Here is a 72,089-nt window from a genome sequence, read left to right on the forward strand (position 1 = left end):
CTGCCCTGTTTCCGGGGTAACTGACCGCCCTGTTTCCAGGATAACTGATCACGCTGTTTCCGGGATAACTGACCACCCTGTTTCCATTGTAACTGACCACCCTGTTTCCAGGATAACTGACTGCCCTGTTTCCAGGGTAACTGACTGCCCTGTTTCCTGGGGAACTGATCTCCCTGTTTCCGGGGTAACTGACTGCCCTGTTTCCAGGATAACTGACTGTCCTGTTTCCAGGGTAAGTGACTGCCCTGTTTCCAGGGTAACTGACTCCCTGCTTCCAGGGGAACTGACTGCCCTGTTTCCGGGATAACTGACTGTCCTGTTTCCAGGGTAAGTGACTGCCCTGTTTCCAGGGTAACTGACTCCCTGCTTCCAGGGGAACTGACTGTCCTGTTTCCAGGATAACTGACTGTCCTGTTTCCAGGATAACTGACTGTCCTGTTTCCAGGGTAAGTGACTGCCCTGTTTCCAGGGTAACTGACTCCCTGCTTCCAGGGGAACTGACTGTCCTGTTTCCAGGGTAACTGACTGCCCTGTTTTTTGGGGAACTGATCTCCCTGTTTCCGGGGTAACTGACTGCCCTGTTTCCAGGATAACTGACTGTCCTGTTTCCAGGGTAAGTGACTGCCCTGTCTCCAGGATAACTGACTCCCTGCTTCCAGGGTAACTGACTGCCCTGTTTCCGGGATAACTGACTGTCCTGTTTCCGGGATAACTGACTGCCCTGTTTCCAGGGTAACTGATCACCCTGTTTCCGGGATAACTGTGTGCCCTGTTTCCAGGGTAAAAAACTGCCCTGTTTCCGGGGTAACTGACCGCCCTGTTTCCAGGATAACTGATTACCCTGTTTCCGGGGTAACTGACTGCCCAGTTTCCAGGGTAACTGATCACCCTGTTTCCGGGATAACTGACTGCCCTGTTTCTGGGGTAACTGACTGCCCTGTTTCCAGGGTAACTGACTGCCCAGTTTCCAGGGTAACTGATCATCCTGTTTCTCGGATAACTGACTCCCCTGTTTCCAGGGTAAATGACTGCCCAGTTTCCAGGGTAACTGATCACCCTGTTTCCGGGATAACTGACTGCCCTGTTTCCGGGGTAACTGATTGCCCTGTTCCCAGGCTGACTGACTGCACTGTTTCCAGGATAACTGATCACCCTGTTTCCGGGGTAACTGACCACCCTGTTTCCAGGGTAACTGACCACCCTGTCTCCAGGGTAACTGACTGCCCTGTTTCCGGGGTAACTGATCTCCCTGTTTCCGGGGTAACTGTCCGCCCTGTTTCCAGGATAACTGACCGCCCTATTTCCGGGGTAACAGATTGCCCTGTTTCCGGAGTAACTGACTGCCCTGTTTCCAGGGTATCTGATCACCCTGTTTCCAGGATAACTGACTGCCCTGTTTCCGGGGTAAGTGATCTCCCTGTTTCCGGGGTAAGTGACCGCCCAGTTTCCAGGATAACAGACCGCTCTGTTTCCAGGATAACTGACTGCCCTGTTTCCAGGATAACTGACTGCCCTGTTTCCAGGTGAACTGACTGCCCTGTTTCCAGGGTAACTGACTGCCCTTGTTCCGGGGTAACTGATCAACCTGGTTCCAGGATAACTGACTGCCCTGTTTCCGGGGTAAGTGATCTCCCTGTATCCGGGGTAACTGACCGCCCTGTTTCCAGGGTAACTGACTGCCCTATTTCCGGGGTAACTGATCACCCTGCTTCCAGAATAACTGACTGCCCTGTTTCCGGGGTAATTGACTGCCCTTTTTCCAGGGTAACTGACTGCCCTGTTTCCAGGGGAACTGACTGCCCTGTTTCCGGGGTAACTGACAAACCTGTTCCCAGGGTGACTGACTGCCCTGTTTCCGGGGTAACTGACTGCCCTGTTTCCAGGGTAACTGACTGCCCTGTTGCCGGGGTAACTGACTGCCCTGTTTCCAGGGTAACTGACTGCCCCGTTTCCAGGGTAACTGATCACCCTTTTTCTGGGATAACTCACTGCCCTGTTTCCGGGATAACTGACTGCCCTGTTTCCAGGGAAAATGAGTACCCTGTTTCCGGGATAACTGACAGCCCAGTTTCCAGGGTAACTGACTGCCCTGTTTCCGGGATAACTGACTGCCCTGTTTCCAGGGTAACTGACTAATCTGTTTCCAGGGTTACTGACCGCCCTGTTTCCGGGGTAACTGACTGCCCTGTTTCCGGGGTAACTGACCGCCCAGTTTCCTGGATAACTGATCACCCTGTTTCCGGGGGAACTGACCACCCTGTTTCCAGGGTAACTGATCACCCTGTTTCCAGGATAACTGTCTGCCCTGTTTCCAGGGTTACTGAATGCCCTGTTTCCGGGGTAACTGACTCCCAGTTTAAGGGCTAACTGACCGCCCTGTCTCCAGAATAACTGACTGCCCTGTTTCCAGGGTAATTGACTGCCCTGTTTCCAGGGTAACAGACCGCCCAGTTTCAAGGGTGACTGATCACCCTGTTTCCGGGATAACTGACTGCCCTGTTTCCGGGATAACTGACTGCCCTGTTTCCAGGGTAACTGACTGCCCTGTTTCCGGGGGAACTGACTGCCCTGTTTCCGGGGTAACTGATTACCCTGTTTCCGGGGTAACTGACTAACCTGTTTCCAGGCTGACTGACTGCCCTGTTTCCAGGGTAACTGACTGCCCAGTTTTCGGGGTAACTGACTGCCCGGTTTCCAGGGTAACTGACTGCCCTGTTTCAGGGCTAACTGACTGCCCTGTTTCCGGGGGAACTGACTGCCCTGTTCCTGGGGTAACTGATCACCCTGTTTCAGGGGTAACTGACAAACCTGTTTCCAGCGTGACTGACTGCCCTGTTTCCAGGGTAATTGACTGCCCAGTTTCCGGGAAACTTACTGCCCTGTTTCCAGGCTAACTTACTGCCCTGTTTCCGGGATAACTGACTGCCCTGTTTCCAGGGTAACTGACTAATCTGTTTCCAGGGTTACTGACCGCCCTGTTTCCGGGGTAACTGACTGCCCTGTTTCCGGGGTAACTGACCGCCCAGTTTCCAGGATAACTGATCACACCGTTTCCGGGGGAACTGACCACCCTGTTTCCAGGGTAACTGATCACCCTGTTTCCAGGATAACTGTCTGCCCTGTTTCCAGGGTAACTGAATGCCCTGTTTCCGGGGTAACTGACTCCCAGTTTAAGGGCTAACTGACCGCCCTGTCTCCAGAATAACTGACTGCCCTGTTTCCAGGGTAACTGACTGCCCTGTTTCCAGGGTAACTGACTGCCCAGTTTCCAGGGTAACTGATCACCCTGTTTCCAGGGTAATTGACTGCCCTGTTTCCAGGATAACAGACCGCCCAGTTTCAAGGGTGACTGATCACCCTGTTTCCGGGATAACTGACTGCCCTGTTTCCGGGATAACTGACTGCCCTGTTTCCAGGGTAACTGACTGCCCTGTTTCCGGGGGAACTGACTGCCCTGTTTCCGGGGTAACTGATTACCCTGTTTCCGGGGTAACTGACTAACCTGTTTCCAGGGTGACTGACTGCCCTGTTTCCAGGGTAACTGACTGCCCAGTTTTCGGGGTAACTGACTGCCCGGTTTCCAGGGTAACTGACTGCCCTGTTTCCGGGCTAACTGACTGCCCTGTTTCCGGGGGAACTGACTGCCCTGTTCCTGGGGAAACTGATCACCCTGTTTCAGGGGTAACTGACAAACCTGTTTCCAGTGTGACTGACTGCCCTGTTTCCAGGGTAACTGACTGCCCAGTTTCCGGGAAACTTACTGCCCTGTTTCCAGGCTAACTGACTGCCCTGTTTCCGGGGTAACTGACTGCACTGTTTCCAGGGTAACTGATCACCCTGTTTCTGGGATAACTGACTGCCCTGTTTCCGGGATAACTGACCGCCCTGTTTCCAGGGTAACTGACTGCCCTGTTTCCGGGGTAACTGACTGCCCTATTTCCAGGGTAACTGATCACCCTGTTTCCGGGATAACTGACTTCCCTGTTTCCGGGATAACTGACTGCCATGTTTCCAGGTTAACTGACTGCCCTGTTTCCGGCGTAACTGACTGCCCTGTTTCCAGGCTAACTGACTGCCCTTTTTCCAGGATAACAGATCACCCTGTTTCCGGGGTAACTGACTATTCTGTTTCCAGGGTTACTGACCGCCCTCTTTCCGGGGTAACTGACTGCCCTGTTTCCGGGGTAACTGACCGCCCTGTTTCCAGGATAACTGATCACGCTGTTTCCGCGATAACTGACCACCCTGTTTCCATTGTAACTGACCACCCTGTTTCCAGGATAACTGACCACCCTGTTTCCATTGTAACTGACCACCCTGTTTCCAGGGTAACTGACTGCCCTGTTTCGTGGGGAACTGATCTCCCTGTTTCCGGGGTAACTGACTGCCCTGTTTCCAGGATAACTGACTGTCCTGTTTCCAGGGTAAGTGACTGCCCTGTTTCCAGGGTAACTGACTCCCTGCTTCCAGGGTAACTGACTGCCCTGTTTCCAGGATAACTGACTGTCCTGTTTCCAGGGTAACTGACTGCCCTGTTTCCTGGGGAACTGATCTCCCTGTTTCCGGGGTAACTGACTGCCCTGTTTCCAGGATAACTGACTGTCCTGTTTCCAGGGTAAGTGACTGCCCTGTCTCCAGGATAACTGACTCCCTGCTTCCAGGGTAACTGACTGCCCTGTTTCCGGGATAACTGACTGTCCTGTTTCCGGGATAACTGACTGCCCTGTTTCCAGGGTAACTGATCACCCTGTTTCCGGGATAACTGTGTGCCCTGTTTCCAGGGTAAAAAACTGCCCTGTTTCCGGGGTAACTGACCGTCCTGTTTCCAGGATTACTGATTACCCTGTTTCCGGGGTAACTGAGTAATCTGTTTCCAGGGTTACTGACTGCCCTGTTTCCGGGGTAACTGACTGCCCAGTTTCCAGGGTACCTGACTGCCCAGTATCCAGGGTAACTGATCACCCTGTTTCTGGGGTAACTGACTGCCCTGTTTCCAGGGTAACTGACTGCCCAGTTTCCAGGGTAACTGATCATCCTGTTTCTCGGATAACTGACTCCCCTGTTTCCAGGGTAAATGACTGCCCAGTTTCCAGGGTAACTGATCACCCTGTTTCCGGGATAACTGACTGCCCTGTTTCCGGGATAACTGACTGCCCTGTTTCCAGGGTAACTGACTGCCCTGTTTCCGGGGCAGCTGACTGCCCTGTTTCCAGGGTAACTGATCACCCTGTTTCCGGGATAACTGACTGCCCTGTTTCCGGGATAACTGACTGCCCTGTTTCCAGGGTGACTGACTGCCCTGTTTCCGGGGTAACTGACTGCCCTGTTTCCAGCGTAACTGACTGCCCTGTTTCCAGGATAACTGATCACCCAGTTTTCGGGGTAACTGACTAAACTGTTACCATGGTTACTGACCGCCCAGTTTCCGGGGTAACTGACTGCCCTGTTTCCGGGGTAACTGACCGCCTGTTTCCAGGATAACTGATCACCCTGTTTCCGGGGAAACTGACCACCCTGTTTCCAGGGTAACTGACCACCCTGTTTCCAGGGTAATTGACTGCCCTGTTTCCGGGATAACTGACTGCCCTATTTCCAGGGTGACTGACTGCCCTGTTTCCAGGGTAACTGACTGCCCTGTTTCCGGGGTAACTGATCACCCTGTTACCAGGATAACTGATCACGCTGTTTCCGGGGGAACTGACTGCCCTGTTTCCTGGGTTACTGACCGTTCTGTTTCCGGGATAACTGACTGCCCTGTTTCCGGGGTAACTGACTGCCTTTTTTCCAGGGTAACTGACTGCCCTGTTTCCGGGGTAACTGACTGCCCTATTTCCAGGGTAACTGATCACCCTGTTTCCGCGAAAACTGACTGCCCTGTTTCCGGGATAACTGACTTCCCTGTTTCCAGGGTAACTGACTGCCCTGTTTCCGCGGTAACTGACTGCCCTGTTTCCAGGCTAACTGACTGCCCTTTTACCAGGATAACAGATCACCCTGTTTCCGGGGTAACTGACTATTCTGTTTCCAGGGTTACTGACCGCCCTGTTTCCGGGGTAACTGACTGCCCTGTTTCCGGCGTAACAGACCGCCCTGTTTCCAGGGTAACTGACTGCGCTGTTTCCGGGGGAACTGATCTCCCTGTTTCCGGGGTAACTGACCGCCCTGTTTCCAGGATAACTGACTGCCCTGTTTCCAGGGTAACTGACTGCCCTGTTTCCGGGATAACTGACTGCCCTGTTACCAGGGTAACTGACAGCCCTGTTTCCAGGGGAACTGACTGCCCTGTTTCCGGGGTAACTGATCACCCTGTTTCCGGGGTAACTGACCGCACTGTTTCCAGGATAACTGACTGCCCTGTTTCCAGGGTAACTGACTGCCCATTTTCCAGGGTAACTGATCACCCTGTTTCCAGGTGAACTGACTGCCCTGTTTCCAGGGTAACGGACCGTCCTGTTTCCAGTTAACTGACCGCCCTGTTTCCAGGATAACTGACTGCCCTGTTTCCAGGGAAACTGACTGCCCTGTTTCCGGGATAACTGACTGCCCTGTTTCCAGGGTAACTGACTGCCCTGTTTCCAGGGGAACTGACTGCCCTGTTTCCGGGACAACTCACTGCCCTGTTTCCGGGACAACTGACTGCCCTGTTTCCAGGGTAACTGAGCACCCTGTTTCCGGGATAACTGACTGCCCAGTTTCCAGGGTAACTGACTGCCCTGTTTCCGGGATAACTGACTGCCCTGTTTCCAGGGTAACTGACTAATCTGTTTCCAGTTTTACTGACCGCCCTGCTTCCGGGGTAACTGATAGCCCTGTTTCCGGGGTAACTGACTAACCTGTTTCCAGGGTGACTGACTGCCCTGTTTCCGGGGTAACTGACTGCCCTGTTTCCAGGGTAACTGACTGCCCTGTTTCCGGGATTACTGACTGCCCTGTTTCAAGGGTAATTGACTGCCCCGTTTCCAGGGTAACTGATCACCCTTTTTCCGGGATAACTCACTGCCCTGTTTCCAGGGTAACCGAGCACCCTGTTTCCGGGATAACTGACTGCCCAGTTTCCAGGGTAACTGACTGCCCTGTTTCCGGGATAACTGACTGCCCTGTTTCCAGGGTAACTGACTAATCTGTTTCCAGGGTTACTGACCGCCCTGTTTCCAGGGTAACTGACTGCCCTGTTTCCGGGATAACTGACTGCCCTGTTTCCAGGGTAACTGACTAATCTGTTTCCAGGGTTACTGACCGCCCTGTTTCCGGGGTAACTGACTGCCCTGTTTCCGGGGTAACTGACCGCCCAGTTTCCAGGACAACTGACCACCCTGTTTCCAGGGTAACTGATCACCCTGTTTCCAGGATAACTTTCTGCCCTGTTTCCAGGGTAACTGAATGCCCTGTTTCCGGGGCTACTGATCTCCCAGTTTAAGGGGTAACTGACCGCCCTGTCTCCAGAATAACTGACTTCCCTGTTTCCAGGGTAACTGACTGCCCTGTTTCCAGGGTAACTGACTGCCCAGTTTTCAGAGTAACTGATCACCCTGTTTCCAGGATAACTGACTGCCCTGTTTCCAGGGTAACTGACCGCCCTGTTTCCAGGGTAACAGACTGCCCAGTTTCCAGGGTAACTGATCACCCTGTTTCCGGGATAACTGTCTGCCCTGTTTCCGGGATAACTGACTGCCCTGTTTCCAGGGTAACTGACTGCCCTGTTTCGAGGGGAACTGACTGCCCTGTTTCCGGGGTAACTGATCACCCTGTTTCCGGGGTAACTGACTAACCTGTTTCCAGGGTGACTGACTGCCCTGTTTCCAGGGTAACTGACTGCCCAGTTTCCGGGGTAACTGACTGCCCTGTTTCCAGGGTAACTGACTGCCCTGTTTCCGGGGTAACTGACTGCCCAGTTTCCGGGGGAACTGACTGCCCTGTTCCTGGGTTAACTGATCACCCCGTTTCTGGGGTAACTGACAAACCTGTTTCCAGGGTGACTGACTGCCCTGTTTCCAGGGTAACTGACTGCCCAGTTTCCGGGTAACTGACTGCCCAGTTTCCAGGCTAACAGACTGCCCTGTTTCCGGGGTAACTGACTGCCCTGTTTCCAGGGTAACTGATCACCCTGTTTCCAGGATAACTGACTGCCCTGTTTCCGGGATAACTGACCGCCCTGTTTCCAGGGTAATTGACTGCCCTGTTTCCGGGGTAACTGACTGCCCTATTTCCAGGGTAACTGATCACCTTGTTTCCGGGATAACTGACTGCCCTGTTTCCGGGATAACTGACTGCCCTGTTTCCAGGGTAACTGACTGCCCTGTTTCCAGGGGAACTGACTGCCCTGTTTCCGGGACAAATGACTGCCCTGTTTCCAGGGTAACTGAGCACCCTGTTTCCGGGATAACTGACTGCCCAGTTTCCAGGGTAACTGACTGCCCTGTTTCCGGGATAACTGACTGCCCTGTTTCCAGGGTAACTGACTAATCTGTTTCCAGGGTTACTGACCGCCCTGTTTCCGGGGTAACTGATCACCCTGTTTCCGGGGTAACTGACTAACCTGTTTCCAGGGTGACTGACTGCCCTGTTTCCGGGGTAACTGACTGCCCTGTTTCCAGGGTAACTGACTGCCCTGCTTCCGGGGTAACTGATCACCCTTTTTCCGGGATAACTCACTGCCCTGTTTCCGGGATAACTGACTGCCCTGTTTCCAGGGTAACTGAGCACCCTGTTTCCGGGATAACTGACTGCCCAGTTTCCAGGGTAACTGACTGCCCTGTTTCTGGGATAACTGACTGCCCTGTTTCCAGGGTAACTGACTAATCTGTTTCCAGGGTTACTGACCGCCCTTTTTCCGGGGTAACTGACTGCCCTGTTTCCGGGGTAACTGACCGCCCAGTTTCCAGGATAACTGATCACCCTGTTTCCGGGGTAACTGATCACCCTGTTTCCAGGGTAACTGATCACCCTGTTTCCAGGATAACTTTCTGCCCTGTTTCCAGGATAACTGACTGCCCTGTTTCCAGGGTAACTGACTAATCTGTTTCCAGTTTTACTGACCGCCCTGTTTCCGGGGTAACTGATCGCCCTGTTTCCGGGGTAACTGACTAACCTGTTTCCAGGGTGACTGACTGCCCTGTTTCCGGGGTAACTGACTGCCCAGTTTTCAGGGTAACTGATCACCCTGTTTCCAGGATAACTGACTGCCCTGTTTCCAGGGTAACTGACCGCCCTGTTTCCAGGGTAACAGACTGCCCAGTTTCCAGGGTAACTGATCACCCTGTTTCCGGGATAACTGACTGTCCTGTTTCCGGGATAACTGACTGCCCTGTTTCCAGGGTAACTGACTGCCCTGTTTCCAGGGGAACTGACTGCCCTGTTTCCGGGGTAACTGATCACCCTGTTTCCGGGGTAACTGACTAACCTGTTTCCAGGGTGACTGACTGCCCTGTTTCCAGGGTAACTGACTGCCCAGTTTCCGGGGTAACTGACTGCCCTGTTTCCAGGGTAACTGTCTGCCCTGTTTCCGGGGTAACTGACTGCCCAGTTTCCGGGGGAACTGACTGCCCTGTTCCTGGGTTAACTGATCACCCTGTTTCTGGGGTAACTGACAAACCTGTTTCCGGGGTGACTGACTGCCCTGTTTCCAGGGTAACTGACTGCCCAGTTTCCGGGTAACTGGCTGCCCAGTTTCCAGGCTAACAGACTGCCCTGTTTCCGGGGTAACTGACTGCCCTGTTTCCAGGGTAACTGATCACCCTGTTTCCAGCATAACTGACTGCCCTGTTTCCAGGATAACTGATCACCCTGTTTCCGGGGTAACTGACCACCCTGTTTCCAGGGTAACTGATCACCCTGTTTCCAGGATAACTTTCTGCCCTGTTTCCAGGGTAACTGAATGCCCTGTTTCCGGGGCTACTGATCTCCCAGTTTAAGAGGTAACTGACCGCCCTGTCTCCAGAATAACTGACTTCCCTGTTTCCAGGGTAACTGACTGCCCTGTTTCCAGGGTAACTGACTGCCCAGTTTTCAGGGTAACTGATCACCCTGTTTCCAGGATAACTGACTGCCGTGTTTCCAGGGTAACTGACCGCCCTGTTTCCAGGGTAACAGACTGCCCAGTTTCCAGGGTAACTGATCACCCTGTTTCCAGGGTAACTGACTGCCCTGTTTCCAGGGGAACTGACTGCCCTGTTTCCGGGGTAACTGATCACCCTGTTTCCGGGGTAACTGACTAACCTGTTTCCAGGGTGACTGACTGCCCTGTTTCCAGGGTAATTGACTGCCCTGTTTCCGGGGTAACTGACTGCCCTGTTTCCAGGGTAACTGACTGCCCTGCTTCCGGGATTACTGACTGCCCTGTTTCAAGGGTAACTGACTGCCCCCTTTCCAGGGTAACTGATCACCCTTTTTCCGGGATAACTCACTGCCCTGTTTCCGGGATAACTGACTGCCCTGTTTCCAGGGTAACTGAGCACCCTGTTTCCGGGATAACTGACTGCCCAGTTTCCAGGGTAACTGACTGCCCTGTTTCCGGGATAACTGACTGCCCTGTTTCCAGGGTAACTGACTAATCTGTTTCCAGGGTTACTGACCGCCCTGTTTCCGGGGTAACTGACTGCCCTGTTTCCGGGGTAACTGACCGCCCAGTTTCCAGGATAACTGATCACCCTGTTTCCGGGGTAACTGACCACCCTGTTTCCAGGGTAACTGATCACCCTGTTTCCAGGATAACTTTCTGCCCTGTTTCCAGGGTAACTGAATGCCCTGTTTCCGGGGCTACTGATCTCCCAGTTTAAGGGGTAACTGACCGCCCTGTTTCCAGGGTAACTGACCGCCCTGTTTCCAGGGTAACTGACCACCCTGTTTCCAGGATAACTGACTGCCCTGTTTCCAGGGTAACTGACTGCGCTGTTTCCGGGGGAACTGATCTCCCTGTTTCCGGGGTAACTGACCGCCCTGTTTCCAGGATAACTGACTGCCCTGTTTCCAGGGTAACTGACTGCCCTGTTTCCAGGATAACTGACTGCCCTGTTTCCGGGATAACTGACTGCCCTGTTACCAGGGTAACTGACTGCCCTGTTTCCAGGGGAACTGACTGCCCTGTTTCCGGGGTAACTGATCACCCTGTTTCCGGGGTAACTGACCGCACTGTTTCCAGGATAACTGACTGCCCTGTTTCCAGGGTAACTGACTGCCCATTTTCCAGGGTAACTGATCACCCTGTTTCCAGGTGAACTGACTGCCCTGTTTCCAGGTTAACGGACCGCCCTGTTTCCAGTTAACTGAACGCCCTGTTTCCAGGATAACTGACTGCCCTGTTTCCAGGGTAACTGACTGCCCTGTTTCCGGGATAACTGACTGCCCTGTTTCCAGGGGAACTGACTGCCCTGTTTCCGGGATAACTCACTGCCCTGTTTCCGCGACAACTGACTGCCCTGTTTCCAGGGTAACTGAGCTCCCTGTTTCCGGGATAACTGACTGCCCAGTTTCCAGGGTAACTGACTGCCCTGTTTCCGGGATAACTGACTGCCCTGTTTCCAGGGTAACTGACTAATCTGTTTCCAGGGTGTCTGACCGCCCTGTTTCCGGGGTAACTGATCACCCTGTTTCCGGGGTAACTGACTAACCTGTTTCCAGGGTGTCTGACTCCCCTGTTTCCGGGGTAACTGACTGCCCTGTTTCCAGGGTAACTGACTGCCCCGTTTCCAGGGTAACTGATCACCCTTTTTCCGGGATAACTCACGGCCCTGTTTCCGGGTAACTGACTGCCCTGTTTCCAGGGTAACTGAGCACCCTGTTTCCGGGAAAACTGACTGCCCAGTTTCCAGGGTAACTGACTGCCCTGTTTCCGGGATAACTGACTGCCCTGTTTCCAGGGTAACTGACTAATCTGTTTCCAGGGTTACTGACCGCCCTGTTTCCGGGGTAACTGACTGCCCTGTTTCCGGGGTAACTGACCGCCCTGTTTCCAGGATAACTGATCACCCTGTTTCCGGGGTAACTGACCACCCTGTTTCCAGGGTAACTGATCACCCTGTTTCCTGGATAACTTTCTGCCCTGTTTCCAGGGTAACTGAATGCCCTGTTTCCAGGGTAACTGATCTCCCAGTTTAAGGGGTAACTGACCGCCCTGTCTCCAGAATAACTGACTTCCCTGTTTCCAGGGTAACTGACTGCCCTGCTTCAAGGGTAACTGACTGCCCAGTATTCAGGGTAACTGATCACCCTGTTTCCAGGATAACTGACTGCCGTGTTTCCAGGGTAACTGACCGCCCTGTTTCCAGGGTAACAGACTGCCCAGTTTCCAGGGTAACTGATCACCCTGTTTCCGGGATAACTGACTGCCCTGTTTCCGGGATAACTGACTGCCCTGTTTCCGGGGTAACTGACTGCCCTGCTTCCAGGTGAACTGACTGCCCTGTTTCCGGGGTAACTGATCACCCTGTTTCCGGGGTAACTGACTAACCTGTTTCCAGGGAGACTGACTGCCCTGTTTCCAGGGTAATTGACTGCCCTGTTTCCGGGGTAACTGACTGCCCTATTTCCAGGGTAACTGATCACCCTGTTTCCGGGATAACAGACTGCCCTGTTTCCGGGATAACTGACTGCCCTGTTTCCAGGGTAACTGACTGCCCTGTTTCCAGGGGAACTGACTGCCCTGTTTCCGGGATAACTCACTGCCCTGTTTCCGGGACAAATGACTGCCCTGTTTCCAGGGTAACTGAGCACCCTGTTTCCGGGATAACTGACTGCCCAGTTTCCAGGGTAACTGACTGCCCTGTTTCCGGGATAACTGACTGCCCTGTTTCCAGGGTAACTGACTAATCTGTTTCCAGGGTTACTGACCGCCCTGTTTCCGGTGTAACTGATCACCCTGCTTCCGGGGTAACTGACTAACCTGTTTCCAGGGTGACTGACTGCCCTGTTTCCGGGGTAACTGACTGCCCTGTTTCCAGGGTAACTGACTGCCCTGCGTCCGGGATTACTGACTGCCCTGTTTCAAGGGTAACTGAGCACCCTGTTTCCGGGATAACTGACTGCCCAGTTTCCAGGGTAACTGACTGCCCTGTTTCCGGGGTAACTGATCACCCTGTTTCCGGGGTAACTGACTAACCTGTTTCCAGGGTGACTGACTGCCCTGTTTCCGGGGTAACTGACTGCCCTGTTTCCAGGGTAACTGACTGCCCTGCTTCCGGGATTACTGACTGCCCTGTTTCAAGGGTAACTGACTGCCCCCTTTCCAGGGTAACTGATCACCCTTTTTCCGGGATAACTCACTGCCCTGTTTCCGGGATAACTGACTGCCCTGTTTCCAGAATAACTGAGCACCCTGTTTCCGGGATAACTGACTGCCCAGTTTCCAGGGTAACTGACTGCCCTGTTTCTGGGATAACTGACTGCCCTGTTTCCAGGGTAACTGACTGCCCTGTTTCCGGGGTAACTGACCGCCCAGTTTCCAGGATAACTGATCACCCTGTTTCCAGGATAACTGTCTGCCCTGTTTCCAGGGTAACTGAATGCCCTGTTTCCGGGGTAACTGACTCCCAGTTTAAGGGCTAACTGACCGCCCTGTCTCCAGAATAACTGACTGCCCTGTTTCCAGGGTAACTGACTGCCCTGTTTCCAGGGTAACTGACTGCCCAGTTTCCGGGGTAACTGACTCCCAGTTTAAGGGCTAACTGACCGCCCTGTCTCCAGAATAACTGACTGCCCTGTTTCCAGGGTAACTGACTGCCCTGTTTCCAGGGTAACAGAACGCCCAGTTTCAAGGGTGACTGATCACCCTGTTTCCGGGATAACTGACTGCCCTGTTTCCGGGATAACTGACTGCCCTGTTTCCAGGGTAACTGACTGCCCTGTTTCCGGCGGAACTGACTGCCCTGTTTCCGGGGTAACTGATTACCCTGTTTCCGGGGTAACTGACTAACCTGTTTCCAGGGTGACTGTCTTCCCTGTTTCCAGGGTAACTGACTGCCCAGTTTCCGGGAAACTTACTGCCCTGTTTCCAGGCTAACTGACTGCCCTGTTTCCGGGGTAACTGACTGCACTGTTTCCAGGGTAACTGATCACCCTGTTTCTGGGATAACTGACTGCCCTGTTTCCGGGATAACTGACCGCCCTGTTTCCAGGGTAACTGACTGCCCTGTTTCCGGGGTAACTGACTGCCCTATTTCCAGGGTAACTGATCACCCTGTTTCCGGGATAACTGACTTCCCTGTTTCCGGGATAACTGACTGCCATGTTTCCAGGTTAACTGACTGCCCTGTTTCCGGCATAACTGACTGCCCTGTTTCCAGGCTAACTGACTGCCCTTTTTCCAGGATAACAGATCACCCTGTTTCCGGGGTAACTGACTATTCTGTTTCCAGGGTTACTGACCGCCCTCTTTCCGGGGTAACTGACTGCCCTGTTTCCGGGGTAACTGACCGCCCTGTTTTCAGGATAACTGATCACGCTGTTTCCGGGATAACTGACCACCCTGTTTCCATTGTAAATGACCACCCTGTTTCCAGGATAACTGACTGCCCTGTTTCCAGGGTAACTGACTGCCCTGTTTCCTGGGGAACTGATCTCCCTGTTTCCGGGGTAACTGACTGCCCTGTTTCCAGGATAACTGACTGTCCTGTTTCCAGGGTAAGTGACTGCCCTGTTTCCAGGGTAACTGACTGCCCTGCTTCCGGGATTACTGACTGCCCTGTTTCAAGGGTAACTGACTGCCCCCTTTCCAGGGTAACTGATCACCCTTTTTCCGGGATAACTCACTGCCCTGTTTCCGGGATAACTGACTGCCCTGTTTCCAGGGTAACTGAGCACCCTGTTTCCGGGATAACTGACTGCCCAGTTTCCAGGGTAACTGACTGCCCTGTTTCTGGGATAACTGACTGCCCTGTTTCCAGGGTAACTGACTAATCTGTTTCCAGGGTTACTGACCGCCCTGTTTCCGGGGTAACTGACTGCCCTGTTTCCGGGGTAACTGACCGCCCAGTTTCCAGGATAACTGATCACCCTGTTTCCAGGATAACTGTCTGCCCTGTTTCCAGGGTAACTGAATGCCCTGTTTCCGGGGTAACTGACTCCCAGTTTAAGGGCTAACTGACCGCCCTGTCTCCAGAATAACTGACTGCCCTGTTTCCAGGGTAACTGACTGCCCTGTTTCCAGGGTAACTGACTGCCCAGTTTCCAGGGTAACTGATCACCCTGTTTCCAGGGTAATTGACTGCCCTGTTTCCAGGATAACAGACCGCCCAGTTTCAAGGGTGACTGATCACCCTGTTTCCGGGATAACTGACTGCCCTGTTTCCGGGATAACTGACTGCCCTGTTTCCAGGGTAACTGACTGCCCTGTTTCCGGGGGAACTGACTGCCCTGTTTCCGGGGTAACTGATTACCCTGTTTCCGGGGTAACTGACTAACCTGTTTCCAGGGTGACTGACTGCCCTGTTTCCAGGGTAAGTGACTGCCCAGTTTTCGGGGTAACTGACTGCCCGGTTTCCAGGGTAACTGACTGCCCTGTTTCCGGGCTAACTGACTGCCCTGTTTCCGGGGGAACTGACTGCCCTGTTCCTGGGGTAACTGATCACCCTGTTTCAGGGGTAACTGACAAACCTGTTTCCAGTGTGACTGACTGCCCTGTTTCCAGGGTAACTGACTGCCCAGTTTCCGGGAAACTTACTGCCCTGTTTCCAGGCTAACTGACTGCCCTGTTTCCGGGGTAACTGACTGCACTGTTTCCAGGGTAACTGATCACCCTGTTTCTGGGATAACTGACTGCCCTGTTTCCGGGATAACTGACCGCCCTGTTTCCAGGGTAACTGTCTGCCCTGTTTCCGGGGTAACTGACTGCCCTATTTCCAGGGTAACTGATCACCCTGTTTCCGGGATAACTGACTTCCCTGTTTCCGGGATAACTGACTGCCATGTTTCCAGGTTAACTGACTGCCCTGTTTCCGGCGTAACTGACTGCCCTGTTTCCAGGCTAACTGACTGCCCTTTTTCCAGGATAACAGATCACCCTGTTTCCGGGGTAACTGACTATTCTGTTTCCAGGGTTACTGACCGCCCTCTTTCCGGGGTAACTGACTGCCCTGTTTCCGGGGTAACTGACCGCCCTGTTTCCAGGATAACTGATCACGCTGTTTCCGGGATAACTGACCACCCTGTTTCCATTGTAACTGACCACCCTGTTTCCAGGATAACTGACTGCCCTGTTTCCAGGGTAACTGACTGCCCTGTTTCCTGGGGAACTGATCTCCCTGTTTCCGGGGTAACTGACTGCCCTGTTTCCAGGATAACTGACTGTCCTGTTTCCAGGGTAAGTGACTGCCCTGTTTCCAGGGTAACTGACTCCCTGCTTCCAGGGTAACTGACTGCCCTGTTTCCAGGATAACTGACTGTCCTGTTTCCAGGGTAATTGACTGCCCTGTTTCCTGGGGAACTGATCTCCCTGTTTCCGGGGTAACTGACTGCCCTGTTTCCAGGGTAAAAAACTGCCCTGTTTCCGGGGTAACTGACCGCCCTGTTTCCAGGATAACTGATTACCCTGTTTCCGGGGTAACTGAGTAATCTGTTTCCAGGGTTACTGACTGCCCTGTTTCCGGGGTAACTGACTGCCCAGTTTCCAGGGTACCTGACTGCCCAGTATCCAGGGTAACTGATCACCCTGTTTCTGGGGTAACTGACTGCCCTGTTTCCAGGGTAACTGACTGCCCAGTTTCCAGGGTAACTGATCATCCTGTTTCTCGGATAACTGACTCCCCTGTTTCCAGGGTAAATGACTGCCCAGTTTCCAGGGTAACTGATCACCCTGTTTCCGGGATAACTGACTGCCCTGTTTCCGGGATAACTGACTGCCCTGTTTCCAGGGTAACTGACTGCCCTGTTTCCGGGGTAGCTGACTGCCCTGTTTCCAGGGTAACTGATCACCCTGTTTCCGGGATAACTGACTGCCCTGTTTCCGGGATAACTGACTGCCCTGTTTCCAGGGTGACTGACTGCCCTGTTTCCGGGGTAACTGACTGCCCTGTTTCCAGGGTAACTGACTGCCCTGTTTCCAGGATAACTGATCACCCAGTTTTCGGGGTAACTGACTAAACTGTTACCATGGTTACTGACCGCCCAGTTTCCGGGGTAACTGACTGCCCTGTTTCCGGGGTAACTGACCGCCTGTTTCCAGGATAACTGATCACCCTGTTTCCGGGGAAACTGACCACCCTGTTTCCAGGGTAACTGACCACCCTGTTTCCAGGGTAATTGACTGCCCTGTTTCCGGGATAACTGACTGCCCTATTTCCAGGGTGACTGACTGCCCTGTTTCCAGGGTAACTGACTGCCCTGTTTCCGGGGTAACTGATCACCCTGTTACCAGGATAACTGATCACGCTGTTTCCGGGGTAACTGACTGCCCTGTTTCCAGGGTTACTGACCGCCCTGTTTCCGGGATAACTGACTGCCCTGTTTCCGGGGTAACTGACTGCCTTGTTTCCAGGGTAACTGACTGCCCTGTTTCCGGGGTAACTGACTGCCCTATTTCCAGGGTAACTGATCACCCTGTTTCCGGGAAAACTGACTGCCCTGTTTCCGGGATAACTGACTGCCCTGTTTCCAGGGTAACTGACTGCCCTGTTTCCGCGGTAACTGACTGCCCTGTGTCCAGGCTAACTGACTGCCCTTTTACCAGGATAACAGATCACCCTGTTTCCGGGGTAACTGACTATTCTGTTTCCAGGGTTACTGACCGCCCTGTTTCCGGGGTAACTGACTGCCCTGTTTCCGGCGTAACAGACCGCCCTGTTTCCAGGGTAACTGACTGCGCTGTTTCCGGGGGAACTGATCTCCCTGTTTCCGGGGTAACTGACCGCCCTGTTTCCAGGATAACTGACTGCCCTGTTTCCAGGGTAACTGACTGCCCTGTTTCCGGGATAACTGACTGCCCTGTTTCCGGGATAACTGACTGCCCTGTTACCAGGGTAACTGACAGCCCTGTTTCCAGGGGAACTGACTGCCCTGTTTCCGGGGTAACTGATCACCCTGTTTCCGGGGTAACTGACCGCACTGTTTCCAGGATAACTGACTGCCCTGTTTCCAGGGTAACGGACCGCCCTGTTTCCAGTTAACTGACCGCCCTGTTTCCAGGATAACTGACTGCCCTGTTTCCAGGGTAACTGACTGCCCTGTTTCCGGGATAACTGACTGCCCTGTTTCCAGGGTAACTGACTGCCCTGTTTCCAGGGGAACTGACTGCCCTGTTTCCGGGACAACTCACTGCCCTGTTTCCGGGACAACTGACTGCCCTGTTTCCAGGGTAACTGAGCACCCTGTTTCCGGGATAACTGACTGCCCGGTTTCCAGGGTAACTGACTGCCCTGTTTCCGGGATAACTGACTGCCCTGTTTCCAGGGTAACTGACTAATCTGTTTCCAGTTTTACTGACCGCCCTGCTTCCGGGGTAACTGATAGCCCTGTTTCCGGGGTAACTGACTAACCTGTTTCCAGGGTGACTGACTGCCCTGTTTCCGGGGTAACTGACTGCCCTGTTTCCAGGGTAACTGACTGCCCTGTTTCCGGGATTACTGACTGCCCTGTTTCAAGGGTAATTGACTGCCCCGTTTCCAGTGTAACTGATCACCCTTTTTCCGGGATAACTCACTGCCCTGTTTCCAGGGTAACTGAGCACCCTGTTTCCGGGAAAGCTGACTGCCCAGTTTCCAGGGTAACTGACTGCCCTGTTTCCGGGATAACTGACTGCCCTGTTTCCAGGGTGACTGACTAATCTGTTTCCAGGGTTACTGACCGCCCTGTTTCCGGGGTAACTGACTGCCCTGTTTCCGGGGTAACTGACCGCCCAGTTTCCAGGACAACTGATCACCCTGTTTCCGGGGGAACTGACCACCCTGTTTCCAGGGTAACTGATCACCCTGTTTCCAGGATAACTTTCTGCCCTGTTTCCAGTGTAACTGAATGCCCTGTTTCCGGGGCTACTGATCTCCCAGTTTAAGGGGTAACTGACCGCCCTGTCTCCAGAATAACTGACTTCCCTGTTTCCAGGGTAACTGACTGCCCTGTTTCCAGGGTAACTGACTGCCCAGTTTTCAGGGTAACTGATCTGCCTGTTTCCAGGATAACTGACTGCCCTGTTTCCAGGGTAAATGACCGCCCTGTTTCCAGGGTAACAGACTGCCCAGTTTCCATGGTAACTGATCACCCTGTTTCCGGGATAACTGTCTGCCCTGTTTCCGGGATAACAGACTGCCCTGTTTCCAGGGTAACTGACTGCCCTGTTTCCAGGGGAACTGACTGCCCTGTTTCCGGGGTAACTGATCACCCTGTTTCCGGGGTAACTGACTAACCTGTTTCCAGGGTGACTGACTGCCCTGTTTCCAGGGTAACTGACTGCCCAGTTTCCGGGGTAACTGACTGCCCTGTTTCCAGGGTAACTGACTGCCCTGTTTCCGGGGTAACTGACTGCCCAGTTTCCGGGGGAACTGACTGCCCTGTTCCTGGGTTAACTGATCACCCTGTTTCTGGGGTAACTGACAAACCTGTTTCCAGGGTGACTGACTGCCCTGTTTCCAGGGTAACTGACTGCCCAGTTTCCGGGTAACTGACTGCCCAGTTTCCAGGCTAACAGACTGCCCTGTTTCCGGGGTAACTGACTGCCCTGTTTCCAGGGTAACTGATCACCCTGTTTCCAGGATAACTGACTGCCCTGTTTCCGGGATAACTGACCGCCCTGTTTCCAGGGTAATTGACTGCCCTGTTTCCGGGGTAACTGACTGCCCTATTTCCAGGGTAACTGATCACCCTGTTTCCGGGATAACTGACTGCCCTGTTTCCGGGATAACTGACTGCCCTGTTTCCAGGGTAACTGACTGCCCTGTTTCCAGGGGAACTGACTGCCCTGTTTCCGGGACAACTCACTGCCCTGTTTCCGGGACAAATGACTGCCCTGTTTCCAGGGTAACTGAGCACCCTGTTTCCGGGATAACTGACTGCCCAGTTTCCAGGGTAACTGACTGCCCTGTTTCCGGGATAACTGACTGCCCTGTTTCCAGGGTAACTGACTAATCTGTTTCCAGGGTTACTGACCGCCCTGTTTCCGGGGTAACTGATCACCCTGTTTCCGGGGTAACTGACTAACCTGTTTCCAGGGTGACTGACTGCCCTGTTTCCGGGGTAACTGACTGCCCTGTTTCCAGGGTAACTGTCTGCCCTGCTTCCGGGATTACTGACTGCCCTGTTTCAAGGGTAACTGACTGCCCCCTTTCCAGGGTAACTGATCACCCTTTTTCCGGGATAACTCACTGCCCTGTTTCCGGGATAACTGACTGCCCTGTTTCCAGGGTAACTGAGCACCCTGTTTCCGGGATAACTGACTGCCCAGTTTCCAGGGTAACTGACTGCCCTGTTTCTGGGATAACTGACTGCCCTGTTTCCAGGGTAACTGACTAATCTGTTTCCAGGGTTACTGACCGCCCTTTTTCCGGGGTAACTGACTGCCCTGTTTCCGGGGTAACTGACCGCCCAGTTTCCAGGATAACTGATCACCCTGTTTCCGGGGTAACTGATCACCCTGTTTCCAGGGTAACTGATCACCCTGTTTCCAGGATAACTGACTGCCCTGTTTCCAGGGTAACTGACTAATCTGTTTCCAGTTTTACTGACCGCCCTGTTTCCGGGGTAACTGATCGCCCTGTTTCCGGGGTAACTGACTAACCTGTTTCCAGGGTGACTGACTGCCCTGTTTCCGGGGTAACTGACTGCCCTGTTTCCAGGGTAACTGACTGCCCTGTTTCCGGGATTACTGACTGCCCTGTTTCAAGGATAACTGACTGCCCCGTTTCCAGGGTAACTGATCACCCTTTTTCCGGGATAACTCACTGCCCTGTTTCCGGGTAACTGACTGCCCTGTTTCCAGGGTAACTGAGCACCCTGTTTCCGGGATAACTGACTGCCCAGTTTCCAGGGTAACTGACTGCCCTGTTTCCGGGATAACTGACTGCCCTGTTTCCAGGGTAACTGACTAATCTGTTTCGAGGGTTACTGACCGCCCTGTTTCCGGGGTAACTGACTGCCCTGTTTCCGGGGTAACTGACCGCCCAGTTTCCAGGACAACTGATCACCCTGTTTCCGGGGGAACTGACCACCCTGTTTCCAGGGTAACTGATCACCCTGTTTCCAGGATAACTTTCTGCCCTGTTTCCAGTGTAACTGAATGCCCTGTTTCCGGGGCTACTGATCTCCCAGTTTAAGGGGTAACTGACCGCCCTGTCTCCAGAATAACTGACTTCCCTGTTTCCAGGGTAACTGACTGCCCTGTTTCCAGGGTAACTGACTGCCCAGTTTTCAGGGTAACTGATCACCCTGTTTCCAGGATAACTGACTGCCCTGTTTCCAGGGTAAATGACCGCCCTGTTTCCAGGGTAACAGACTGCCCAGTTTCCAGGGTAACTGATCACCCTGTTTCCGGGATAACTGTCTGCCCTGTTTCCGGGATAACTGACTGCCCTGTTTCCAGGGTAACTGACTGCCCTGTTTCCAGGGGAACTGACTGCCCTGTTTCCGGGGTAACTGATCACCCTGTTTCCGGGGTAACTGACTAACCTGTTTCCAGGGTGACTGACTGCCCTGTTTCCAGGGTAACTGACTGCCCAGTTTCCGGGGTAACTGACTGCCCTGTTTCCAGGGTAACTGACTGCCCTGTTTCCGGGGTAACTGACTGCCCAGTTTCCGGGGGAACTGACTGCCCTGTTCCTGGGTTAACTGATCACCCTGTTTCTGGGGTAACTGACAAACCTGTTTCCAGGGTGACTGACTGCCCTGTTTCCAGGGTAACTGACTGCCCAGTTTCCGGGTAACTGACTGCCCAGTTTCCAGGCTAACAGACTGCCCTGTTTCCGGGGTAACTGACTGCCCTGTTTCCAGGGTAACTGATCACCCTGTTTCCAGGATAACTGACTGCCCTGTTTCCGGGCTAACTGATCGCCCTGTTTCCGGGGTAACTGACTAACCTGTTTCCAGGGTGACTGACTGCCCTGTTTCCGGGGTAACTGACTGCCCTGTTTCCAGGGTAACTGACTGCCCTGTTTCCGGGATTACTGACTGCCCTGTTTCAAGGATAACTGACTGCCCCGTTTCCAGGGTAACTGATCACCCTTTTTCCGGGATAACTCACTGCCCTGTTTCCGGGTAACTGACTGCCCTGTTTCCAGGGTAACTGAGCACCCTGTTTCCGGGATAACTGACTGCCCAGTTTCCAGGGTAACTGACTGCCCTGTTTCCGGGATAACTGACTGCCCTGTTTCCAGGGTAACTGACTAATCTGTTTCCAGGGTTACTGACCGCCCTGTTTCCGGGGTAACTGACTGCCCTGTTTCCGGGGTAACTGACCGCCCAGTTTCCAGGACAACTGATCACCCTGTTTCCGGGGGAACTGACCACCCTGTTTCCAGGGTAACTGATCACCCTGTTTCCAGGATAACTTTCTGCCCTGTTTCCAGGGTAACTGAATGCCCTGTTTCCGGGGCTACTGATCTCCCAGTTTAAGGGGTTACTGACCGCCCTGTCTCCAGAATAACTGACTTCCCTGTTTCCAGGGTAACTGACTGCCCTGTTTCCAGGGTAACTGACTGCCCAGTTTTCAGGGTAACTGATCACCCTGTTTCCAGGATAACTGACTGCCCTGTTTCCAGGGTAACTGACCGCCCTGTTTCCAGGGTAACAGACTGCCCAGTTTCCAGGGTAACTGATCACCCTGTTTCCGGGATAACTGACTGCCCTGTTTCCGGGATAACTGACTGCCCTGTTTCCAGGGTAACTGACTGCCCTGTTTCCAGGGGAACTGACTGCCCTGTTTCCGGGGTAACTGATCACCCTGTTTCCGGGGTAACTGACTAACCTGTTTCCAAGGTGACTGACTGCCCTGTTTCCAGGGTAACTGACTGCCCAGTTTCCAGGGTAACTGACTGCCCTGTTTCCAGGGTAACTGTCTGCCCTGTTTCCGGGGTAACTGACTGCCCAGTTTCCGGGGGAACTGACTGCCCTGTTCCTGGGTTAACTGATCACCCTGTTTCTGGGGTAACTGACAAACCTGTTTCCAGGGTGACTGAGTGCCCTGTTTCCAGGGTAACTGACTGCCCAGTTTCCGGGTAACTGGCTGCCCAGTTTCCAGGCTAACAGACTGCCCTGTTTCCGGGGTAACTGACTGCCCTGTTTCCAGGGTAACTGATCACACTGTTTCCAGGATAACTGACTGCCCTGTTTCCAGGATAACTGATCACCCTGTTTCCGGGGTAACTGATCACCCTGTTTCCAGGATAACTTTCTGCCCTGTTTCCAGGGTAACTGAATGCCCTGTTTCCGGGGCTACTGATCTCCCAGTTTAAGAGGTAACTGACCGCCCTGTCTCCAGAATAACTGACTTCCCTGTTTCCAGGGTAACTGACTGCCCTGTTTCCAGGGTAACTGACTGCCCAGTTTTCAGGGTAACTGATCACCCTGTTTCCAGGATAACTGACTGCCGTGTTTCCAGGGTAACTGACCGCCCTGTTTCCAGGGTAACAGACTGCCCAGTTTCCAGGGTAACTGATCACCCTGTTTCCAGGGTAACTGACTGCCCTGTTTCCAGGGGAACTGACTGCCCTGTTTCCGGGGTAACTGATCACCCTGTTTCCGGGGTAACTGACTAACCTGTTTCCAGGGTGACTGACTGCCCTGTTTCCAGGGTAATTGACTGCCCTGTTTCCGGGGTAACTGACTGCCCTGTTTCCAGGGTAACTGACTGCCCTGCTTCCGGGATTACTGACTGCCCTGTTTCAAGGGTAACTGACTGCCCCCTTTCCAGGGTAACTGATCACCCTTTTTCCGGGATAACTCACTGCCCTGTTTCCGGGATAACTGACTGCCCTGTTTCCAGGGTAACTGAATGCCCTGTTTCCGGGGCTACTGATCTCCCAGTTTAAGGGGTAACTGACCGCCCTGTCTCCAGAATAACTGACTTCCCTGTTTCCAGGGTAACTGTCCGCCCTGTTTCCAGGGTAACTGACCACCCTGTTTCCAGGATAACTGACTGCCCTGTTTCCAGGGTAACTGACTGCGCTGTTTCCGGGGGAACTGATCTCCCTGTTTCCGGGGTAACTGACCGCCCTGTTTCCAGGATAACTGACTGCCCTGTTTCCAGGGTAACTGACTGCCCTGTTTCCGGGATAACTGACTGCCCTGTTTCCGGGATAACTGACTGCCCTGTTACCAGGGTAACTGACTGCCCTGTTTCCAGGGGAACTGACTGCCCTGTTTCCGGGGTAACTGATCACCCTGTTTCCGGGGTAACTGACCGCACTGTTTCCAGGATAACTGACTGCCCTGTTTCCAGGGTAACTGACTGCCCATTTTCCAGGGTAACTGATCACCCTGTTTCCAGGTGAACTGACTGCCCAGTTTCCAAGGTAACTGACTGCCCTGTTTCCGGGATAACTGACTGCCCTGTTTCCAGGGTAACTGACTAATCTGTTTCCAGGGTGTCTGACCGCCCTGTTTCCAGGGTAACTGACTAATCTGTTTCCAGGGTTACTGACCGCCCTGTTTCCGGGGTAACTGACTGCCCTGTTTCCAGGATAACTGACTGCCCTGTTTCCAGGGTAACTGACTGCCCTGTTTCTGGGATAACTGAGCACCCTGTTTCCGGGATAACTGACTGCCCAGTTTCCAAGGTAACTGACTGCCCTGTTTCCGGGATAACTGACTGCCCTGTTTCCAGGGTAACTGACTAATCTGTTTCCAGGGTGTCTGACCGCCCTGTTTCCGGGGTAACTGATCACCCTGTTTCCGGGGTAACTGACTAACCTGTTTCCAGGGTGTCTGACTGCCCTGTTTCCGGGGTAACTGACTGCCCTGTTTCCAGGGTAACTGACTGCCCCGTTTCCAGGGTCACTGATCACCCTTTTTCCGGGATAACTCACTGCCCTGTTTCCGGGTAACTGACTGCCCTGTTTCCAGGGTAACTGAGCACCCTGTTTCCGGGATAACTGACTGCCCAGTTTCCAGGGTAACTGACTGCCCTGTTTCCGGGATAACTGACTGCCCTGTTTCCAGGGTAACTGACTAATCTGTTTCCAGGGTTACTGACCGCCCTGTTTCCGGGGTAACTGACTGCCCTGTTTCCGGGGTAACTGACCGCCCTGTTTCCAGGATAACTGATCACCCTGTTTCCGGGGTAACTGACCACCCTGTTTCCAGGGTAACTGATCACCCTGTTTCCAGGATAACTTTCTGCCCTGTTTCCAGGGTAACTGAATGCCCTGTTTCCGGGGCTACTGATCTCCCAGTTTAAGGGGTAACTGACCGCCCTGTCTCCAGAATAACTGACTTCCCTGTTTCCAGGGTAACTGACTGCCCTGTTTCCAGGGTAACTGACTGCCCAGTTTTCAGGGTAACTGATCACCCTGTTTCCAGGATAACTGACTGCCGTGTTTCCAGGGTAACTGACCGCCCTGTTTCCAGGGTAACAGACTGCCCAGTTTCCAGTGTAACTGATCACCCTGTTTCCGGGATAACTGACTGCCCTGTTTCCGGGATAACTGACTGCCCTGTTTCCAGGGTAACTGACTGCCCTGTTTCCAGGGGAACTGACTGCCCTGTTTCCGGGGTAACTGATCACCCTGTTTCCGGGGTAACTGACTAACCTGTTTCCAGGGTGACTGACTGCCCTGTTTCCAGGGTAATTGACTGCCCTGTTTCCGGGGTAACTGACTGCCCTACTTCCAGGGTAACTGATCACCCTGTTTCCGGGATAACAGACAGCCCTGTTTCCGGGATAACTGACTGCCCTGTTTCCAGGGTAACTGACTGCCCTGTTTCCAGGGGAACTGACTGCCCTGTTTCCGGGATAACTCACTGCCCTGTTTCCGGGACAAATGACTGCCCTGTTTCCAGGGTAACTGAGCACCCTGTTTCCGGGATAACTGACTGCCCAGTTTCCAGGGTAACTGACTGCCCTGTTTCCGGGATAACTGACTGCCCTGTTTCCAGGGTAACTGACTAATCTGTTTCCAGGGTTACTGACCGCCCTGTTTCCGGTGTAACTGATCACCCTGCTTCCGGGGTAACTGACTAACCTGTTTCCAGGGTGACTGACTGCCCTGTTTCCGGGGTAACTGACTGCCCTGTTTCCGGGGTAACTGACCGCCCTGTTTCCAGGATAACTGACTGCCCTGTTTCCAGGGTAACTGACTGCCCTGTTTCCGGGATAACTGACTGCCCTGTTTCCGGGATAACTGACTGCCCTGTTACCAGGGTAACTGACTGCCCTGTTTCCAGGGGAACTGACTGCCCTGTTTCCGGGGTAACTGATCACCCTGTTTCCGGGGTAACTGACCGCACTGTTTCCAGGATAACTGACTGCCCTGTTTCCAGGGTAACTGACTGCCCATTTTCCAGGGTAACTGATCACCCTGTTTCCAGGTGAACTGACTGCCCTGTTTCCAGGGTAACGGACCGCCCTGTTTCCAGTTAACTGAACGCCCTGTTTCCAGGATAACTGACTGCCCTGTTTCCAGGGTAACTGACTGCCCTGTTTCCGGGATAACTGACTGCCCTGTTTCCAGGGGAACTGACTGCCCTGTTTCCGGGATAACTCACTGCCCTGTTTCCGGGACAACTGACTGCCCTGTTTCCAGGGTAACTGAGCACCCTGTTTCCGGGATAACTGACTGCCCAGTTTCCAGGGTAACTGACTGCCCTGTTTCCGGGATAACTGACTGCCCTGTTTCCAGGGTAACTGACTAATCTGTTTCCAGGGTGTCTGACCGCCCTGTTTCCGGGGTAACTGATCACCCTGTTTCCGGGGTAACTGACTAACCTGTTTCCAGGGTGTCTGACTGCCCTGTTTCCGGGGTAACTGACTGCCCTGTTTCCAGGGTAACTGACTGCCCCGTTTCCAGGGTAACTGATCACCCTTTTTCCGGGATAACTCACTGCCCTGTTTCCGGGTAACTGACTGCCCTGTTTCCAGGGTAACTGAGCACCCTGTTTCCGGGATAACTGACTGCCCAGTTTCCAGGGTAACTGACTGCCCTGTTTCCGGGATAACTGACTGCCCTGTTTCCAGGGTAACTGACTAATCTGTTTCCAGGGTTACTGACCGCCCTGTTTCCGGGGTAACTGACTGCCCTGTTTCCGGGGTAACTGACCGCCCTGTTTCCAGGATAACTGATCACCCTGTTTCCGGGGTAACTGACCACCCTGTTTCCAGGGTAACTGATCACCCTGTTTCCAGGATAACTTTCTGCCCTGTTTCCAGGGTAACTGAATGCCCTGTTTCCGGGGCTACTGATCTCCCAGTTTAAGGGGTAACTGACCGCCCTGTCTCCAGAATAACTGACTTCCCTGTTTCCAGGGTAACTGACTGCCCTGTTTCCAGGGTAACTGACTGCCCAGTTTTCAGGGTAACTGATCACCCTGTTTCCAGGATAACTGACTGCCGTGTTTCCAGGGTAACTGACCGCCCTGTTTCCAGGGTAACAGACTGCCCAGTTTCCAGTGTAACTGATCACCCTGTTTCCGGGATAACTGACTGCCCTGTTTCCGGGATAACTGACTGCCCTGTTTCCAGGGTAACTGACTGCCCTGTTTCCGGGATAACTGACTGCCCTGTTTCCAGGGGAACTGACTGCCCTGTTTCCGGGGTAACTGATCACCCTGTTTCCGGGGTAACTGACTAACCTGTTTCCAGGGTGACTGACTGCCCTGTTTCCAGGGTAATTGACTGCCCTGTTTCCGGGGTAACTGACTGCCCTATTTCCAGGGTAACTGATCACCCTGTTTCCGGGATAACAGACTGCCCTGTTTCCGGGATAACTGACTGCCCTGTTTCCAGGGTAACTGACTGCCCTGTTTCCAGGGGAACTGACTGCCCTGTTTCCGGGATAACTCACTGCCCTGTTTCCGGGACAAATGACTGCCCTGTTTCCAGGGTAACTGAGCACCCTGTTTCCGGGATAACTGACTGCCCAGTTTCAGGGTAACTGACTGCCCTGTTTCCGGGATAACTGACTGCCCTGTTTCCAGGGTAACTGACTAATCTGTTTCCAGGGTTACTGACCGCCCTGTTTCCGGTGTAACTGATCACCCTGCTTCCGGGGTAACTGACTAACCTGTTTCCAGGGTGACTGACTGCCCTGTTTCCGGGGTAACTGACTGCCCTGTTTCCAGGGTAACTGACTGCCCTGCTTCCGGGATTACTGACTGCCCTGTTTCAAGGGTAACTGACTGCCCCCTTTCCAGGGTAACTGATCACCCTTTTTCCGGGATAACTCACTGCCCTGTTTCCGGGATAACTGACTGCCCTGTTTCCAGGGTAACTGAGCACCCTGTTTCCGGGATAACTGACTGCCCAGTTTCCAGGGTAACTGACTGCCCTGTTTCCGGGATAACTGACTGCCCTGTTTCCAGGGTAACTGAATAATCTGTTTCCAGGGTTACTGACCGCCCTGTTTCCGGGGTAACTGACTGCCCTGTTTCCGGGGTAACTGACCGCCCAGTTTCCAGGATAACTGATCACCCTGTTTCCGGGGTAACTGACCACCCTGTTTCCAGGGTAACTGATCACCCTGTTTCCAGGATAACTTTCTGCCCTGTTTCCAGGGTAACTGAATGCCCTGTTTCCGGGGCTACTGATCTCCCAGTTTAAGGGGTAACTGACCGCCCTGTCTCCAGAATAACTGACTTCCCTGTTTCCAGGGTAACTGACCGCCCTGTTTCCAGGGTAACTGACCACCCTGTTTCCAGGATAACTGACTGCCCTGTTTCCAGGGTAACTGACTGCGCTGTTTCCGGGGGAACTGATCTCCCTGTTTCCGGGGTAACTGACCGCCCTGTTTCCAGGATAACTGACTGCCCTGTTTCCAGGGTAACTGACTGCCCTGTTTCCGGGATAACTGACTGCCCTGTTTCCGGGATAACTGACTGCCCTGTTACCAGGGTAACTGACTGCCCTGTTTCCAGGGGAACTGACTGCCCTGTTTCCGGGGTAACTGATCACCCTGTTTCCGGGGTAACTGACCGCACTGTTTCCAGGATAACTGACTGCCCTGTTTCCAGGGTAACTGACTGCCCATTTTCCAGGGTAACTGATCACCCTGTTTCCAGGTGAACTGACTGCCCTGTTTCCAGGGTAACGGACCGCCCTGTTTCCAGTTAACTGACCGCCCTGTTTCCAGGATAACTGACTGCCCTGTTTCCAGGGTAACTGACTGCCCTGTTTCCGGGATAACTGACTGCCCTGTTTCCAGGGGAACTGACTGCCCTGTTTCCGGGATAACTGACTGCCCTGTTTCCGGGACAACTGACTGCCCTGTTTCCAGGGTAACTGAGCACCCTGTTTCCGGGATAACTGACTGCCCAGTTTCCAGGGTAACTGACTGCCCTGTTTCCGGGATAACTGACTGCCCTGTTTCCAGGGTAACTGACTAATCTGTTTCCAGGGTGTCTGACCGCCCTGTTTCCGGGGTAACTGACTAACCTGTTTCCAGGGTGTCTGACTGCCCTGTTTCCGGGGTAACTGACTGCCCTGTTACCAGGGTAACTGACTGCCCTGTTTCCGGGATAACTGACTGCCCTGTTTCCAGGGGAACTGACTGCCCTGTTTCCGGGATAACTCACTGCCCTGTTTCCGGGACAACTGACTGCCCTGTTTCCAGGGTAACTGAGCACCCTGTTTCCGGGATAACTGACTGCCCAGTTTCCAGGGTAACTGACTGCCCTGTTTCCGTGATAACTGACTGCCCTGTTTCCAGGGTAACTGACTAATCTGTTTCCAGGGTGTCTGACCGCCCTGTTTCCGGGGTAACTGACTAACCTGTTTCCAGGGTGTCTGACTGCCCTGTTTCCGGGGTAACTGACTGCCCTGTTACCAGGGTAACTGACTGCCCCATTTCCAGGGTAACTGATCACCCTTTTTCCGGGATAACTCACTGCCCTGTTTCCGGGTAACTGACTGCCCTGTTTCCAGGGTAACTGAGCACCCTGTTTCCGGGATAACTGACTGCCCAGTTTCCAGGGTAACTGACTGCCCTGTTTCCGGGATAACTGACTGCCCTGTTTCCAGGGTAACTGACTAATCTGTTTCCAGGGTTACTGACCATCCTGTTTCCGGGGTAACTGACCGCCCTGTTTCCAGGATAACAGATCACCCTGTTTCCGGGGTAACTGACCACCCTGTTTCCAGGGTAACTGATCACCCTGTTTCCAGGATAACTTTCTGCCCTGTTTCCAGGGTAACTGAATGCCCTGTTTCCGGGGCTACTGATCTCCCAGTTTAAGGGGTAACTGACTGCCCTGTTTCCGGAATAACTGACTTCCCTGTTTCCAGGGTAACTGACTGCCCTGTTTCCAGGGTAACTGACTGCCCAGTTTTCAGGGTAACTGATCACACTGTTTCCAGGAGAACTGACTGCCGTGTTTCCAGGGTAACTGACCGCCCTGTTTCCAGGGTAACTGACTGCCCAGTTTCCAGGGTAACTGATCACCCTGTTTCCGGGATAACTGACTGCCCTGTTTCCGGGATAACTGACTGCCCTGTTTCCAGGGTAACTGACTGCCCTGTTTCCAGGGGAACTGACTGCCCTGTTTCCGGGGTAACTGATCACCCTGTTTCCGGGGTAACTGACTAACCTGTTTCCAGGGTGACTGACTGCCCTGTTTCCAGGGTAATTGACTGCCCTGTTTCCGGGGTAACTGACTGCCCTATTTCCAGGGTAACTGATCACCCTGTTTCCGGGATAACTGACTGCCCTGTTTCCGGGATAACTAACTGCCCTGTTTCCAGGGTAACTGACTGCCCTGTTTCCAGGGGAACTGACTGCCCTGTTTCCGGGATAACTCACTGCCCTGTTTCCGGGACAAATGACTGCCCTGTTTCCAGGGTAACTGAGCACCCTGTTTCCGGGATAACTGACTGCCCAGTTTCCAGGGTAACTGACTGCCCTGTTTCCGGGATAACTGACTGCCCTGTTTCCAGGGTAACTGACTAATCTGTTTCCAGGGTTACTGACCGCCCTGTTTCCGGGGTAACTGATCACCCTGCTTCCGGGGTAACTGACTAACCTGTTTCCAGGGTGACTGACTGCCCTGTTTCCGGGGTAACTGACTGCCCTGTTTCCAGGGTAACTGACTGCCCTGCTTCCGGGATTACTGACTGCCCTGTTTCAAGGGTAACTGACTGCCCCCTTTCCAGGGTAACTGATCACCCTTTTTCCGGGATAACTCACTGCCCTGTTTCCGGGATAACTGACTGCCCTGTTTCCAGGGTAACTGAGCACCCTGTTTCCGGGATAACTGACTGCCCAGTTTCCAGGGTAACTGACTGCCCTGTTTCCGGGATAACTGACTGCCCTGTTTCCAGGGTAACTGACCGCCCTGTTTCCGGGGTAACTGACTGCCCTGTTTCCGGGGTAACTGACCGCCCAGTTTCCAGGATAACTGATCACCCTGTTTCCGGGGTAACTGACCACCCTGTTTCCAGGGTAACTGATCACACTGTTTCCAGGATAACTTTCTGCCCTGTTTCCAGGGTAACTGAATGCCCTGTTTCCGGGGCTACTGATCTCCCAGTTTAAGGGGTAACTGACCGCCCTGTCTCCAGAATAACTGACTTCCCTGTTTCCAGGGTAACTGACCGCCCTGTTTCCAGGGTAACTGACCACCCTGTTTCCAGGATAACTGACTGCCCTGTTTCCAGGGTAACTGACTGCGCTGTTTCCGGGGGAACTGATCTCCCTGTTTCCGGGGTAACTGACCGCCCTGTTTCCAGGATAACTGACTGCCCTGTTTCCAGGGTAACTGACTGCCCTGTTTCCGGGATAACTGACTGCCCTGTTTCCGGGATAACTGACTGCCCTGTTACCAGGGTAACTGACTGCCCTGTTTCCAGGGGAACTGACTGCCCTGTTTCCGGGGTAACTGATCACCCTGTTTCCGGGGTAACTGACCGCACTGTTTCCAGGATAACTGACTGCCCTGTTTCCGGGATAACTAACTGCCCTGTTTCCAGGGTAACTGACTGCCCTGTTTCCAGGGGAACTGACTGCCCTGTTTCCGGGATAACTCACTGCCCTGTTTCCGGGACAAATGACTGCCCTGTTTCCAGGGTAACTGAGCACCCTGTTTCCGGGATAACTGACTGCCCAGTTTCCAGGGTAACTGACTGCCCTGTTTCCGGGATAACTGACTGCCCTGTTTCCAGGGTAACTGACTAATCTGTTTCCAGGGTTACTGACCGCCCTGTTTCCGGGGTAACTGATCACCCTGCTTCCGGGGTAACTGACTAACCTGTTTCCAGGGTGACTGACTGCCCTGTTTCCGGGGTAACTGACTGCCCTGTTTCCAGGGTAACTGACTGCCCTGCTTCCGGGATTACTGACTGCCCTGTTTCAAGGGTAACTGACTGCCCCCTTTCCAGGGTAACTGATCACCCTTTTTCCGGGATAACTCACTGCCCTGTTTCCGGGATAACTGACTGCCCTGTTTCCAGGGTAACTGAGCACCCTGTTTCCGGGATAACTGACTGCCCAGTTTCCAGGGTAACTGACTGCCCTGTTTCCGGGATAACTGACTGCCCTGTTTCCAGGGTAACTGACCGCCCTGTTTCCGGGGTAACTGACTGCCCTGTTTCCGGGGTAACTGACCGCCCAGTTTCCAGGATAACTGATCACCCTGTTTCCGCGGTAACTGACCACCCTGTTTCCCGGGTAACTGATCACCCTGTTTCCAGGATAACGTTCTGCCCTGTTTCCAGGGTAACTGAATGCCCTGGTTCCGGGGCTACTGATCTCCCAGTTTAAGGGGTAACTGACCGCCCTGTCTCCAGAATAACTGACTTCCCTGTTTCCAGGGTAACTGACCGCCCTGTTTCCGGGGTAACTGACCGCCCTGTTTCCAGGATAACTGACTGCCCTGTTTCCAGGGTAACTGACTGCCCTGTTTCCGGGATAACTGACTGCCCTGTTTCCAGGATAACTGACTGCCCTGTTACCAGGGTAACTGACTGCCCTGTTTCCAGGGGAACTGACTGCCCTGTTTCCGGGGTAACTGATCACCCTGTTTCCGGGGTAACTGACCGCACTGTTTCCAGGATAACTGACTGCCCTGTTTCCAGGGTAACTGACTGCCCATTTTCCAGGGTAACTGATCACCCTGTTTCCAGGTGAACTGACTGCCCTGTTTCCAGGGTAACGGACCGCCCTGTTTCCAGTTAACTGATCGCCCTGTTTCCAGGATAACTGACTGCCCTGTTTCCAGGGTAACTGACTGCCCTGTTTCCGGGATAACTGACTGCCCTGTTTCCGGGATAACTGACTGCCCTGTTTCCAGGGTAACTGACTGCCCTGTTTCCAGGGGAACTGACTGCCCTGTTTCCGGGGTAACTGATCACCCTGTTTCCGGGGTAACTGACTAACCTGTTTCCAGGGTGACTGACTGCCCTGTTTCCAGGGTAACTGACTGCCCAGTTTCCGGGGTAACTGACTGCCCTGTTTCCAGGGTAACTGACTGCCCTGTTTCCGGGGTAACTGACTGCCCAGTTTCCGGGGGAACTGACTGCCCTGTTCCTGGGTTAACTGATCACTCTGTTTCTGGGGTAACTGACAAACCTGTTTCCAGGGTGACTGACTGCCCTGTTTCCAGGCTAACAGACTGCCCTGTTTCCGGGGTAACTGACTGCCCTGTTTCCAGGGTAACTGATGACCCTGTTTCCAGGATAACTGACTGCCCAGTTTCCGGGATAACTGACCGCCCTGTTTCCAGGGTAATTGACTGCCCTGTTTCCGGGGTAACTGACTGCCCTATTTCCAGGGTAACTGATCACCCTGTTTCCGGGTTAACTGACTGCCCTGTTTCCGGGATAACTGACTGCCCTGTTTCCAGGGTAACTGACTGCCCTGTTTCCAGGGGAACTGACTGCCCTGTTTCCGGGATAACTCACTGCCCTGTTTCCGGGACAACTGACTGCCCTGTTTCCAGGGTAACTGAGCACCCTGTTTCCGGGATAACTGACTGCCCAGTTTCCAGGGTAACTGACTGCCCTGTTTCCGGGATAACTGACTGCCCTGTTTCCAGGGTATCTGACTAATCTGTTTCCAGGGTTACTGACCGCCCTGTTTCCGGGGTAACTGATCACCCTGTTTCCGGGGTAACTGGCTAACCTGTTTCCAGGGTGACTGACTGCCCTGTTTCCGGGGTAACTGACTGCCCTGTTTCCAGGGTAACTGACTGCCCTGCTTCCGGGATTACTGACTGCCCTGTTTCAAGGGTAACTGACTGCCCCCTTTCCAGGGTAACTGATCACCCTTTTAACGGGATAACTCACTGCCCTGTTTCCGGGATAACTGACTGCCCTGTCTCCAGGGTAACTGAGCACCCTGTTTCCGGGATAACTGACTGCCCAGTTTCCAGGGTAACTGACTGCCCTGTTTCCGGGATAACTGACTGCCCTGTTTCCAGGGTAACTGACTAATCTGTTTCCAGGGTTACTGACCGCCCTGTTTCCGGGGTAACTGACTGCCCTGTTTCCGGGTTAACTGACCGCCCAGTTTCCAGGATAACTGATCACCCTGTTTCCGGGGTAACTGACCACCCTGTTTCCAGGGTAAATGATCAACCTGTTTCCAGGATAACTTTCTGCCCTGTTTCCAGGGTAACTGAATGCCCTGTTTCCGGGGCTACTGATCTCCCAGTTTAAGGGGTAACTGACCGCCCTGTCTCCAGAATAACTGACTTCCCTGTTTCCAGGGTAACTGACTGCCCTGTTTCCAGGGTAACTGACTGCCCAGTTTACAGGGTAACTGATCACCCTGTTTCCAGGAGAACTGACTGCCGTGTTTCCAGGGTAACTGACCGCCCTGTTTCCAGGGTAACAGACTGCCCAGTTTCCAGGGTAACTGATCACCCTGTTTCCGGGATAACTGACTGCCCTGTTTCCGGGATAACTGACTGCCCTGTTTCCAGGGTAACTGACTGCCCTGTTTCCAGGGGAACTGACTGCCCTGTTTCCGGGGTAACTGATCACCCTGTTTCCGGGGTAACTGACTAACCTGTTTCCAGGGTGACTGACTGCCCTGTTTCCAGGGTAACTGACTGCCCAGTTTCCGGGGTAACTGCCTGCGCTGTTTCCAGGGTAACTGACTGCCCTGTTTCCGGGGTAACTGACTGCCCTGTTTCCAGGGTAAATGATCACCCTGTTACCGGAATAACTGACTGCCCTGTTTCCGGGATAACTGATCATCCTGTTTCCAGGATAACAGACTCCCCTGTTTCCAGCGTAAATGACTGCCCAGTTTCCAGGGTAACTGACTGCCAAGTTTCCGGGGTAACTGACTGCCCTGTTTCCAGGGTAACTGACTGCCCAGTTTCAAGGGTAACTGATCACCCTGTTTCCGGGATGACTGACTGCCCTGTTTCCGGGATAACTGACTGCCCTGTTTCCAGGGTAACTGACTGCCCTGTTTCCGGGGTAACTGACTGCCCTGTTTCCAGGGTAACTGATCACCCTGTTTCCGGGATAACTGACTGCCCTATTTCCGGGATATCTGACTGCCCTGTTTCCAGGGTGACTGACTGCCCTGTTTCCCCGTTAAATGACTGCCCTGTTTCCAGGGTAACTGACTAATCTGTTTCCAGGGTTACTGACCGCCCTGTTTCCGGGGTAACTGATCACTTTGTTTCCGGGGTAACTGACTAACCTGTTTCCAGGGTGACTGACTGCCCTGTTTCCGGGGTAACTGACTGCCCTGTTTCCAGGGTAACTGACTGCCCTGCTTCCGGTATTACTGACTGCCCTGTTTCAAGGGTAACTGACTGCCCCCTTTCCAGGGTAACTGATCACACTTTTAACGGGATAACTCACTGCCCTGTTTCCGGGATAACTGACTGCCCTGTCTCCAGGGTAACTGAGCACCCTGTTTCCGGGATAACTGACTGCCCAGTTTCCAGGGTAACTGACTGCCCTGTTTCCGGGATAACTGACTGTCCTGTTTCCAGGGTAACTGACTAATCTGTTTCCAGGGTTACTGACCGCCCTGTTTCCGGGGTAACTGACTGCCCTGTTTCCGGGTTAACTGACCGCCCAGTTTCCAGGATAACTGATCACCCTGTTTCCGGGGTAACTGACCACCCTGTTTCCAGGGTAACTGATCAACCTGTTTCCAGGATAACTTTCTGCCCTGTTTCCAGGGTAACTGAATGCCCTGTTTCCGGGGCTACTGATCTCCCAGTTTAAGGGGTAACTGACCGCCCTGTCTCCAGAATAACTGACTTCCCTGTTTCCAGGGTAACTGACTGCCCTGTTTCCAGGGTAACTGACTGCGCAGTTTTCAGGGTAACTGATCACCCTGTTTCCAGGATAACTGACTGCCGTGTTTCCAGGGTAACTGACCGCCCTGTTTCCAGGGTAACAGACTGCCCAGTTTCCAGGGTAACTGATCACCCTGTTTCCGGGATAACTGACTGCCCTGTTTCCGGGATAACTGACTGCCCTGTTTCCAGGGTAACTGACTGCCCTGTTTCCAGGGGAACTGACTGCCCTGTTTCCGGGGTAACTGATCACCCTGTTTCCGGGGTAACTGACTAACCTGTTTCCAGGGTGACTGACTGCCCTGTTTCCAGGGTAACTGACTGCCCAGTTTCCGGGGTAACTGTCTGCGCTGTTTCCAGGGTAACTGACTGCCCTGTTTCCGGGGTAACTGACTGCCCTGTTTCCAGGGTAAATGATCACCCTGTTACCGGGATAACTGACTGCCCTGTTTCCGGGATAACAGATCATCCTGTTTCCAGGATAACAGACTCCCCTGTTTAGAGCGTAAATGACTGCCCAGTTTCCAGGGTAACTGACTGCCAAGTTTCCGGGGTAACTGACTGCCCTGTTTCCAGGGTAACTGACTGCCCAGTTTCAAGGGTAACTGATCACCCTGTTTCCGGGATGACTGACTGCCCTGTTTCTGGGATAACTGACTGCCCTGTTTCCAGGGTAACTGACTGCCCTGTTTCCGGGGTAACTGACTGCCCTGTTTCCAGGGTAACTGATCACCCTGTTTCCGGGATAACTGACTGCCCTATTTCCGGGATATCTGACTGCCATGTTTCCAGGGTGACTGACTGCCCTGTTTCCCCGTTAACTGACTGCCCTGTTTCCAGGGTAACTGACTGCCCAGTTTCCAGGATAACAGATCACCCTGTTTCCGGGGTAACTGACTAATCAGTTTCCAGGGTTACTGACCGCCCTGTTTCCGGGGTAACTGATCACCCTGTTTCCGGGGAAACTGATCACCCTGTTTCCAGGGTAACTGACTGCCCTGTTTCCGGGGTAACTGATCTCCCTGTTTCCGGGGTAACTGACCACCCTGTTTCCAGGGTAACTCACCGCCCTGTTTCCAGGTATCTGACCGCCCTGTTTCCAGGGTAACTGACTGCCCTGTTTCCGGGATAACTGACTGCCATGTTTCCAGGGTAAATGACTGCCCTGTTTCCAGGTGAACTGACTGCCCTGTTCCCGGGGTAACTGATCACCCTGTTTCCGGGGTAACTGAGTAACCTGTTTCCAGGGTGACTGACTGCCCTGTTTCCAGGGGATCGGACTGCCCAGTTTCCGGGGTAACTGACTGCCCTGTTTCCAGGGTAACTGACTGCATGTTTCCGGGGTAACTGACTGCCCAGTTTCCAGGGTAACTGATCACCCTTTTTCCGGGATAACTGACTGCCCTGTTTCCGGGATAACTGACTGCCCTGTTTCCAGGTTATCTGATCACCCTGTTTCAGGGCGAACTGACTGCCCTGTTTCCAGGGTAACTGACTGCCCTGTTTCCGGGATAACTGACTGCCATGTTTCCAGGGTAAATGACTGCCCTGTTTCCAGGTGAACTGACTGCCCTGTTTCCGGGGTAACTGATCACCCTGTTTCCGGGGTAACTGACTAACCTGTTTCCAGGGTGACTGACTGCCCTGTTTCCAGGGGATCGGACTGCCCAGTTTCCGGGGTAACTGACTGCCCTGTTTCCAGGGTAACTGACTGCATGTTTCCGGGGTAACTGACTGCCCAGTTTCCAGGGTAACTGATCACCCTTTTTCCGGGATAACTGACTGCCCTGTTTCCGGGATAACTGACTACCCTGTTTCCAGGTTATCTGATCACCCTGTTTCCGGGCTAACTGACTGCCCTGTTTCCAGCGTAACTGACTGCCCTGTTTCCGGGGTAACTGACTGCCCTTTTTCCAGGCAAACTGACTGCCCAGTTTCCAGGGTAACGGATCACCCTGTTTCCGGGAGAACTGACTGCCCTGTTTCCCGGTTAACTTACTGCCCTGTTTCCGGGGTAACTGATCACCCTGTTTCCAGGATAACTGAATGCCATGTTTCCGGGGTAACTGATCTCCCATTTTCCGGGGTAACTGACCACCCTGTTTGCAGGATAACTGACTGCCCTGTTTCCAGGGTAACTGACTGCACTGTTTCCAGGATAACTGACTGCCCAGTTTCCAGAGTAACTGATCACCCTGTTTCCAGGATAACTGACTGCCCTGTTTCTGGAGTAACTGATCACCCTTTTTCCGGGATAACTCACTGCCCTGTTTCCGGGATAACTCACTGCCCTGTTTCCAGGGTAACTGAGCACCCTGTTTCCGGGATAACTGACTGCCCAGTTTCCAGGGTAACTGACTGCCCTGTTTCCGGGATAACTGACTGCCCTGTTTCCAGGGTAACTGACTGCCCCGTTTCCAGGGTAACAGACTGCCCAGTTTCCAGGGATACTGACCGCCCTGTTTCCGGGGTAACTGACTGCCCTTTTTCCGGGGTAACTGACCGCCCAGTTTCCAGGATAACTGATCACGCTGTTTCCGGGGTAACTGACCACCCTGTTTCCAGGGTAACTGATCAACCTGTTTCCAGGATAACTTTCTGCCCTGTTTCCAGGGTAACTGAATGCCCTGTTTCCGGGGCTACTGATCTCCCAGTTTAAGGGGTAACTGACCGCCCTGTCTCCAGAATAACTGACTTCCCTGTTTCCAGGGTAACTGACTGCCCTGTTTCCAGGGTAACTGACTGCCCAGTTTTCAGGGTAACTGATCACCCTGTTTCCAGGATAACTGACTGCCGTGTTTCCAGGGTAACTGACCGCCCTGTTTCCAGGGTAACAGACTGCCCAGTTTCCAGGGTAACTGATCACCCTGTTTCCGGGATAACTGACTGCCCTGTTTCCGGGATAACTGATCATCCTGTTTCCAGGGTAACTGACTCCCCTGTTTCCAGCGTAAATGACTGCCCAGTTTCCAGGATAACTGATTGCCAAGTTTCCGGGGTAACTGACTGCCCTGTTTCCAGGGTAACTGACTGCCCAGTTTCCAGGGTAACTGATCACCCTGTTTCCGGGATAACTGACTGCCCTGTTTCCGGTATAACTGACTGCCCTGTTTCCAGGGTAACTGACTGCCCTGTTTCCGGGGTAACTGACTGCCCTGTTTCCAGGGTAACTGATCACCCTGTTTCCGGGGAAACTGACCACCCTGTTTCCAGGGTAACTGACCACCCTGTTTCCAGGGTAACTGACTGCCCTGTTTCCGGGGTAACTTATCTCCCTGTTTCCGGGGTAACTGATCGCCCTGTTTCCAGGATAACTGACTGCCCTCTTTCCAGGGTAACTGACTGCCCAGTTTCCGGGATAACTGACTGCCATGTTTCCAGGGTAACTGACTAATCAGTTTCGAGGGTTACTGACCGCCCTGTTTCCGGGGTAACTGATCACCCTGTTTCCAGGGTAACTGACCACCCTGTTTCCAGGGTTACTGACCGCCCTGTTTCCGGGGTAACTGATCACCCTGTTTCCGGGGAAACTGACCACCCTGTTTCCAGGGTAACTGACCACCCTGTTTCCAGGGTAACTGACTGCCCTGTTTCCGGGGTAACTGATCTCCCTGTTTCCGGGGTAACTGATCGCCCTGTTTCCAGGATAACTGACTGCCCTGTTTCCAGGGTAACTGACTGCCCAGTTTCCGGGATAACTGACTGCCATGTTTCCAGGGTAACTGACCGCCCTGTTTCCAGGTATCTGACTGCCCTGTTTCCAGGATAACTGACTGCCCTGTTTCCAGGGTAACTGACTGCCCTGTTTCCGGGATAACTGACTGCCATGTTTCCAGGGTAAATGACTGCCCTGTTTCCAGGTGAACTGACTGCCCTGTTTCCGGGGTAACTGATCACCCTGTTTCTGGGGTAACTGACTAACCTGTTTCCAGGGTGACTGACTGCCCTGTTTCCAGGGGATCGGACTGCCCAGTTTCCGGGCTAACTGACTGCCCTGTTTCCAGGGTAACTGACTGCATATTTCCGGGGTAACTGATCACCATTTTTCCGGGATAACTGACTGCCCTGTTTCCGGGATAACTGACTGCCCTGTTTCCAGGTTATCTGATCACCCTGTTTCCGGGCTAACTGACTGCCCTGTTTCCAGCGTAACTGACTGCCCTGTTTCCGGGGTAACTGACTGCCCTTTTTCCAGGCAAACTGACTGCCCATTTTCCAGGGTAACTGATCACCCTTTTTCCGGGATAACTGACTGCCCTCTTTCCCGGTTAACTGACTGCCCTGTTTCCGGGGTAACTGATCACCCTGTTTCCAGGATAACTGAATGCCATGTTTCCGGGGTAACTGATGTCCCATTTTCCGGGGTAACTGACCACCCTGTTTGCAGGATAACTGACTGCCCTGTTTCCAGGGTAACTGACTGCCCAGTTTCCAGGGTAACTGATCACCCTGTTTCCAGGATAACTGACTGCCCTGTTTCCGGGGTAACTGATCACCCTGTTTCCGGGATAACTGACTGCCCTGTTTCCGGGATAACTGACTGCCCTCTTTCCAGGGTAACTGACTGCCCTGTTTCCGGGGTAACTGACTGCCCTGTTTCCAGGGTAACTGATCACCCTGTTTCCAGGGTAACTGACCGCCCTGTTTCCAGGTAACTGACAGCCCAGTTTCCAGGATAACTGACTGCCCTGCTTCCAGGGTAACTGACTGCATTGTTTCCGGCATAACTGACTGTCCTGTTTCCGGGATAACTGACTGCCCTGTTTCCAGGATAACTGATTACCCTGTTTCCGGGGTAACTGAGTAATCTGTTGCCAGGCTTACTGACCGCCCTGTTGCCAGGATAACTGATCATCCTGTTTCCAGGATAACTGACTCCTCTGTTTCCAGCGTAAATGACTGCCCAGTTTCCAGGGTAACTGACTGCCATGTTTCCGGGGTAACTGACTGCCCTGTTTCCAGGGTAACTGACTGCCCAGTTTCCAGGGTAACTGATCACCCTGTTTCCGGGATAACTGACTGCCCTGTTTCCGGGATAACTGACTGCCCTGTTTCCAGGGTAACTGACTGCCCTGTTTCCGGGGTAACTGACTGCCCTGTTTCCAGGGTAACTGATCACCCTGTTTCCGGGATAACTGACTGCCCTATTTCCGGGATAACTGACTGCCCTGTTTCCAGGGTGACTGACTGCCCTGTTTCCCGGTTAACTGACTGCCCTGTTTCCAGGGAAACTGACTGCCCTGTTTCCAGGATAACAGATCACCCTGTTTCCGGGGTAACTGACTAATCAGTTTCCAGGGTTACTGACCGCCCTGTTGCCGGGGTAACTGATCACCCTGTTTCCGGGGAAACTGACCACCCTGTTTCCAGGGTAACTGACCACCCTGTTTCCAGGGTTACTGACTGCCCTGTTTCCAGGGTAACTGGCTGCCCTGTTTCCGGGGTAACTGACTGCCCTGTTTCCAGGGTAACTGATCACCCTGTTTCCGGGATAACTGACTGCCCTATTTCCGGGATAACTGACTGCCCTGTTTCCAGGGTGACTGACTGCCCTGTTTCCCGGTTAACTGACTGCCCTGTTTCCAGGGTAACTGACTGCCCTGTTTCCAGGATAACAGAGCACCCTGTTTCCGTGGTAACTGACTAATCAGTTTCGAGGGTTACTGACCGCCCTGTTTCCGGGGTAACTGATCACCCTGTTTCCGGGGAAACTGACCACCCTGTTTCCAGGGTAACTGACCACCCTGTTTCCAGGGTAACTGACTGCCCTGTTTCCGGGGTAACTGATCTCCCTGTTTCCGGGGTAACTGATCGCCCTGTTTCCAGGATAACTGACTGCCCTGTTTCCAGGGTAACTGACTGCCCAGTTTCCGGGATAACTGACTGCCATGTTTCCAGGGTAACTGACCGCCCTGTTTCCAGGTATCTGACTGCCCTGTTTCCAGGATAACTGACTGCCCTGTTTCCAGGGTAACTGACTGCCCTGTTTCCGGGATAACTGACTGCCCTGTTTCCAGGGTAACTGATCACCCTGTTTCCGGGGTAACTGACTAACCTGTTTCCAGGGTGACTGACTGCCCTGTTTCCAGGGGATCGGACTGCCCAGTTTCCGGGCTAACTGACTGCCCTGTTTCCAGGGTAACTGACTGCATATTTCCGGGGTAACTGATCACCCTTTTTCCGGGATAACTGACTGCCCTGTTTCCGGGATAACTGACTGCCCTGTTTCCAGGTTATCTGATCACCCTGTTTCCGGGCTAACTGACTGCCCTGTTTCCAGCGTAACTGACTGCCCTGTTTCCGGGGTAACTGACTGCCCTTTTTCCAGGCAAACTGACTGCCCAGTTTCCAGGGTAACTGATCACCCTGTTTCCGGGATAACTGACAGCCCTCTTTCCCGGTTAACTGACTGCCCTGTTTCCGGGGTAACTGATCACCCTGTTTCCAGGATAACTGAATGCCATGTTTCCGGGGTAACTGATCTCCCATTTTCCGGGGTAACTGACCACCCTGTTTGCAGGATAACTGACTGCCCTGTTTCCAGGGTAACTGACTGCACTGTTTCCAGGGTAACTGACTGCCCAGTTTCCAGGGTAACTGATCACCCTGTTTCCAGGATAACTGACTGCCCTGTTTCCGGGGTAACTGATCACCCTGTTTCCGGGATAACTGACTGCCCTGTTTCCGGGATAACTGACTGCCCTCTTTCCAGGGTAACTGACTGCCCTGTTTCCGGGGTAACTGACTGCCCTGTTTCCAGGGTAACTGATCACCCTGTTTCCAGGGTAACTGACCGCCCTGTTTCCAGGTAACTGACAGCCCAGTTTCCAGGATAACTGACTGCCCTGCTTCCAGGGTAACTGTCTGCATTGTTTCCGGCATAACTGACTGTCCTGTTTCCGGGATAACTGACTGCCCTGTTTCCAGGATAACTGATTACCCTGTTTCCGGGGTAACTGAGTAATCTGTTGCCAGGCTTACTGACCGCCCTGTTGCCAGGATAACTGATCATCCTGTTTCCAGGATAACTGACTCCTCTGTTTCCAGCGTAAATGACTGCCCAGTTTCCAGGGTAACTGACTGCCATGTTTCCGGGGTAACTGACTGCCCTGTTTCCAGGGTAACTGACTGCCCAGTTTCCAGGGTAACTGATCACCCTGTTTCCGGGATAACTGACTGCCCTGTTTCCGGGATAACTGACTGCCCTGTTTCCAGGGTAACTGACTGCCCTGTTTCCGGGGTAACTGACTGCCCTGTTTCCAGGGTAACTGATCACCCTGTTTCCGGGGTAACTGAGTAATCTGTTGCCAGGCTTACTGACCGCCCTGTTGCCAGGATAACTGATCATCCTGTTTCCAGGATAACTGACTCCTCTGTTTCCAGCGTAAATGACTGCCCAGTTTCCAGGGTAACTGACTGCCATGTTTCCGGGGTAACTGACTGCCCTGTTTCCAGGGTAACTGACTGCCCAGTTTCCAGGGTAACTGATCACCCTGTTTCCGGGATAACTGACTGCCCTCTTTCCCGGTTAACTGACTGCCCTGTTTCCGGGGTAACTGATCACCCTGTTTCCAGGATAACTGACTGCCCTGTTTCAGGGGTAACTGATCACCCTGTTTCCGGGATAACTGACTGCCCTGTTTCCGGGATAAATGACTGCCCTCTTTCCAGGGTAACTGACTGCCCTGTTTCCGGGGTAACTGACTGCCCTGTTTCCAGGGTAACTGATCACCCTGTTTCCAGGGTAACTGACCGCCCTGTTTCCAGGTAACTGACAGCCCAGTTTCCAGGATAACTGATTGCCCTGCTTCCAGGGTAACTGACTGCATTGTTTCCGGCATAACTGACTGTCCTGTTTCCGGGATAACTGACTGCCCTGTTTCCAGGATAACTGATTACCCTGTTTCCGGGGTAACTGAGTAATCTGTTGCCAGGCTTACTGACCGCCCTGTTGCCAGGATAACTGATCATCCTGTTTCCAGGATAACTGACTCCTCTGTTTCCAGCGTAAATGACTGCCCAGTTTCCAGGGTAACTGACTGCCATGTTTCCGGGGTAACTGACTGCCCTGTTTCCAGGGTAACTGACTGCCCAGTTTCCAGGGTAACTGATCACCCTGTTTCCGGGATAACTGACTGCCCTGTTTCCGGGATAACTGACTGCCCTGTTTCCAGGGTAACTGACTGCCCTGTTTCCGGGGTAACTGACTGCCCTGTTTCCAGGGTAACTGATCACCCTGTTTCCGGGATAACTGACTGCCCTATTTCCGGGATAACTGACTGCCCTGTTTCCAGGGTGACTGACTGCCCTGTTTCCCGGTTAACTGACTGCCCTGTTTCCAGGGTAACTGACTGCCCTGTTTCCAGGATAACTGACTGCCATGTTTCCAGGGTAAATGACTGCCCTGTTTCCAGGTGAACTGACTGCCCTGTTTCCGGGGTAACTGATCACCCTGTTTCCGGGGTAACTGACTGCCCTGTTTCCAGGGTAACTGATCTCCCTGTTGCCGGGGTAACTGATCACCCTGTTTCCGGGGAAACTGACCACCCTGTTTCCAGGGTAACTGACCACCCTGTTTCCAGGGTAACTGACTGCCCTGTTTCCAGGGTAACTGATCTCCCTGTTTCCGGGGTAACTGACCGCCCTGTTTCCAGGATAACTGACTGCCCTGTTTCCAGGGTAACTGACTGCCCAGTTGCCAGGGTAACGGATCACCCTGTTTCCAGGATAACTGACTGCCATGTTTCCAGGGTAACTGACCGCCCTGTTTCCAGGTATCTGACCGCCCTGTTTCCAGGATAACTGACTGCCCTGTTTCCAGGGTAACTGACTGCCCTGTTTCCGGGATAACTGACTGCCATGTTTCCAGGGTAAATGACTGCCCTGTTTCCAGGTGAACTGACTGCCCTGTTTCCGGGGTAACTGATCACCCTGTTTCCGGGGTAACTGACTAACCTGTTTCCAGGGTGACTGACTGCCCTGTTTCCAGGGGATCGGACTGCCCACTTTCCGGGGTAACTGACTGCCCTGTTTCCAGGGTAACTGACTGCATGTTTCCGGGGTAACTGACTGCCCAGTTTCCAGGGTAACTGATCACCCTTTTTCCGGGATAACTGACTGCCCTGTTTCCGGGATAACTGACTGCCCTGTTTCCAGGGTAACTGACTGCATGTTTCCGGGGTAACTGACTGCCCAGTTTCCAGGGTAACTGATCACCCTTTTTCCAGCATAACTGACTGCCCTGTTTCCGGGGTAACTGACTGCCCTTTTTCCAGGCAAACTGACTGCCCAGTTTCCAGGGTAACTGATCACCCTGTTTCCGGGATAACTGACTGCCCTGTTTCCGGGATAACTGACTGCCCTGTTTCCCGGTTAACTGACTGCCCTGTTTCCTGGGTAACTGATCACCCTGTTTCCAGGATAACTGAATGCCATGTTTCCGGGGTAACTGATCTCCCATTTTCCGGGGTAACTGACCACCCTGTTTGCAGGATATCTGACTGCCCTGTTTCCAGGTTAACTGACTGCACTGTTTCCAGGGTAACTGACTGCCCAGTTTCCAGGGTAACTGATCACCCTGTTTCCAGGATAACTGACTGCCCTGTTTCCAGGTTAACTGACTGCACTGTTTCCAGGGTAACTGACTGCCCAGTTTCCGGGGTAACTGATCACCCTTTTTCCGGGATAACTGACTGCCCTGTTTCCAGGGTAACTGAGCACCCTGTTTCCGGGATAACTGACTGCCCAGTTTCCAGGGTAACTGACTGCCCTGTTTCCGGGATAACTGACTGCCCTGTTTCCAGGGTAACTGACTAATCTGTTTCCAGGGTTACTGACCGCCCTGTTTCCGGGGTAACTGACTGCCCTGTTTCCGGGGTAACTGACCGCCCAGTTTCCAGGATAACTGATCACCCTGTTTCCAGGGTAACTGACCACCCTGTTTCCAGGGTAACTGATCAACCTGTTTCCAGGATAACTTTCTGCCCCTTTCCAGGGTAACTGAATGCCTTGTTTCCGGGGCTACTGATCTCCCAGTTTAAGGGGTAACTGACCGCCCTGTCTCCAGAATAACTGACTTCCCTGTTTCCAGGGTAACTGACTGCCCTGTTTCCAGGGTAACTGACTGCCCAGTTTTCAGGGTAACTGATCACCCTGTTTCCAGGATAACTGACTGCCGTGTTTCCAGGGCAACTGACCGCCCTGTTTCCAGGGTAACAGACTGCCCAGTTTCCAGGGTAACTGATCACCCTGTTTCCGGGATAACTGACTGCCCTGTTTCCGGGATAACTGACTGCCCTGTTTCCAGGGTAACTGACTGCCCTGTTTCCAGGGGAACTGACTGCCCTGTTTCCGGGGTAACTGATCACCCTGTTTCCGGGGTAACTGACTAACCTGTTTCCAGGGTGACTGACTGCCCTGTTTCCAGGGTAACTGACTGCCCAGTTTGCGGGGTAACTGACTGCGCTGTTTCCAGGGTAACTGACTGCCCTGTTTCCGGGGTAACTGACTGCCATGTTTCCAGGGTAACTGATCACCCTGTTTCCGGGATAACTGACTGCCCTGTTTCCGGGATAACTGATCATCCTGTTTCCAGGATAACTGACTCCCCTGTTTCCAGCGTAAATGAATGCCCAGTTTCCCCGGTAACTGACTGCCAAGTTTCCGGGGTAACTGACTGCCCTGTTTCCAGGGTAACTGACTGCCCAGTTTCAAGGGTAACTGATCACCCTGTTTCCGGGATAACTGACTGCCCTGTTTCCGGGATAACTGACTGCCCTGTTTCCAGGGTAACTGACTGCCCTGTTTCCGGGGTAACTGACTGCCCTGTTTCCAGGGTAACTGATCACCCTGTTTCCAGGGTAACTGACTGCCCTGTTTCCAGGGTAACTAACTGCCCTGTTTCCGGGGTAACTGACCACCCTGTTTCCAGGGTAACTGACCACCCTGTTTCTAGGGTAACTGACTGCCCTGTTTCCAGGGTAACTGATCTCCCTGTTTCCGGGGTAACTGACCGCCCTGTTTCCAGGATAACTGACTGCCCTGTTTCCAGGGTAACTGACTGCCCAGTTTCCAGGGTAACGGATCACCCTGTTTCCAGGATAACTGACTGCCATGTTTCCAGGGTAACTGACCGCCCTGTTTCCAGGTATCTGACCGCCCTGTTTCCAGGATAACTGACTGCCCTGTTTCCAGGGTAACTGACTGCCCTGTTTCCGGGATAACTGACTGCCATGTTTCCAGGGTAAATGACTGCCCTGTTTCCAGGTGAACTGACTGCCCTGTTTCCGGGGTAACTGATCACCCTGTTTCCGGGGTAACTGACTAACCTGTTTCCAGGGTGACTGACTGCCCTGTTTCCAGGGGATCGGACTGCCCAGTTTCCGGGGTAACTGACTGCCCTGTTTCCAGGGTAACTGACTGCATGTTTCCGGGGTAACTGACTGCCCAGTTTCCAGGGTAACTGATCACCCTTTTTCCGGGATAACTGACTGCCCTGTTTCCGGGATAACTGACTGCCCTGTTTCCAGGTTATCTGATCACCCTGTTTCCGGGCTAACTGACTGCCCTGTTTCCAGCGTAACTGACTGCAATGTTTCAGGGGTAACTGACTGCCCTTTTTCCAGGCAAACTGACTGCCCAGTTTCCAGGGTAACTGATCACCCTGTTTCTGGGATAACTGACTGCCCTGTTTCCCGGTTAACTGACTGCCCTGTTTCCTGGGTAACTGATCACCCTGTTTCCAGGAGAACTGAATGCCATGTTTCCGGGGTAACTGATCTCCCATTTTCCGGGGTAACTGACCACCCTGTTTGCAGGATATCTGACTGCCCTGTTTCCAGGTTAACTGACTGCACTGTTTCCAGGGTAACTGACTGCCCAGTTTCCAGGGTAACTGATCACCCTGTTTCCAGGATAACTGACTGCCCTGTTTCCGGGGTAACTGATCACCCTTTTTCCGGGATAACTCACTGCCCTGTTTCCGGGATAACTGACTGCCCTGTTTCCAGGGTAACTGAGCACCCTGTTTCCGGGATAACTGACTGCCCAGTTTCCAGGGTAACTGACTGCCCTGTTTCCGGGATAACTGACTGCCCTGTTTCCAGGGTAACTGACTAATCTGTTTCCAGGGTTACTGACCGCCCTGTTTCCGGGGTAACTGACTGCCCTGTTTCGGGGGTAACTGACCGCCCAGTTTCCAGGATAACTGATCACCCTGTTTCCGGGGTAACTGACCACCCTGTTTCCAGGGTAACTGATCAACCTGTTTCCAGGATAACTTTCTGCCCTGTTTCCAGGGTAACTGAATGCCCTGTTTCCGGGGCTACTGATCTCCCAGTTTAAGGGGTAACTGACCGCCCTGTCTCCAGAATAACTGACTTCCCTGTTTCCAGGGTAACTGACTGCCCTGTTTCCAAGGTAACTGACTGCCCAGTTTTCAGGGTAACTGATCACCCTGTTTCCAGGATAACTGACTGCCGTGTTTCCAGGGCAACTGACCGCCCTGTTTCCAGGGTAACAGACTGCCCAGTTTCCAGGGTAACTGATCACCCTGTTTCCGGGATAACTGACTGCCCTGTTTCCGGGATAACTGACTGCCCTGTTTCCAGGGTAACTGACTGCCCTGTTTCCAGGGGAACTGACTGCCCTGTTTCCGGGGTAACTGATCACCCTGTATCCGGGGTAACTGACTGCCCTGTTTCCAGGGTAACTGACTGCCCAGTTTCCGGGGTAACTGATCATCCTGTTTCCAGGATAACTGACTCCCCTGTTTCCAGCGTAAATGACTGCCCAGTTTCCAGGGTAACTGACTGCCCTGTTTCCGGGGTAACTGACTGCCATGTTTCCAGGGTAACTGATCACCCTGTTTCCGGGATAACTGACTGCCCTGTTTCCGGGATAACTGATCATCCTGTTTCCAGGATAACTGACTCCCCTGTTTCCAGCGTAAATGACTGCCCAGTTTCCAGGGTAACTGACTGCCAAGTTTCCGGGGTAACTGACTGCCCTGTTTCCAGGGTAACTGACTGCCCAGTTTCCAGGGTAACTGATCACCCTGTTTCCGGGATAACTGACTGCCCTGTTTCCGGGATAACTGACTGCCTTGTTTCCAGGGTAACTGACTGCCCTGTTTCCGGGGTAACTGACTGCCCTATTTCCGGGATAACTGACTGCCCTGTTTCCAGGGTGACTGACTGCCCTGTTTCCCGGTTAACTGACTGCCCTGTTTCCAGGGTAACTGACTGCCCTGTTTCCAGAATAACAGATCACCCTGTTTCCGGGGTAACTGACTAATCAGTTTCGAGGGTTACTGACCGCCCTGTTTCCGGGGTAACTGATCACCCTGTTTCCGGGGAAACTGACCACCCTGTTTCCAGGGTAACTGACCACCCTGTTTCCAGGGTAACTGACTGCCCTATTTCCGGGATAACTGACTGCCCTGTTTCCAGGGTGACTGACTGCCCTGTTTCCCGGTTAACTGACTGCCCTGTTTCCAGGGTAACTGACTGCCCTGTTTCCAGAATAACAGATCACCCTGTTTCCGGGGTAACTGACTAATCAGTTTCGAGGGTTACTGACCGCCCTGTTTCCGGGGTAACTGATCACCCTGTTTCCGGGGAAACTGACCACCCTGTTTCCAGGGTAACTGACCACCCTGTTTCCAGGGTAACTGACTGCCCTGTTTCCGGGGTAACTGATCTCCCTGTTTCCGGGGTAACTGACCGCCCTGTTTCCAGGATAACTGACCGGCCTGTTTCCAGGGTAACTGACTGCCCAGTTTCCGGGATAACTGACTGCCATGTTTCCAGGGTAACTGACCGCCCTGTTTCCAGGTATCTGACTGCCCTGTTTCCAGGATAACTGACTGCCCTGTTTCCAGGGTAACTGACTGCCCTGTTTCCGGGATAACTGACTGCCATGTTTCCAGGGTAAATGACTGCCCTGTTTCCAGGTGAACTGACTGCCCTGTTTCCGGGGTAACTGATCACCCTGTTTCCGGGGTAACTGACTAACCTGTTTCCAGGGTGACTGACTGCCCTGTTTCCAGGGGATCGGACTGCCCAGTTTCCGGGGTAACTGACTGCCCTGTTTCCAGGGTAACTGACTGCATGTTTCCGGGGTAACTGACTGCCCAGTTTCCAGGGTAACTGATCACCCTTTTTCCGGGATAACTGACTGCCCTGTTTCCGGGATAACTGACTGCCCTGTTTCCAGGTTATCTGATCACCCTGTTTCCGGGCTAACTGACTGCCCTGTTTCCAGCGTAACTGACTGCCCTGTTTCCGGGGTAACTGACTGCCCTTTTTCCAGGCAAACTGACTGCCCAGTTTCCAGGGTAACTGATCACCCTGTTTCCGGGATAACTGACTGCCCTCTTTCCCGGTTAACTGACTGCCCTGTTTCCGGGGTAACTGATCACCCTGTTTCCAGGATAACTGAATGCCATGTTTCCGGGGTAACTGATCTCCCATTTTCCGGGGTAACTGACCACCCTGTTTGCAGGATAACTGACTGCCCTGTTTCCAGGGTAACTGACTGCACTGTTTCCAGGGTAACTGACTGCCCAGTTTCCAGGGTAACTGATCACCCTGTTTCCAGGATAACTGACTGCCCTGTTTCCGGGGTAACTGATCACCCTGTTTCCGGGATAACTGACTGCCCTGTTTCCGGGATAACTGACTGCCCTCTTTCCAGGGTAACTGACTGCCCTGTTTCCGGGGTAACTGACTGCCCTGTTTCCAGGGTAACTGATCACCCTGTTTCCAGGATAACTGACCGCCCTGTTTCCAGGTAACTGACAGCCCAGTTTCCAGGATAACTGACTGCCCTGCTTCCAGGGTAACTGACTGCATTGTTTCCGGCATAACTGACTGTCCTGTTTCCGGGATAACTGACTGCCCTGTTTCCAGGATAACTGATTACCCTGTTTCCGGGGTAACTGAGTAATCTGTTGCCAGGCTTACTGACCGCCCTGTTGCCAGGATAACTGATCATCCTGTTTCCAGGATAACTGACTCCTCTGTTTCCAGTGTAAATGACTGCCCAGTTTCCAGGGTAACTGACTGCCATGTTTCCGGGGTAACTGACTGCCCTGTTTCCAGGGTAACTGACTGCCCAGTTTCCAGGGTAACTGATCACCCTGTTTCCGGGATAACTGACTGCCCTGTTTCCGGGATAACTGACTGCCCTGTTTCCAGGGTAACTGACTGCCCTGTTTCCGGGGTAACTGACTGCCCTGTTTCCAGGGTAACTGATCACCCTGTTTCCGGGATAACTGACTGCCCTATTTCCGGGATAACTGACTGCCCTGTTTCCAGGGTGACTGACTGCCCTGTTTCCCGGTTAACTGACTGCCCTGTTTCCAGGGTAACTAACTGCCCTGTTTCCAGGATAACAGATCACCCTGTTTCCGGGGTAACTGACTAATCAGTTTCCAGGGTTACTGACCGCCCTGTTTCCGGGGTAACTGATCACCCTGTTTCCGGGGAAACTGACCACCCTGTTTCCGGGATAACTGACTGCCCTGTTTCCGGGATAACTGACAGCCCTGTTTCCCGGGGTAACTGACCGCTCTGTTTCCGAGGTAACTGACTGCACAGTTTCCAGGGTAACTGACCGCCCTGTTTCCGGGGAAACTGACCACCCTGTTACTGGTGTAACTGACCGCCCTGTTTCCAGGATAACTGAATGCCCTGTTTCCAGGGTAACTGACTGCCCTGTTTCCAGGGTATCTGACCGCCCTGTTTCCGGGCTAACTGATCACCCTGTTTCCGGGATAACTGACTGCCCTGTTTCCAGGGTAACTGACTGACCAGTTTCCAGGGGAACTGATCACCCTCTTTCCGGGATAACTGACTGCCTTGTTTCCGGGAAAACTGACTGCCCTGTTTCCAGGGTAACTGACGGCCCTGTTTCCGGGGTAACTGACTGCCCTCTTTCCAGGGTAACTGATGGCCCTTTTTCCAGGGTAACTGACGGCCCTTTTTCCAGGTTAACTGACTGCCCAGTTTCCAGGGGAACTGATCACCCTCTTTCCGGGATAACTGACTGCCTTGTTTCCGGGAAAACTGACTGCCCTGTTTCCAGGGTAACTGACGGCCCTGTTTCCGGGGTAACTGACTGCCCAGTTTCCAGGGGAACTGATCACCCTCTTTCCGGGATAACTGACTGCCTTGTTTCCGGGAAAACTGACTGCCCTCTTTCCAGGGTAACTGACGGCCCTTTTTCCAGGGTAACTGATCTCCCTGTTTCTGAAAGTGTTAGCAAACCATTGGGCATCGCATGGAAATATCATATCCCATATCAGCCCCAGTCCTCAGGTATGGTGGAATGGATGAATGCTACCCTTAAAACCACTCTGACAAAGATCACACAGGATACAGGCCTGCCTTGGCCAGAGGCCCTACCCTTGGCCTTGTATACAATAAAAAATCAGGTCAACAGAGCTACAGGACTTACCCCATTTGAGGTCCTAATGGGAAGACCAATACCCACAAGGGCAAGACCTCCCAAATTTCCTGTGGACGCGGCATTACTCCTGACACAGGAGGCCCTTCTAGACTACGCTAAAGCACTCTGTAAAATGATTACCCGTAACCATGATCTGGTAAAAGAGGCCATTCCCTCTCCTAGTGATGACCCAATGCATCCCTTCCAACCTGGGGACTATGTCATGATCAAATCATTAGAGAAGATTTCTTTTTTCTCCGAGGTGGAAAGGCCCGTACCTCGTCCTGCTGGTAACCCGGACGGCTGTCACGGTCGAGGGTAGACCTGAGTGGACGCACGGAACATGCTGCAAGAAAGCGCCACCCCCAGAGGGACACGAATAGAGGATGAGGACGGCGCGGATGGTGATTCTGACCTTCTTCTGTGTGATTTTTGCACACATTTGGGCTGATAATTCGGTGATTCAAAGGATGCAGGCCATTGCCTCACAGGGCCATAACACTGAATGCTGGATTTGTACCCGGTTCCCCACTAACCCCTCCAATTCAGAAATGCATTTCCTGGCTCTTCCCTCAGCACCCACGTGGTCCCTATCATTAAGCAGGCGCCCCTGGGCGGCAGCCCAACCTGGTGGCCATTAAGGGACTAGCCTGGTTATGTGTTAGAAATAACATTACCCAGGATCAGTACATCACCAAGGATGGGACACCGGAACTCCCTGCCAGTCGGGAATGGGTAGGTGAGGTGCCTTTGACTTCCTGCGTCTACCTTGCAGATTACGACTGGCGAAACGCTCGGTTCCGGTTCCACAATCTATCCGGCTGTATGGTTTCCTTTTGGGATTGTAGTGGGAGCAGGGATGAGTTAGCATGTCTCTTGCAAGCCCCTAAATCTGAACATGAGATCCGCTTTAAGGAAAATGGATGCGAGTGTCAGCGAGAATACAATCTGACCTTAAATAACCACACTGCGGCACAGTGGCGCAGTGGTTAGCACTGCAGCCTCACAGCTCCAGGGACCCGGGTTCGATTGGGGTACTGCCTGTGTGGAGTTTGCAAGTTCTCCCTGTGTCTGCGTGGGTTTTCTCCGGGTGCTCCGGTTTCCTCCCACAAGCCAAAAGACTTGCAGGTTGATAGGTAAATTGGCCATTATAAATTGTCACTAGTATAGGTCGGTGGTAGGGAAATATAGGGACAGGTGGGGATGTTTGGTAGGAATATGGGATTAGTGTAGGATTAGTATAAATGGGTGGTTGATGTTCGGCACAGACTCGGTGGGCCGAAGGGCCTGTTTCAGTGCTGTATCTCTAATCTAATCTAATCTAAAAAAAAAAAAAAAAAAAATCCACATGGGCCGCTAACGGCCACCGCTCCTTTGGGAGGAGGGAGACTGGCCCATGCGATGCCAGAGACTGATCCGGGTGCCCCAGTTTGATGGTGCTGAGGGCGATACGGCTTAGTCAGTCTTGTCGCCTCCGTTGGCACATAATGAAGCAGACTCCTTTGCACAAGTACTGGGTGGACTGGTGCCACAAGTCTACTCGCTGGCACCCAACCATTGTTCGCAATGGCTCCTATTGGCTGTGTGGGAACAAGGCGTACAAGACCCTCCCCGTCGACTGGGCTGGGACCTGCACAGTTGGCAATATTGTTCCTGAGGCCTTTGGAGTTAAGCACCTCACTGTCCACCCCCGTCATAATCACCTAGGAGCCGCGACGAGTCGTGAACGATCGGTTCCAGACAACCCTTTAATTACCCGTAACACGGGATTCCACCAGTTTATCAGAGTCATCCTCCCGGGAATAGGGGTGTCAGACCTCGAAAAGGCCATATTTAATATCTCAGCTACCATGGAAATGATTGAGAATAGAACGGTAAATGCTATTCTGAATATTCAGTCAGAGATCACCTCCCTATCCAAGGTAGTAATCCAAAACCGAATGGCCCTTGATTTTATATTAGCAGCCCAGGGAGGGGTGTGTGCAGCCATAAATGAGACATGTTGCTTCTACGTCAATAAAGATCAGCAAATTGAGACAGACGTGCATGTCATCCAAGACCAGGTGCGCACCCTCGACTTGGTGGCTAAAGAGAAGCCCTTTAATTGGTGGGGGTGGCTTCCTGATATAGGCGGGGGGCTCGGGGGAATATTCAAAACCATCCTCAAGTATCTTGTCCTCGGCCTTGCTTTACTCCTCCTTATCTACATATTAGTCGGTACTATCCCATTTTGCTGTAGGGCCTGCTGGAAACGCCTTGCCATTAGAACCACTTTGCGAGGATTGCCCGACCTGAAAGCCCGCATAACATCCCAAATGGTTGCGCTCCCTATGGAGGAAACCCCTCCGTGGTCTGTACTCCCTTTTCACGAGTCTGAAATCCCTTGCCCCAACCCAGCTTGTCCTTGCTCCGACATGGAACCGTCGGTTGCGGAAGATGACCTTTCCGTTTGGCGGTACTCTGATTTCCTGGAGCACTACCCCGAGTACTATTATCCTGGGGAGTTCCCCACAGAGTACCCTCCCGATACCAAACCCCCGCCATTGGATAACCCCCCCAGGCTCCGGTTACATTCCCCCTTTTGCAGAGGAGCCTAATCTACTCTTTCGATCTTTTGATTATCCCATGAAGGGATAACCTTTTAATATATAGATGTGAGCAATTGGATGATCAATGTTTGATGAAATTATATTATGTTTGTACGATCGATTATGTAACAGTGAAGCTTAAACGAGATGATGATTGTATGAGTGTACCTCCTTTTATATTGTGAACGAACAGAATTTTAGAAGCTTAAGAACAGAAGTTTATGGGGGCGTTTAGAATGAACTAAATTAATCAATCATGTATTGCTGACAGGCTAAGTTTCAGTGCTGCAGGGAGAGACAGCTTATCAGAAATGACTTTATAGCTTCAGGGCTGCTGAGGCAACTTGGCTTTGCGGCTGGTGCAGAGTGGAGGGGGAGGGACATTGTGCTTTAACAACATTTTAACCCCTACTTTTCCCCTCTGCATGCGATGAGGTTTTGTTATCATGGTATGATAAAAGGAGGGATTGTGGGAGCAGTTTTGCTTCTGTACCTATTATTTTGTTAGTAGATTACTATAATCCGAGTGAGAATGTTTACACATATTCTCTCTTATATGAGTTGCAAGTATAGCCACATATTGATACAAAGAACAAAGAACGAAGAAAATTACAGCACAGGAGCAGGCCCTTCGGCCCTCCAAGCCTGCGCCGATCCAAATTCTCTATCTAAACCTGTCGCCTATGTTCCAAGGGTCTGTATCTCTTTGCTTCCTGCCCATTCATGTATCTGTCTAGATACATCTTAAAAGACGCTATCGTGCCTGTGTCTACCACCTCCACTGGCAATGCGTTCCAGGCACCCACCACCCTCTGCGTAAAGAACTTTCCACGCATATCCCCCCTAAACTTTTCCCCTTTCACTTTGAACTCGTGTCCTCTAGTAATTGAATCCCCCACTCTGGGAAAAAGCTTCTTGCTATCCACCCTGTCTATACCTCTCATGATTTTGTACACCTCAATCAGGTCCCCCCTCAACCTCCGTCTTTCTAATGAAAATAATCCTAATCTACTCAACATCTCTTCATAGCCAGCGCCCTCCATACCAGGCAACATCCTGGTGAACCTCCTCTGCACCCTCTCCAAAGCATCCACATCCTTTTGATAATGTGGCGACCAGAACTGCACGCAGTATTCCAAATGTGGCCGAACCAAAGTCCTATACAACTGTAACATGACCTGCCAATCCTTGTACTCAATACCCCGTCCGATGAAGGAAAGCATGCCGTATGCCTTCTTGATCACTCTATTTACCTGCGTTGCCACCTTCAGGGAACAATGGACCTGAACACCCAAATCTCTCTGTACATCAATTTTCCCCAGGACTTTTCCATTTACTGTATAGTTCACTCTTGAATTGGATCTTCCAAAATGCATCACCTCGCATTTGCCCTGATTGAACTCCATCTGCCATTTCTCTGCCCAACTCTCCAGTCTATCTATATTCTGCTGTATTCTCTGACAGTCCCCTTCACTATCTGCTACTTCACCAATCTTAGTGTTGTCTGCAAACTTGCTAATCAGACCACCGATACTTTCCTCCAAATCATTTATGTATATCACAAACAACAGTGGTCCCAGCACGGATCCCTGTGGAACACCACTGGTCACACGTCTCCATTTAGAGAAACTCCCTTTCACTACTACTCTCTGTCTCCTGTTGCCCAGCCAGTACTTTATCCATCTAGCTAGTACACCTTGGACCCCATGCGCCTTCACTTTCTCCATCAGCCTACCATGGGGAACCTTATCAAACGCCTTACTGAAGTCCATGTATATGACATAGACAGCCCTTCCCTCATCAATCAACTTTGTCACTTCCTCAAAGAATTCTATTAAGTTGGTAAGACATGACCTTCCCTGCACAAAACCATGTTGCCTATCACTGATAAGCCCATTTTCTTCCAAATGGGAATAGATCCTATCCCTCAGTATCTTCTCCAGCAGCTTCCCTACCACTGACGTCAGGCTCACCGGTCTGTAATTACCTGGATTATCCCTGCTACCCTTCTTAAACAAGGGGACAACATTAGCAATTCTCCAGTCCTCTGGGACCTCACCTGTGTTTAAGGATGTTGCAAAGATATCTGTTAAGATATTTAACAGATATTTCCTCTCTCGCTTCCCACACTAACCTGGGATAGATCCCATCCGGACCTGGGGACTTGTCCACCTTAATGCCCTTTAGAATACCCAACACTTCCTCCCTCCTTATGCCGACTTGACCTAGAGTAATCAAACATCTGTCCCTAACCTCAACATCCGTCATGTCCCTCTCCTCGGTGAATACCGATGCAAAGTACTCGTTTAGAATCTCACCCATTTTCTCTGACTCCAAGCATAACTTTCCTCCTTTGTCCTTGAGTGGGCCAATCCTTTCTCTTGTTACCCTCTTGCTCCTTATATATGAATAAAAGGCTTTGGGATTTTCCTTAATCCTGTTTGCTAAAGATATTTCATGACCCCTTTTAGCCCTCTTAATTCCTCGTTTCAGATTGGTCCGACATTCCCGATGTTCTTTCAAAGCTTCGTCTTTAATCAGCCTCCTAGATCTTATGTATGCTTCCTTTTTCCTCTTTGCTAGTCTCACAATTTCACCTGTCATCCATGGTTCCCTAATCTTGCCATTTCTACCCCTCATTTTCACAGGAACATGTCTCTCCTGCACGCTAATCAACCTCTCTTTAAAAGCCTCCCACATATCAAATGTGGATTTACCTTCAAACAGCTGCTCCCAATCTACATTTCCCAGCTCCTGCCGAATTTTGGTACAGTTGGCCTTCCCCCAATTTAGCACTCTTCCTTTCGGACCACTCTCGTCTTTGTCCATGAGTATTTTAAAGCTTACGGAATTGTGATCACTATTCCCAAAGTAGTCCCCTACTGAAACTTCAACAACCTGGCCGGGCTCATTCCCCAACACCAGGTCCAGTATGGCCCCTTCCCGAGTTGGACTATTTACATACTGCTCTGGAAAACCCTCCTGGATGCTCCTTACAAATTCTGCTCCATCTAGACCTCTAGCACTAAGTGAATCCCAGTCAATGTTGGGAAAATTAAAATCTCCTATCACCACCACCCTGTTGCTCCTACATCTTTCCATAATCTGTTTACATATTTGTACCTCTATCTCACGCTCGCTGTTGGGAGGCCTGTAGTACAGCCCCAACATTGTTACCGCACCCTTCCTATTTCTGAGTTCTGCCCATATTGCCTCACTGCTCGTGTCCTCCATAGTGCCCTCCTTCAGCACAGCTGTGATATCCTCTTTGACCAGTAATGCAACTCCTCCACCCCTTTGACATCCCTCTCTATCCCGCCTGAAGCATCGGTATCCTGGGATATTTAGTTGCCAATCATGTCCTTCCCTTAACCAAGTCTCAGTAATAGCAATAACATCATACTCCCAGGTACTAATCCAAGCCCTAAGTTCATCTGCCTTACCTACTACACTTCTTGCATTAAAACAAATACACCTCAGACCACCAGTCCCTTTGCTTTCATCATCTGCTCCCTGTCTACTCTCTCCCTTAGTCACGCTGACTTCATTATCTAGTTCCTTCCAGGCTTTAGTTACTACCTCCTTACTCTCCACTGACCTCATTTGGTTCCCATCCCCCTGCCACATTAGTTTAAACCCTCCCCAACAGCGTTAGCAAAAGCACCTCCAAGGACATTGGTTCCAGTCCGGCCCAGGTGTAGACCGTCCAATTTGTTATCGTCCCACCTCCCCCAGAACCGGTCCCAATGTCCCAAAAATCTGAACCCCTCCCTCCTGCACCATCTCTCAAGCCACGCATTCATCCTGACTATTCTTTCATTTCTACTCTGACTATCACGTGGCACTGGTAGCAATCCTGAGATTACTACCTCTGAGGTCCTACTTTTTAACTTGGCTCCTAACTCCCTAAACTCTGCTTGTAGGACCTCATCCCGTTTTTTACCTATATCATTGGTGCCTATGTGCACAATGACAACTGGCTGTTCACCTTCCCCCTTCAGAATGTTCTGCAGCCGATCTGAGACATCCCTGACCCGTGCACCTGGGAAGCAACATACCATTCGGGAGTCTCGTTTTCGACCACAGAACCGCCTATCTACTCCCTTTACAATCGAATCCCCTATGACTATAGCCCTTCCACTCTTTTTCCCGCCCTTCTGAACAGCAGAGCCAGCCACGGTGCCATGAACCTGGCTACTGCTGCCTTCCCCTGGTGAGCCATCTCCCTCAACAGTATCCAAAACGGTATACCTGTTTTGGAGGGAGATGACCGCAGCGGACACCTGCACTGCCTTCCTGCTCTTTCTCTGCCTTTTGGTCACCCATTCGCTTTCTCCCTCAGCAATCCTAATCTGCGGTGTGACCAATTCACTAAACGTGCTATCCACGACCTCCTCAGCATCGCGCATGCTCCAAAGTGAGTCCATCCGCAGCTCGAGAGCTGTCATGCGGTCTAACAAGAGCTGCAGCTGGACACACATCCTGCACGTGAAGGAGTCAGGGACATCAGCCGTGTCCCTGAGCTCCCACATTGAGCAAGAGGAGCATGTCACGGGTCTGAGATCTCCTGCCATTTTTAATCTTAAGCTTAAACCTAGTTAAATGAAAAAGGAACGAAAAGTTTTTAACCAATCACACGATAAAAAAAAAGAGAAATAGAAAAAGCCTGACCTTATCTACACACCACCGAGTCCTTTTTTTTTGGTTAGAGGAGGAGGGCGGGTGGGAGACACTACAAGTGTAGTGTCTCGGGTTCAGAAACGGCCCAAATATATAGGGTTTTACTTACCCAGCAGCCCCCTGGTCTCCGCCGAAAACAAAAAGAAATTAAGTTTACTTTAAACTGACCTTCCCAGCTGCTCACTCGCTCGCACTCTCTGCTCCCGAAAAAGCTGCTGCAATGAAAGGCAAGTTATTTTAAAGTTGTTTTAGCCCGAGGCACTGTGGGACAGATTTAGTGAGCTCACAGTTGGAGCTTGGTACAGCATAACACAGATAATGAGAGGGGGCCCCTCTTATCAGTGAATCTGCAAACTGCCCGGCACCTTCAGGAATACAGGCCCATTTAAAGTGACAATTGGGAGACTTCAGGACAATGGATGGGACCTGAGCTCATCAATTGATGATCAGGGCCGGCATAAGCTGATCAGGTCACCACATGATGCCTAATCAGTGATTTCATTGGTACTATGTGTAATATATGTAATCAATAACCATTCTGATTGGACTGTGTCCAGCCGGGATGGGCTGAGTAACTGTATATCCGTTGTGGATTTCCTTTGTTCTAGAGAGTAACACTGGACCGCTTTTAGGTCAGGTGTGCTCTCCATGATATCATGAATAAAGTCTGTTTATTCTCAAAGTCTGAGTCCGGAGATTTTGTTGAATCATTGGGTTTCAACTGGATTTTCTCCAGCATTTTCCTTCGAACAGAGGAGGCTGAGGGGTGACTGAATTGAGGTGTATAAAATTATGAGAGGCTAATATTAAGAAACAGGCAGGATGGGCAGCACACTGGCGCAGTGGTTAGCACTGCAGCCTAACAGCTCCAGCGACCCAGATTCAGTTCTGAGTACTGCCTGTGCGGAGTTTGAAAGTTCTCCCTGTGACTGCGTGGGTTTTCGCCGGGTGCTCCAGTTTCCTCTACAGCCAAAGACTTGCAGGTTGATAGGTAAATTGGCCATTGTAAATTGCCCCTCGTATAGGTAGGTGGTAGGGACTATGGACTTCATGTAGGATCAGTATAAATGGGCGGTTGATGGTTGGCACAGACTTAGTGGGCCAAATGGCCTGTTTCAGTGCTGTATCTGTCTGTGACCTGTTTCCCCTAGTGGAGAGGTCAATTCCCAGAGGGCACAGATTTAAGGTGATTGGTAGAAGGATGAGATGGGACATGAAGAAAAATTCTTTCACCCAGAGGGTGGTGGGTGTCTGGAATTCACTGCAAGGAATGGCGGTGGAGGTATTTTTATTTGATTTTATTTAGAGATACAGCACTGAAACAGGCCCTTCGGCCCACCAAGTCTGTGCCGACCATCAACCACCCATTTATACTAATCCTACACTAATCCCATATTCCTACCACATCCCCACCTGTCCCTATATTCCCCGACCTATACTAGGGGCAATTTATAATGGCCACTTTCCCTATCAATCTGCAAGTCTTTTGGCTGTGGGCGAAAACCCACACAGACACAGGGAGAACTTGCAAACTCCACACAGGCAGTACCCAGAATTGAACCCGGGTCGCTGGAGCTGTGAGGCTGCGGTGCTAACCACTGCGCCACTGTGCCGCCCCTCAATTATAAACCCTCAATTCTTTTAAAAGGTACCTGGACATGCACCTGGACTGCTGTAACCTGCAAAGCTCTGGAGCAGGTGCTGGAAGGTGGGATTAGTTTGGATGGCTAGTTTTTTTTCAGCCAGCATGGACACAATGTGCTGAGTGGCCTCCTTCTGTGGTGTAATTTTTCTATGGTTCGATATAGTATTGTTAGGAGTGATCACCACATAGTCCTTGTGGAGACAAAGTCCCGTCATCACATTGAGGATACCCTCCATCCTGTTGTGTGGCACTACCACCTGTGGCAGAACCCAAACTGAGCATCAGTGAGCAAGTTATTACGAAGCAAGTGCTGCTTGATAGCGCTTGATAGTTCAAACATGGACAAAAGAGCTGAACTCGGGAGGTGAGGTGAGAGTGACTATCTTTGACAGCAAGGCAGCATTTAATCAAAAATGACATCAAGAAGTCCGAGCAAAACTGGAGTCAATGGGAATGCTAATATAATAAAAGCAAAATACTGCAGATACTGGAAATCTGAAATAAAAACAAGAAATGCTGGAAATACTCAGCAAGTTTGGCAGCATCTATGGAGAGAGAAGCACAGTTAACATTTCAGGTCAGTGACCTTTCATCAGAACCATTATATTGGAGTCAATGGGAATCAGGGGGAAAACCCTCCGCTGGTTGGAGTCATACCTAGCACAAAGGAAAATGGTTGTGGTTGTTGGAGGTCAATCATCTGAGCTCCAGGACATCACTGCAGGGGTTCCTCAGGGTAGTGTCCTCGGCCCAACCATCTACAGCTGCTTCATCAATGACCTTCCTTCAATCATAACGTCAGAAATGGGGATGTTCGCTGATGATTGCACAATGTTCAGCTCCACTCGGGACTCCTCAGATACTGAAGCAGTCTGTGTAGAAATGCAGCAAGACCTGGACAATATCCAGGCTTGGGTTGATAAGTGGCAAGTAACATTCACCCCACACAAGTGTCATCTACAACAAGAGAGAAGATAACCATTTCCCATTGAATTTCAATGGCATTACAATCGCTGATTCTCCCACTACCAACATCCTGGAGGTTGCCATGGACCAGAAACTGAACTGGAGTAGCCATGTAAATACTCACCTCCTGACTCCCCAAAGCCTGTCCACCATCTACAAAGCACAAGTCAGGAGTGTGATGGAATACTCTCCACTTGCCTGGATGAGCGCAGCTCCAACAACACTCAAGAAGCTCGACACCATCCAGGACTAAGCAGGCCGCTTGATTGGCACCGCATCCACAAACATAAATGCTGTCCTTCCCACATCCCATGAATGAATAAAAAAAATTCAGGGGTGGAATTAGGAAGTACTTCTTCATACAAAGGCTGGTACAAATTTGGAACTGTCTTCTGCAAAGCACAGTTGATGCTAAATCAATTGCTAATTTGAAATCCGGCGAAATGTCTGTACTTATGGGAGACAGGAAAGGGAAGACGAGTCTGTTTAATTATGAGAATTAAATGTTAAAGAATATGAGAGGGTGGAAAGGAGGGGGGTGATGTGGATGGGTAAACAGAATTTTTTTTATTAACACCTGATGTTTTTTCACATTGAAAGTATTTAAACAGTGAGTATCCTGGGAGGTCAATGTTGACACAATTGCTTTTCTCTGTATATGTGGAATTAAATGATCTGCACTTGGCCATAGAGGCCACAATATCAAAATTTACAGCTGGCAGAAAGATAATGAGTGAAGATATCTATGAAGGCTATTGTAGACAACTTCAGGAGGTAATGGACAGTGTGCAGATTCAGCTGGTAGATGTCAGATGGAGAGATGTGAGGTGAGAATAAGGAGATGAAATAGACATTATACAATATAAGGAGTCATGGAGACTTTTAGGTACACAAAGCTTTCAAAGTGAGAGAACAAATTGATGAGGCCACAGGCCGGATATTGTGAACAGGTTTTATTGCGTTACTTTAGTAAGAATGTCAAGGTCGTGGAGAGCCGCAGAAGGGTTTCACTAAGATGATCACAAGGATGACAGTCTTCACAGAACTCTTCTTAAGAGTAGAAATATTGAAAAGGAGATCAGATAGAGGGGTTCAGACAGACTTGTGATGGGGTATTGATAAAGTAACTGAGGGAAATCTATTTCCATTGGTTAGTGAGTTAGTAACTCACTAATGAATGATACAAATTTAAGACTAAAATCGCTAAGTGAGGTTTTTATAGAATTTTTATGCACCAATGTCTTCCTCAACACATTTACAGACTCATTTCTGTTTGCCAACGGTCTCCTTCTGTGTGAACAGCAAATGTTCAGACTGTGCTCCTGATGCTCAAAACCTGATCATCTGTTTCCCGTCCTCAGTCAACTTCCTCCCTGCACTGTTCCACTTCACTTTAAACTGTTCACCTGAACAGACTAGACATTACCACCAGGATCCTCCATTTCCCTTCACACTGCTACTCACCATGTCCTTGATTTCACTTGACGTGATTTGAACACTTTCGAATGATTACAGGCTAATGTGTACAACAGCAGACTCAAGTAGAACACCAACAGTAATTTATAAATATAACTCTCAATAATTAACACAACACTGCCTGGCTCTCTCTCCACACTCACGAAGATCCTTCAGACAGACACTCCCCTCCCCCTCCCCACATTCAATGAACACCCCCCTCCCCCAGACACTAGGAGACATCTTACTCCAAATAGACGTGTAAAATAAATATCACCTTGTGCTCCTTTGTTGCTTTCGGTCAGACTTACTGGGTGGTTTGGATACAATTTCACACTTCTACTCTGTGGAGTACAGATAAGAGATCTTTACAAGTTCATAGTGAGCCCAGTCTCCCAGGTAATTACATTTTACAACCATTTGACATCATCGAACCCCATTTGCCCCCAAACAAGATCTTCACTTCATAACCTTTTAAACAGTCAATGAAAATTTTAACTAAAAAAATTTGCGATAACTCTACGAACACTGGTAGAACATATCAAATCATGCAATTGTTTGTAACATTGCTCACTGGTCAGTGGAACATTCACAGTCACTGCCTCGGCGACCTCCTTCCACACCAAGATGCAAACTTTTCCAGGCACCCAACACTTATCATTACAGATAAATCGATGACACTTCACCTCCACCTCATTGAGAAATGTGTTCAGGTTTTATTCACTAATGTTATGACACGTCTTCCTCTCATGGTTTTTGTTCTGAAGTTTTTTTAGAGAGAGAGATACAGCACTGAAACAGGCCCTTCGGCCCACCGAGTCTGTGCCAACCATCAACCACCCATTTATACTAATCCTACACTAATCCCATATTCCTACCACATCCCCACCTGTCCCTATATTTCCCGACCACCTACCTATACTAGGGGCAATTTATAATGGCCAATTAACCTATCAACTCCAAGTCTTTGGCATGTGGGAGGAAACCGGACCACCCGGAGGTAACCAGGCAAGTAAATAAGTTCTTTTCAAATAAATATTTATTTTATTTCGCTCATCATTTAAAAGACTGTCCAACGCACTTACCCATTTATCTCAAAGTTTTGAAACTTTGTAAAAGTTTTCAAAGGTTCATTAAATTGTGGCAAAGATTTTTCAAGATTTTAAAAGTTTACAAAAAAGTTTCAAATCATTCCAAAACACCCACTTGTCTTTCACCTGAACAACAACAAAGAACAAAAAAGAACAAAGAACAGTACAGCACAGGAACAGGCCATTCGGCCCTCCAAGCCTGCGCCAATTTTGATGCCTGCCTAAACTAACACCATCTGCACTTCCGGGGCCCATATCCCTCTATTCCCTTCCTATTCATGTATTTGTCACAATGTCTCTTAAACGTCGCTATCGTATCTGCTTCCACCACCTCCCCTGGCAGCAAGTTCCAAGCACTCACCACCCTCTGTGTAAAAAACTTGCCTCGCACATCCCCTCTAAACTTTGCCCCTCGCACCTTAAATCTATGTCCCCTAGTAAATGACTCTTCCACCCTGGGAAAAAGCTTCTGACTATCCACTCTGTCCATGCCGCTCATAACTTCGTAAACCTCTATCATGTCGCCCCTCCACCTCCATCGTTCCAGTGAAAACAATCCGAGTTTTTCCAACCTCTCCTTATAGCTAATGCCCTCCAGACCAGGCAACATCCTAGTAAACCTCTTCTGTACCCTCTCCAAAGCCTCCACGTCCTTCTGGTAGTGTGGCGACCAGAATTGCACGCAATATTCTAAGTGTGGCCTAACTAAAGTTCTGTACAGCTGCAACATGACTTGCCAATTTTTATACTCTGTGCCCCGACCGATGAAGGCAAGCATGCCGTATGCCTTCTTGACTACCTTATCCACCTGCGTTGCCACTTTCAGTGACCTGTGAACCTGTACGCACAGATCTCTCTGCCTGTCAATACTCCTCAGGGTTCTGCCATTTACTGTATACGTCCCACCTGTATTAGATCTTCCAAAATGCATTACCTCACATTTGTCCGGATTAAACTCCATCTGCCATTTCTCCGCCCAAGTCTCCAACCGATCTATATCCTGCTGTATCCTCTGACAATCCTCATCAATATCCGCAACTCCACCAACCTTTGTGTCGTCCGCAAACTTACTAATCAGACCAGAAAATTTTCCTCCAAATCATTTATATATACTACAAAGAGCAAAGGTCCCAGCACTGATCCCTGCGGAACACCACTAGTCACAGCCCTCCATTCAGAAAAACACCCATCCACTGTTACCCTCTGTCTTCTATGACCGAGCCAGTTCTGTATCCATCTTGCCAGCTCACTTCTGATCCCGTGTGACTTCACCTTTTGCACCAGTCTGTAATGCGGGACCTTGTCAAAGGCTTTACTAAAGTCCATATAGATAACATCCACTGCCCTTCCTTCATCAATCATCTTTGTCACTTCCTCAAAAAACTCAATCAAATTAGTAAGACACGACCTCCCCTTCACAAAACCATGCTGCCTCTCACTAATAAGTCCATTTGTTTCCAAATAGGAGTAAACCCTGTCCCGAAGAATCCTCTCTAATAGTTTCCCTACCACTGACGTAAGGCTCACCGGCCTATAATTCCCTGGATTATCCTTGCCACCCTTCTTAAACAAAGGCACAACATTGGCTATTCTCCAGTCCTCTGGGACCTCACCTGCAGCCAATGAGGATGCAAAGATTTCTGTCAAGGCCCCAGCAATTTCTTCCCTTGCCTCCCTCAGTATTCTAGGGTAGATCCCATCAGGCCATGGGGACTTATCTATCTTAATGCTTTGCAAGATACCCAACATCTCCACCTTTTTGATAATGAGATGACTGAGACTATCTGCACTCCCTTCCCTAGGCTCATCATCCCCCAAGTCCTTCTCTTTGGTGAATACTGATGCAAAGTACTCATTTAGCACCTCGCCCATTTCCTCTGGCTCCACACATAGATTCCCATCTCTGTCCTTGAGTGGGCCAACCCTTTCCCTGGTTACCCTCTTGCTCTTTATATATGTATAAAAAGCCTTGGGATTTTCCTTAATCCTTTTGCCAATAACTTTTCATGACCCCTTTTAGCCCTCCTAACTCCTTGCTTAAGTTCCTTCCTACTGTCTTTATATTCCTCAAGTGCTTCATCTGTTCCTAGCCTTCCAGCCCTTACAAATGCTTCCTTTTTCTTTTTGACTAGGCTCACAATATCCTGTGTTATCCAAGCTTCCCGAAACTTGCCAAACTTATCCTTCTTCCTCACAACAACGTGTGCTGGTCCTGGATTCTAATCAGCTGACGTTTGAAAGACTCCCACATGTCAGATGTTGATTTACCCTCAAACAGCCGCCCCCAATCTAAATTCTTTAGTTCCTGCCTAATATTGTTAGAATTAGCCTTCCCCCAATTTAGCACCTTCACCCGAGGACTACTCTTATCCTTATCCACAAGTACCTTAAAACTTGTAAATCCCTCAATAAGCCTGTCTTCGGCTCATGACCTCACCAGGGGGCCTGGCTTTACCAGGAATACATGGCTGCAGGGCCTCATTGATCTTCCAGTTAGCAGGCACGCTGCAGCAAGAAGTTAAAAATCTCACTCACTTCAGTTGTGAAGATAGGTGAGAGAAGTTAGGACTGTTTTCCTTGGAGAAGACAAGGCTGAGAGGTGATTTGACTGTTATATGAAAAGGAAGAATGTGCAGGGTGAGCGAGAGAAAACGGGGAATGGAACGGAGTAAATGATTCTTTCAGAGAGCCAGTGCAGACACGATGGGCCGAATGGCCTCCTTCTGTGCTGTAACAATTCTGTGATTCTAGCCATTATACAGCTCGGGTGTGAATTTTTCAGTGCTGTCAATGGTGAATGCCACCTCTTCACTGCTGACTGCAAAGTCTGGGCCAATGTCTTTCACTCACTCCTGTTTCCAGCCCTGAATGTGCAGAAAGCTCCTTTCAAAGCATTTTGGGTGGACTACAGGAAAACACTGATGTTGATGCACACCGAGATGCTTGATACAATGACAGGCCTGCCAGACAGCCTCCACTCACTGACAGGGAGCATGGAGGAGTCTGGCTCCAACATGGCAGTGGGCATCCTGCAGAGCTTGGAGCCCATCCTTTCCAACGTGGAAGTGGTCAGCACCTCCATTGCAACACTGCCAAACTGACCCATGATGAAACGTCTGCTGGCTGCTGTCTCAGCTTCCATTACAGCACAGGTGGAGGTCTCATGACATCTTTCACCCAGAGGGTGGTGGGAGGGTCTGGAACTCACTGCCTGAAAGAGTGGTCGAGGCAGAAACTCTCATCACATTTCAAAAACACTTGGATATGCTCAGGGTTACAGATCGAGAGCTGGAAGGAGGGATTAGGGAGAAAAACTCTTTCACAGCTGGTACAGACTCGATGGGCCGAATGGCCTCCTCCTGTGTATAAATGTTCTATGTTTCTACGTTTCTATCTCAATGCTGCAGTGGAAACTCATGTGATCCATAGCTGCTGCCCTGCAGGCTCAGACTGATGTCATCATAGCTGTGGATCTCAGTGAAGGGACACACAGGCTCACACAGCAGGCCAGCAATCTGTGTTCCAGCAGATTATTAGGATTACTGAGGTGTCTCCCTGTGGGAATGTCAGAGACTCCATGGAACATGAAGCTGCTGTCCTCTCTCAGGATGACAGCATTCCTGCTCCCACCACTGCCACTTTTCAGCCAGCCAGCCCAGGCTACTGCCACCCTTGCCAAGGTGTTGTTGTCCGAATCCGGGCCCTCAAGGCCCAGAGCTGCTCGAGGGTGTCCTGCAAGGCCATCTGCAGTCTCCCCAGTGAAAGTCAGCAGCCTTCCAGCAGCCATGCTGCAGTGATTGGCCACTGGTCCATCTCCCTCTCGAACAGATTTTCCACTTTGGATACTGTTGGGGGAGACAGCTTCTCAAGGGAATGCAGCAAGAGTCTGTGGCACCATGGGTGGCTCAGCTGCACTGGAGGGCAGGAACAAGAGTGAAAGAGCTCTAGTGATAGGGGATTCTATTGTAAGGGGTATGGAGAGGTGTTTCTGTGGCTACAAAAATGACTCCAGGATGGTATGTTGCCTCCCTGGTGCTCATGTCAAGGATGTCACAGAGGGGCTGCAGGACATTCTGAAGGGGGAGGGTGACCAGTCAGAGGTTCACATTGGTACCAATGACACAGGGAGAAAGAGGGATGAGGTCCTAGTCATAGAGAGATACAGCACTGAAACAGGCCCTTCAGCCCAATGGGGCTGTACCAACCAACAACCACCCATTTATACTAATCCTACATTAACCCCATATTCCCCACCACATCCCCACCTTCCCTCAACTCTCCTACCACCTACCTACACTAGGGGCAATTTACAATGGCCAATTTACCTAGCAACCTGCAAGTCTTTGGCTGTGAGAGGAAAACGGAGCGCCCAGCGGAAACCCTCGCGGTCACAGGGAGAACTTGCAAACTCCACACAGGCAGCACCCAGAATTGAACCTGGGTCACTGGAGCTGTGAGGATGTGGTGCTAACCACTGCGCCGCCCTGCAACAAGAATTTAGGGAGCTAGGTAGCAGATTAAAAAGCAGGACCTCAAAGGTTGTAATCTCTGGATTACTCCTGGTACCACATGTTAGTGAGTTCAGAAATAGGAGGATAGAGCAGATGAATGCGTGGCTGAAGACATGGTGCAGGAGGGAGGGCTTTAGTTTCCTGGATCACTGGGTCTGTTTCTGGCGACAGTGGGACCTGTACAATTCGGATGGGTTGCACCTGAACCAGAACGGGACCAACATCCTTGCGAGAAGGTTTGCTCGTGCTGTTGGGGGGTGGGGTGGGTGGTTTAAATTAATTTGGCAGGGGGATGGGATACAGAGTGGAGGTACAGTAGGGGGTGATGCAGAGTCAAATATTGTAGAGACACTAAGTCAGTCTGTAAGGCAGAGCAAATATAAACCTGTTGCTGATTACCACCTACCGCCCTCCCTCAACTGATGAGTCAGTACTCCACCATGTTGAACACCACTTGGAGGAAGCATTGAGGGTGGCAAGAGCACAGAATATATTCTGGGTGGGGGACTTCAATGTCCATCAGCAAGAGTGGTTCAGTAGCACCACTACTAACCGAGCTGGCCGAGTCCTAATTAATATATCTGCTAAACTGTGTATGCGGCAAGTGGTGAGGGAACCAACAAGAGGGGAAAACATACTTGACCTCGTCCTCACCAATCTGCCTGCTGCAGATGCATCTGTCCATGACAGTATTGGTGGGAGTGACCACCGCACAGTTGTTGTGGAGACAAAGTCCAGCCTTCACACTGAGGCTACCCTCCTTTGTGTTGTGTGGCACTACCACCGTGCAAAATGGGATAGATGTCTGTACAGTGACACGTGTCTCTAACTCTCAGGGAGATATCTGTACACTTTCTGGTGTCTCTCACTTCCTCTCTCTCAGGGAGATATCTGTAAACTGACTGGAGTGTCGCATTCTCTCTGTCGCAGGAGATTTCTGTACACTGACTGGTGTCTCTCAGTCCCTGTTCTCAGGGAGATATCTGTTCACTGACAGGTGTCTCACAGTCTCTCACTCTCAGGGAGATATCTGTACACAGACTGGTGTCTATCTGTCTCATTCCCAGGGAGATTTCTGTACACTGACAGGTGTCTCACAGTCTCTCACTCTCAGGGAGATATCTGTACACAGACTGGTGTCTATCTGTCTCATTCCCAGGGAGATTTCTGTACACTGACTGGTGTCTCACAGTCTCTCACTCTCAGGGAGATATCTGTACACAGACTGGTGTCTATCTGTCTCATTCCCAGGGAGATTTCTGTACACTGACTGGTGTCTCACAGTCTCTCACTCTCAGGGAGATATCTGTACACAGACTGGTGTCTATCTGTCTCATTCCCAGGGAGATATCTGTACACTGACTGGTGTCTCTCAGTTCCTCTGTCTCAGGGAGATATCTGGACACTGCCTGGTGTCTCTCACTCTCAGGGAGATATCTGGACACTGATTACTGTATTTAGACAGCATTTCACATTTATTGTAGAAATCTAGCACAAGGGACCACATAGTGAAGTGTATCATAATTTAGTAAGGATTTAATAAGTATTTATTTATTTTATATCAATTAACTAATTAGTGATAGAAATGTCAGTTAGAGGGGTGAAGTGCTTCACCTGTGAGATGTGGGAAGTCCGTGACGCTTCCAGCGTTCTGGGCGACTACATCTGCAGGATGCACATCTGCACAGTGGCGCAGTGGTTAGCACCGCAGCCTCACAGCTCCAGCGACCCGGGTTCGATTCCGGGTACTGCCTGTGTGGAGTTTGCAAGTTCTCCCTGTGTCTGCGTGGGTTTTCTCCAGGTGCTCTGGTTTCCTCCCACAAGCCAAAAGACTTGTAGGTTGGTAGGTAAATTGGCCATTATAAATTGCCCCTAGTATAGGTAGGTGGTAGGGAAATATACGGACAGGTGGGGATGTGGTAGGAATATGGGATTAGTGTAGGATTAGTATAAATGGGTGGTTGATGGACGGCACAGACTCGGTGGGCCGAAGGGCCTGTTTCAGTGCTGTATCTCGAAACTAAAACTAAACTAAACTAAACTAAAACTAAACTAAGTGTACCCAGTTGCAGCTCCTCACAGACCGCATGGATCGGTTGGAGCAGCAATTGGATGCATTTAGGAGCATGCAGGTGGCAGAGAGTGTCATAGACAGGAGTATGAGAGAAGTGGTTACACCCAAGGTGCAGGCAGATAGATGGGTGACCGCCAGAAGGGGCAGGCAATCAGTGCAGGAATCCCCTGTGGCTATCCCCCTCTCTAACAAGTATACCGTTTTGGATACTGTTGGGGGGGATGGCCTATCAGGGGAAAACAGCAGCAGCCAGAGCAGTGGCACCACGGCTGGCACTGTTGTTCAGTAGGGAGGGACAAAGTGCAGAAGAGCAAT

This window comes from Heterodontus francisci, chromosome 16, assembly GCF_036365525.1.
Source record: "Heterodontus francisci isolate sHetFra1 chromosome 16, sHetFra1.hap1, whole genome shotgun sequence".
Taxonomy (NCBI): domain Eukaryota; kingdom Metazoa; phylum Chordata; class Chondrichthyes; order Heterodontiformes; family Heterodontidae; genus Heterodontus; species Heterodontus francisci.